General features: G+C 41.2%; 1 protein-coding gene and 1 long non-coding RNA gene across 16 annotated transcripts; one reads left to right on the plus strand and one right to left on the minus strand.

Moving 5' to 3' along the window:
• Nucleotides 1-2,185: 2,185 nt before the first annotated feature.
• On the minus strand, nt 2,186-11,274 carry LOC121269814. The gene is made up of 2 exons (XR_005941420.1): nt 11,158-11,274; nt 2,186-2,696 (listed from the first exon to the last, which is right to left on the minus strand). It is a non-coding gene; the product is annotated as an uncharacterized LOC121269814 (long non-coding RNA).
• On the plus strand, nt 10,903-59,216 carry zfand6 (zinc finger, AN1-type domain 6). 15 transcript variants are annotated; one of them, XM_041174781.1, is made up of 11 exons: nt 10,903-11,037; nt 22,143-22,282; nt 24,572-25,221; nt 28,432-28,594; nt 29,921-29,989; nt 31,339-31,389; nt 32,162-32,273; nt 40,967-41,062; nt 47,639-47,748; nt 49,076-49,192; nt 55,389-59,216. In XM_041174781.1, exons 4-11 carry the CDS (start codon nt 28,447-28,449, stop codon nt 55,535-55,537), a joined length of 852 nt encoding a protein of 283 aa, XP_041030715.1. In that variant the 5' UTR covers nt 10,903-11,037; nt 22,143-22,282; nt 24,572-25,221; nt 28,432-28,446; the 3' UTR covers nt 55,538-59,216. The 15 variants fall into 15 exon arrangements, with proteins under 15 accessions (XP_041030715.1, XP_041030723.1, XP_041030721.1 ...); XM_041174784.1 differs by lacking the exon at nt 10,903-11,037 and adding an exon at nt 11,493-11,880; XM_041174789.1 differs by lacking the exon at nt 40,967-41,062.
• Nucleotides 59,217-60,865: the final 1,649 nt, after the last annotated feature.

Below are 60,865 nucleotides of genomic sequence, written 5' to 3' on the forward strand. Positions count from 1 at the left end.
ACGGAGGTCACCCAGTGACCTCTCCATCTGCACAGATTTAGTCCAGTTCTTCTCTGCCAGCTGGGCTGCCCACTCCTTGAAAGCAGTGAAGTCTTGAGGTCAGGCCAGCTCCCTCCCGTCTTCTCCCTCTCTCTCTTTCTGTTGTGCCTTAACTTTTCCTGTGCAAAGAGAGAAGATGGGGCTGAGAGCAATTGGGTTTCATGTATCCTTCTCATGCTTCCAGTCTCACTAATAACCCAATGGATTGTGGCCATCTGAATGATGCATTGTACATTGTTCACAAGGGCTCTGGGACAGCACCCTCCAGACTGGTGAGCCCATGCAGATAGTATAAGGCTCACAGAGGCATGTCATTAACGGTGCTTGTTGGTGCCCTCGATGCCTATCCCCCTTCCCCCAGCCCCTCCCAGACAGCATCTGAGCCCGGTGTGAAGGGTCAGGGACCCGCAATGGCCTATCCACCTGCAGATTAGATGGGCTGCAGTAAATGCATGAGGCATCACTTTACCATGTTGAGTAGATCTTTTATACATGAGTCGCATGGATGGTGTCCTTGCCACTGAAGTCCATGTTCCCTCCACCATTCAGTGAGCTGAGTGTGAGCAGCTGAAGGTTTACTTACCTTGGCAGCATGGATGAGGTAATTCATCCATTTCTGGCATTGCCGGGCAGTACTCTGGTGGAGGCCCTGGGCACCGACCACCCTGGACACTTCCTCCCATGCAGGGTTGGTCTGATGGCTCAGCCTTCTCCTTCCATTTTCGGGGTAGAGGACACCCCTCCTGGCCTCCACTGCGTTAAGCAGCACTTCGAGGGATGCGTCACTGAATTTGGGGGCTAGAGCTCCCTGCAGTTGGCAAGCCATCTCCTCTTTCAACAGTGGGTAAATTGATGTCCGGGCACCTTTTAAATATGGTGCCTGGATATCACAGCTGGGCATGCGCCATCCAGCATACCCTGCCACACGATATATCGGGGAAGCCCCCCGACCACATAATTAATTAGGCCAGCATCGTGCAATTCGACGTGAATTCCCACCAGCCTCCGCGGTGAGAAATACTCCCAGTTCCTGCCCCCAGCACAGGACTTAGGCCCAGAATGGAAAATTCCACCCATGGAGAACCAAGGGGGAGGAAGAATGAAGAACAAAGAGTCAAGACGGAAAGCTTCAGCCACATGTCTCTCTTTTCAGCAATATTCAAGAATGAGGAGCTTTTGGTAATTAATAATAAAAGCTAAAAGTATTGGAGAAACTAAAGAACTAAAAGCCAACAAATCCCCTAGACCTGATTGCCTGCACCAAAGAGGTAGCCGCAGGGGTAGTGGATGCACGGGATATTTTCCTAAGGTTCCTGGGCCAGGATTTTTCCCTCGTCAGGTGGGCTCGGCCAGGGCGGGCGGGAGCGGTTGGGAAGCCGACCGCCACCCGTGATCAGGGCCAGACCGTGATTTCACGCTGGTGGGCCAACTAAGGCCCCAGCCAGTGTGAAACATGCGCTGCAACACTGCCTGTGTGGGGGTGGGGAGGAGGGCGAGCGCGAACTTCTGCAGTTGTGTGCAGGAAAAGATCTCTGAGGCACAGAGTTGCCTCAGGGAGGTGAAGATTTTAAGAAATAAAAATAAAGACTTTTAAATTGTTAAAAAAACATGTCCCCTCATGTGACTCTGTCATATGAGCAGGTACACATTATTAATGAAATGTTTAAATTTTAATTTAATTTTTAATAGCTGTTGGAAACCTCATCCTCCTGTGGATAGGTTTCCTAAAAAATCCAAAGGCCACTTGGCCTTTTTGCCTGCCTGCCAACCATAAGATTGGACAAGCAGTGAAAAATTTCTTTCAATTATGACTTTAATGGCCTTAGTAGGCCTTTTTATTGTTGGTGGGCACGCTGCTGACCCCTGTACCGAAAGAAATATCACACGAGTGTGCAACAACATCGGAACGCTCGCCCGCCGTTATCACGCGTTGTTTTACGCTTATTCGGGTCAGGTGTGCGCCCGCCCAATGAGCGTAATGTTCTGGCCTTAGACTCTATGAAGGTCCAAGCGGATTGGAAGTTAGTAAATGCAACATTGCTACTGAAGAAAGGAAGGAGAAATAAAACAGGGAACGACAGACCAATTAGCCTGACATCAGTCTATTATTGTTATGATAACTATTAAAAAGAGATGAATTTCCCAATTTTACCTTTTAAGATTTTTATTGTAACAAACTAAAATGAACAACATCAAACATTAATTAACAGGCAACTAATACACCAAACTGAAGCAAAGGTACTTTTGCATTAACTAACACAACTGAAATATGCCTTATGAAATACTTGTACTGCATGTCACACTTCTAGCAGATATGTAGCATTAAAGAAACAGTCCCAAAGTCACTTCCAGCTCCCCAGTGAAGGTACACTTCTCCCTACCATGCCAGGTCAAAACATCCAGTGTCCTTTGGCAATCGTTCCACTCCACCGACTTTTCCCAGATACAATTATCACCGCCAAGGCACCCCTCGATGACTCCCCTTCCTTAAATCTTCAAGAGTCCCATCTATTCTATTTTCTTTCTTCTGAACAAAATCCAAATTCTTAAAAGCATGCTGCTTGGTTATTAACACAAAACGGTTCTCCATGCTTTTCCACAACTGTAGCTTCTTTGTTTCTGTGTCTCAGCTGCAGCTGTCCTTTTTCTTTGAGATACTGTGAAAGGTGAGTTCAATGAGTTTGAGCTTTTCTACCCAATGAACCTGGATCACACAGACATTTATACAAACTGAGGTGTTTAAAGGGGCCATTTCAAAACATAACCATCTTGTAAAGTTCAGCATTAGTGACATTATTAAGGAAGTCTTAACAATACATCTGGAAAATCATAGTGTGATCTGAAAGAGTCAACAAAGTTTTACAAAAGGCGAATTTTGTTTGACCAATGTATTAGAGTATTTTAAGGATGTAGATATAACTAGTAGGGTAGATAAAGGGGAGCAGTAGATGCAGTATATTTAAGGACATTCAATAAGGTGCCATAAAAGGTTGATATAGAAGCGTTTTCAATTTGAAACGCCGTAACTAGTGGAGTCATGCAGGAACAGAGATGTGGCCTCAGCTATTTAGAATCTATGTTAAAGACTTAAGACCATGAGGCCAAGGGTAATATTTACTTGCCTTAGAGGCAGTACTGTTAAGAGACTGGTTCCTGGAATTAGAATGTTGCTCTATGATGAGAAGCTGAGTAAATTGGGTCTATACTCTCTAGAGTTTAGAAGGATGAGAGGTGATCTCATTGAAACATGTACGATTCTGAAGGGGCTTGACAGGGTAGTCACTGAGAGGTTTCCCCAGGTTGAGGAAACTAAAACATAGGCACAGTCTCAGAATAAGAGATCAATTACTTAGAGCTAAGGTGTGGAGAAATTTCTTCACTCAGAGGGTTGTGAATCTCTGCAATTGTCTACCCAAAGATAATGTACGCTCCATCGTTGAGTATATTTAAGGTCGAGATAGACAGATGTTGGGTTTCTCAGGAAATCAAAGGATATGGAGAGCAGGCAGGAAAGTGGAGTTAAGGCAGAAGATCAGCTATGATCATACTGAATGACAGAGTAGGCTCGAGAGGATGAAAGGTTTACTCCTGTTCCTATTTCTTAGTTTTTGTTGAAGCTATGTTAGCTTGTTTCTATATTAATGGGTCTTCCCCCAATTCACTGACTGTCTCATAATGATTAGTAGCTCTTCACAAATGTTATCATGTGTCTCCCTTAATCCCCTGGGGTAGGAGATTTGGTTTTTTTGAACCCTCTAAGCCTGGCTAGAACATCCACCTGGTTGATGCTGAGGTCTTTAATCTTGTATTTGTCACAGGAAGAAATTGCTGAAATCTTTTGGAATGATTTGTCCAAGTAAGCTTTCATCCCGCGTTACAAATATTCTTTTTTCTCATTTTCATTGGCATCCTTTAAGGTTCTCATCACTTCCCTGACTACCTTCTTATAGTAATCTTATAGTAGAGGAGGAATTTCTTGCTGGTGTGTTTAGCATCTACAGCTTTATTCATCGCTTTATTCATTTCCTGTTTCCTTTAATGAAATTTTTGAAGTGCTTCTGAAATTTCCGTCATCAACCAAGAGCCCGCTCCCCCACCTCCTTCTTCCTGCAGGGTTTTAGCACCAATTTAACTTCCTCATTTCACTTCTGATTTTCTCAATGAACCATGTGCGTCATGCTATTTGAATATCTAATTTTAGCTATGTACGTGTGATGCACTTTCTTTGTAGTTTTTCTGTACCTTCCCTATTTATCACACTGGGTCAAGAGATTTCATGTATTACATTTATTAATTCTTACTCTAAAACACTTCCTGGCTTATACTCGGTTCATTGAAATGACCCATTATATCATCTTCTTGATTTCACATATCCTCCCTATCACTTCAGAGAGTATTCGGTCCTTCCTTGAATTGGGAGCTGACGGCCAGTAACAAACCGAGTGTTATTTTAATGTTGTTGCAATGGAAATCTCCAGACCATTTTACTGAGCACTTTCCATTCCTCCAGATCTGATTCCTTTACCTTCATTCCACTCCGAGGGAGTGCTGCACTGCCATAAATGTCTTTCAGATGAGACCTTGATTTAAGGCTCCAATGGCCCTCTCAGGCAGATGGAAAAGATCCCATGACACAATTTTGAAGAACATCAGGGTAGCTATTCTCAGTGTCCTGGCCAATATTTAAACCTGAACCAACATCACATAAGCAGATTATCATATTGCCATTTGTAGGAGCTTGCTACAAGAAAATTAGCTTCCGTGTTTCCATATTGTAAGTGACAACACTTCAAAAGTATTTCATTAGCTGTAAAACCGAGTTTGTGAACAGCATTATATAAATGCAAGTTTTTATTTTCCATTTTCCCCAGTGTATTTATCATTTACAACTCTACCAGCCTCTTCTCTATTTGATCTCTCCTGAGCAGCCTGTCTTCCCCTTTCCCCTGAATGTGTTGTACCAATCTCCACTTAGCGGGGTAAGCCATGTCAGGGAAACCCCGATTACACCTTATCTTCTACTGCACATGTCTCTAGCCTATGTATTTGTCCTGATTGTTACCTACATTCATGTATTAACAATCTGGAATAAAGATTTCCCTTCCCCTGTGGTACCCGATCCAAACCTTACAACAGCTCTTTACAACCCTGAATGTTATGTTTTCAGGTGATTGCAAAATGTATTTTTGTATACCTCTCTATGAATTTTCTCCTTGTCTCTAATTCCCAGCATGGACCACCATTCCTGGCTCTGTATGTTACAGTCTGGATTATGCTTGTGATGTTTAACTGGCCTGTTTCTGGAAGAATACTGCTCAAGTACTTCCTATGATGTAGTTGGCCAAATATAGGTGTCACAGTTCGGGTTTGTTGGGTTATTTACACACAGAGAGGGATTTTTTTTTAAATCAGAGTTGCCTTTAAATGTGATGCTTCAAATATTCCTGCATTCCTGCTAGTTAATTAAAAGCTGTGATCTTGGGTAATTAAGATGTTAAGAACATAACATAAGAACTTAAGAAATAGGACTAAGAGTAGGCCATTCAGCCCCTTGAGTCTGCTCCGCTACTCAATAAGATCAAAGCTGATCTGTCTGTGGTCTTAACTCTACTTTCCTGCCTTTCCCACAACCATTGATTCTGCTATTGATCGAAAATCTGTCGGACTCAGCCTAGAGTATATTCATTGATCTAGCCTCCAGTGCTCACTGGGGAAGAGAATAACCCTCTGAGAGAAGAAAGTTCTCCTTATCACCATCTTACATGGGAAACCCTTTATTTTTCTATATTACCCCCTAGTTCTAGACTTCTACGTTTCCCTGCAGACTATAAATGAACAATCCAGTACCCTGGAAAAACTCAGCAGGTCTGGCAGCATTGGTGGAGAAGAAAAGTTGACGTTTCAAGTCCTCATGACCCTTCAACAGAACTGAGTGAATCTTAAGAAAGGGGTGAAATATAAGCTGGTTTAAGGTGGGGTGGGGGGAGGGGAGGTTGTGTGGGGAGAGAAATGGGCGGGGGTGTGGTTGTAGGAACAAGCAAGCAGTGATAGGAGCAGATAATCAAAAGATGTCACAGACAAAAGAACAGAGGCGTTGAAGGTGGTGATATATTCTAAACACATTCATTTAGATAATATCACCACCTTCAACGCTGTGTTCTTTTGTTCTTTTGTCTGTGACATCTTTTGATTATCTGCTCCTATCACTGCTTGCTTGTCCCTACAACCACACCACCCCCCCACTTCTCTCCCCCACCACCCCCCCCAACCACCTTAAACCAGCTTATATTTCACCCCTTTCCTAAGATTCACTCAGTTCTGTTGAAGGTTCAAGAGGACTTGAAACGTCAACTCTTTTCTTCTCCGCCGATGCTGCCAGACCTGCTGAGGTTTTCCAGGTAATTCTGTTTTTGTTTTGGATTTCCAGCATCCGCAGTTTTTTGTTTTTATAGTCCAGTATCTTGACTAATGTCAGGCGAAAGCAAAATTCTGGGTTTGTACCAGTATTTCTGGTACAGAATCAAATTCCATGATTCTGTCCATTTTCTATTAACTCTGTAAATCAGTGGTCTGTGCATAAAAGTGATTGCACATGTGAAATTTTGCTTTTATCAGTAGTAGATAAAAATTTGGGCATCATGCTCTCCCAACTTTTTATTTATTTGTTCACAGGATGTGGGCGTCACTGGCTAGGCCAGCACTTATTGCCCGTCCTGAATTGCCCTTGAGAAGGTGGTGGTGATCTTGATGAACTGCTGCAGTCCACGAGTTGTAGGAACATCCACAGTGCTGTTAGGGAGTTCCAGGATTTTGATGCAGCGACAGTGAGGGAATGGTGATATAGTTCCAGGTGAGGATGGTGTATGGCTTGGAGGACAACTTCCAGGTGTTGGTGTTCCTATGCACCTGCTGCCCTTGTCCTTCTAGATGGTAGAAGTTATGGGTTTGGAAGGTACTGTCGAAGGAGCCTTGATGAGTGCATCTTATAAATGGTACATGCTAATGCCACTGTGCATCTGTGGTGGAGGGGATGAATGTTGAAAGTGGTGGATGGGATGCTAGACAAGCAGGTTGCTTTGTCCTGCATGGTGTTGAGCTTTTTGAGTGTTGTTGGAGCTGCACTTATGCAGGCAAGTGGAAAGTATTCTTGTGTACAAATAGTCGTTTTATAGTACAGAACTTGAGTATTGCTAGAAACAGAAACACATAAAAGCTTTTCATCTTCCACTCATCAGGACACTTTGCAAGAAAACCAATATAAGGAGAAAACAACAATTTATACTGTATGAAAAAAGAGTGTTGATTGGTTGGCAAGTGGACTCTGAATGAGAGGCATTGCCATGGGAAATGCACCAAACCATGGGGCAGAATTTTCGGGTCAGTGGGTGACCACAATTGGTGGGCCAGGAGTGGCCGGGGAACGGACCCGACCACGATTTCACACTGGCTGGCCAATTAACAGCTAGCGTGAAAGGTGCGCTGAAAGGCTCAGCGCTGCTGGGGCGAGGGTGGGAGGAGGTCGAGCACTGAAGTCAGTGCGGACGTGGGGGAGCACGGAAGGAAAGCTCCCTGAAGGCAGAGAGCTGACGAATTTAAAATCAATAAAAACAGAATGTAAAATCAGGAAGAAGTGTCCATGCATCAGAATGAGACACCTCAAGTTAAGGATGATGAAACTCTGTTCAAAACATTTAAATCTTTTTTTAAATTAATTACGGAAACTTCATCCCGCCCTTGAATGAAGTTTCCTCAAAAATGCAAAGACCGATTCGCCTGCCTGCCAACCGTAACATTGGGTGGGCAGTGAAAAATCACCGTCAATTGTTACTTTAATGGCCTTAATAGGCCTCTTAGTCATCAGCAGGTGCGCTGCCAACTCTCACACGTGCCCGCCAACCAAAATATTGCTCAAGTGCGCGATGATGTCGGGACACTCGCCTGACGTCATCACGCGCTATTTCATGCTCGAGCGTTTCGAAAACGTGCCCACACGCCGAGTGGAAAATTCTACCCATGGTGACTGACAGTTAAGTGCCAAGCATTGCTTGAAATTTAAACTAAGCAGCTTGACCCTGATTGGTTAAGGCAGTGAGGAGAGCCCGCAGGAAGGCTGGAGGCACTGGGTAAACTAACTCTGGGAAAAGAAAAATGATACCAAACACGACTTAAAAAAATAAGGGCAGATATAAAGAGGGAGCACCGCCAATCGCCAGCACCAATGTCCAGTTAGAAAACTCTTCAATCTATACTTATGATGAAACCCTGAGGAATATGAGTCAGTGAATGGCTGTCACTTATTTTGTTTAGCTGAAACAGGTACAATGTGTGTGCATGTTCTTTCTGTCTGTAAAGAACAGGGCCCTGTGTATTAATATATGTAGCTTCCAGTACACTCAAATGTGCCATACTGCGAGCTTGACTGACAATCTGAAATTAATTGTCAGTGTAATTCTTAGCACACTGAGCATTATTTAGGAATGTTGTCCAATCGTGGAATCACATCTAAAGTTGGACACTATGTTTTGAGTTTTGCAAGTAAGGGCTGCTTGGATATGGTCTGTACCCTGCCCATTGTGAACAATGATTGGGACATGCTGTTTGATACAATCCGCCAATCTTTGGGATGCGTGGCCAACAAGCCTAGCATCACACTGGCACTGAAATTCATCAACCGCATTACTCATTTGTGTGATAGGCAGAAGGTCTTTTTGGCTTGATGGCACCATCCTGTTATTGGCGAATACCACTCGTATTGCTACTGCATAGTAGCAGTGTGAAACAGCTAGCTTCACCTGTTGCTCGAATTTTTCAGATACCTTGCCCTTCCAGGGTAACCTGAAGTAGACTGGGCATTTTTCAGGGCCGACAGTGATGGCTTTAGGCTCGTTTATGAATTTGCATGATATACAGTGTGAAATGATCTGATCAGGGTAGCCATTATGCTGCAGAATGCCTTTGACGCGCCCTATTTCAGCATCAAGCTTGCACGGTCAGCAAATGGCTCCAGCCCTATTTACAAGGTTGCCGATAAAACCAGTCTTATTGCGTGCAAAACTGTAATCCCAATGCATATATTGACCAGCAAAAGAAGGCTTGTGGTAGATCACGCCTGGCAGATTTCCCAACTAGTAGGTCAAGGTAAGGGAGTTCATTTGACTGTTCCATTTCAAAGGTGAATTTGAGCGCAGGATGGAGCCTATGAAGATATGTAAGGAAACTGTATAAATTGTAAATTGCATATAAATTGTATAAATTGTTGTTTTCCCCTTATATTGGTATTCTTGTGCTGTCCTGACGAGTATAAGATGAAAAGCTTCAACATGTCTCTTTTTTCAGCTATACTATCACTATTCATAGCTCTAGACTACAACATGCATGTAACAAACACATGCTGCCACAGCAACTTGGGATTCCCTGCCTGTAACACACCATCACCACCACATTTAAAATTGTTTCTTTAAACGTAAGAAACTTAGAGGAAGACCTTTTCATGGCTAAATTTATAATTGATCTCACTGGACAATATTGTCAGTCACTTAGGGCATTCATGCATATGTAGAAAAAACAGTACAGAAACAGGCCATTTGCACCAACTTGTCTATTTATACTCCACAGAGTCCCCTCCCATTCCATTTACCTCATTTCAGCCTTTCAACATCTTTCTATTCCAAGTCCCGATGAGAGCATGAAGCAGCACCAAAGTAATCATCGATGTAACGGAGAAAGAGTTGTGGAAGGGGGCCGGAGTAGGACTGGAACAAGGAATGTTCCACATACCCCATAAAGAGACAGGCATAGCTGGGGCCCATACGGGTACCCATAGCCACACCTTTTATTTGGAGGAAGTGAAAGGAGTTGAAGGAGAAATTGTTCAGTGTGAGAACAAGTTCAGCCAGACAGAGGAGAGTAGTGGTGGATGGGGATTGTTCGGGCCTCTGTTCGAGGAAGAAGCTAAGGGCCCTCAGACCATCCTGGTGGGGGATGGCGGTGTAGAGGGATTGGACGTCCATGGTGAAGAGGAAGCGGTTGGGGCCAGGGAACTGGAAATTGTTGATGTAACGTAAGGTGTCAGAGGAATCACGGATGTAGGTGGGAAGGGACTGGACAAGGGGAGAGAGAAGGGAGTCAAGATAACGAGAAATGAGTTCCATGGGGCAGGAGCAAGCTGACACGATCGGTCTACCGGGACAGTTCTGTTTGTAGATTTTGGGTAGGAGGTAGACGCAGGCCGTCCGAGGTTGGGCGACTATCAGGTTGGAAGCTGTGAGAGGAAGATCCCCAGAGGAGATGAGGTCAGTGACAGTCCTGGAAACAATGGCTTGATGTTCAGTGGTGGGGTCATGGTCCAGGAAGAGGTAGGAGGAAGTGTCTGCGAGTTGACGCTCAGCCTCTGCAAGGTAGGGGTCAGTGCGCCAGACAACAACAGCACCACCCTTGTCAGCGGGTTTGATGACAATGTCAGGGTTGGACCTGAGAGAATGAAGTGCAGTAATTTCAGAGAGAGAGAGAGAGATTAGATTGGGTGAAAGAAAAACTATCTTCTTTAATGTCCCTATGACTTTTTCCCCAGGATTGCACAAACCAGTGTCTATGGAGATTGATTTTCAATTCCTCAGACTCCAGGGTAGTCCTGGAAGGTTGGCAAATAGCAAAAACATACAAAAGTAATGAAGTAATATTTTGCATTGCAGCCTTAGTGTAGCTGCCTTGCTAGAGCAAGCAATGTTGCATTGACAGGGATCTTCCACCCCCACCCCCACCCCCGGGCTCTTTGATTGACAGGAGCAAAGGTTCCTCGTGCCGGCCATGACGCAGCGCCTGCCCCTGGCAGCCAATGGGAGGCGCCGCCGCCGTGTGTGACGTCAGGGGCAGGCTGAGCGGGCCGCTTTGTCCGTGTAAACAGGGCCGGGAGGGCGAGCGAGCGGGGCTGAGCCGAGCCGGCGGACATAGGCCGCTCGCTCTTTTCCCTTTCTTTTTTCCGTTATTTTAATTTCAGAGGTAGGTCACTGCCGCCGCGGGATTTGAGGCGGGTTCTTCCCCAGTCTGTATAAGTGATGTGGAGACGGAGCGGGCCCAATTGGGCCCCGGTTGCTGAAGGGATTTGATTCTGCTCCCTACCTGCTCTTGTTTATTTGAATTATCATTCTCGGTCCCTGTCAGTCAGGCCGCCTCAGGCCTCACACCCTCCACTTAACCCCAACTCGACTTAGGAAGTGCCAACATGGGAGGCGGCCAGTGGAGGGGCGGGGCCAATTCTGATTTGATTGACACCGTCGTGAGCCAATAGGAACCAGCTGTTTCCCATTTGGCGGCCGAGACTGACAGCGTCATGGGGATGCCGTGACCAATCAGCGTAGCGGGACTTCGGGCTTAGGGCGGGATTTGAGGCTGGCGGGTGAGACTTTTGGGGGGGGGGGGGGTGGAGGGGGTGATGGATTCGGGATCGGGCTGTTCACCGGCCTTCGGTCCGGCACAGCTGACTGCCAGGGGAAGGGGAAAGGCTCCAATGGAACAAGGCCCCGGGATTTATTTCCTAGCGAGATAGTGCGGGGCCCCGGGTTATTCCGCGGATGATCTGTGAGCCCTTTAAACATGATTTGGGCGGGGCTTTGGAAATCGGGGGCGGGATTTGGCTGTTTTCCCGTGGGGGCGGGACTATTTTTGCAATGGTGAGCGCGCGCATGTGGGTGGGGCTAAGCTTCTCAGACACCCCCCCCTCCCCCGGAACCTGCTGTTGGAGATGATGTCATGCAGAACACCTAAAGTACAAGCGCTGACTTTGCCATTAGTACATTGTGACTAAAAATATTCGGATGTTTTTTTAAAAAAAGGATAAAGCAGGTACAGTGGCTTTACATTCAAAAATACTAAAGTTATTATATGAGCCTGGCTGCGTTTAAACTGTGACATGCTGTAAGAAGAACACATTCGTTTTGTACATACAATTGTATCCTGTGTTACGTCGTTCAAGAGTCTAATTTCTGTAATCAGCTGATGTAGCTGTGTTTTTTCTATAATAACCTTGGATTTGCCATTAATTTAGTTCCTTGAATTAATTTTAAATGTCACTCCCTCTTTAAAGTATATTTTGTTATTTAATTACCTTCCCTCCAAATTATAAAAGCTGCTTCCCAATTGCAAAGCATAACAGGATGGACAGACAGGACAGTCTGCTATAGAGCCATTAAGGGATAGTAATAATCAAACCAGGTGGATTGCCTAAGCATCAGATTCAGACATGACAAAGGCACACCCAGCCTAGTCAACCCTACAATGTCTTCCTTATTAATATCTGGGAACTTGTGCGAAAATTGGGACAGTTGTTCCACAAACTAATCAAACTACAGCCTGACATAGTCATACTGAATCACGTCTTATGGCCAATGTCCCAGATACACACTCCATCATTCCTGGGTATGTCCTGATCCACCAGCAGGACAGTGGTATACAGACATGCATAAGTGGTCTTGAGGGTCCTCGACATTGGCCCTGTGATGTCCAAGGCATTAGATCAAATATGGGCAAGGAAACCTGTAATATAATCAAAATGCTGGGAATGCTTAACAGGTCATGCAACATTTGTGGATCAAAAAAAAATGTTAACATACCAAGCAGGTGACATTTTTAGAACTGGAAGAAGTCAAAGATAGAACAAGTTTTAGTACAAAGGAAGGGAAAAGGGGAGGAGGAATAAATAGGCATGTGTATATGTGGAAGGAAGGAGTAATTGAATGAATAGCAGAATCATTACCAGTATCTGCTGCCTGAACGAAAGGAAGCAGTGGTATTGATGTAAAATGTTGAACTTGGTATCAAGTTTATAAAGTTGTAAAGTTGTAATCGAAAGACGAGGTACTGTTTCTTGAGCTCCATTGGGACAGTGTAGGAAACCAGGGTTATAGTGAGAGTTGGGCAGAGAATTAAAATGGTAACCAACCAGAAGCTTGGTCATGCTGTGGTCTGAGCAGAGGTACTCAGCAAAATAATCACTGGGAAAGCCAAATGCAGATTCAACGTAGAAGAGGCTATTCGCTGCTCATGATGCAGAGCATATTGAAAGAACTACAAGTAAATTGCTGTTTCACCTAGAAGGAGTGTTTGGGATCCTGGAGGGTGAGAGGAGAGGAGATGGAAGGGCATCTTTGCTGCCATGGGAACAGGGGTGGATATTTGGGTGATGGAAGAGTGGACAAAGTACCGTCAGTATACTGGGAAGGGAAAAATATGGCATTTCTCTGGAAGTTGTTGATCCATTGAATGTGGAGGCTAGTGGCGGAATAGTAATGTCACTGGACCAGTAATCCAGAGAACCAAGCTAATGCTCTGGGTAAATGAGTACAAATCCCACCATGGCAGCTGATTTAAAAAAATATATAAACTTCAATTAATAAAATCTGGAATTGAAAGCTATTCCCAGTAATGGTGACCATGCAACTATTACTGATTGTTGTTAAAAACCCCTTTGGCTCACTAATGCCCTTTATAGGGAAGCAAATCTGGCACCCTTACCTGGTCTGGCCTACATGTGACTTCAGAGGCACAGCAATTTGGTTGTATCTTAACAGCCCTCTGCAATGGCCTAGCAAGCCACTTAGTTCAAGAGCAATGAGGGATGGGCAACAAATTTTGGCCTTGTCGATGATGTCCATATCCCATGAAAGAGTAAAGAAAAAATATGATAGGGTGGAAAGTAAGGGGAAGGGGAGAGAGAGTTTGGGAAATGGATCAATTAAGGTTGAGCACCCCATCTACTTTGGAGGGGCATCCTCAGTTGAGGCAAAAGGAAGACATTTCAGAAATGCTGACATGGAGGGTCAGAATGAATATGACAGAAACTGGAAGAATGGAGCATTGGGAAAGTTGTGGATGTATGTATGGATTTACCAGGGCAGCAGAATGAAATGTAATTTCTGGAATATACACGTGATGGGTTTCTAGAACAGTATGTTGAGGAACCAACTAGAGAATGGGCTATTTTAGATCTAGTATTGTGCAATGAGAAAGGGCTAATCAGTCTCATTATAAAGGATCCTTTAGGGAAGAGTGACCATAATATAATAGAATTTTGCATGAAGTTTGAAAGTGATGTAGTTCAGTCCAAACCTAGGGTCTTTAATCTAAACAAAAGAAACTACGAAGGTATGAGGGGCAAGTTTGCCGAAGTAGATTGGGAAACTACGTTAAAAGGTATGACAGTAGGCAAGCAATGACTAGTGTTTAAGAATTAATACATCGTTTGCAACAAATTTGCATTCCTTTAAAGTATAAAAAGCCACTAGAAAAAGTGATCCAACCATGACGACCAAGAGAAGTTAATGATTCTATCAGGTCAAAGGAAGAAACATATAAAGTTGCCTAAAGGTAGTAAGCCTGAAGATTGAGAACATTTAAAAATTCAACAAAAGAGAACCAAGAAATTGATAAAGAGGGAGCAAATAGAATACGAAATTAAACTAGCAGGGAACGTAAAGACAGACTATAAAAGCTTCTATAGGTATGCAAAAAGGAAAAGGTTAGTAAAGATGTGTGGGCCCATTACAGGCAGAGAATGGAAAATTTCTAATGGGGAATAAAGAAATGGCAGAAAAACTAAACAAATACTTTGTGCCTGTCTTCATGGAGGAAGATGCAAACAATCTCCCTGAAACATTGGTATGTTGCCTCCCTAATGCCAGGGTCAAGGATGTCACAGAGCAGCTGCAGGACATTCTTCTGGGGGAGGGTGAACAGCCAGAGGTCGTGGTCCACATTGGTATCAATGACTTGGGTAGGAAGGGGGATGTGGTCCTTCAACAAGAAGTTAGGAGCTAGGTAGAAAATTGGCACGCAGGACCTCAAATGTAGTAATCTCTGGATTACTCCCAGTGAGAAATAGGAGGGTAAGGCATATGAATGCATGGCTGGGAAGATGGTGCAGGTGGGAGGGCTTTAGATTCCTGGGACACTAGGACTGGCCCTGGGAAGATGGCACCTGTATAAGTCAGATGGGTTGCATCTAAACTGAGCTGGGACTGAGTTTTGCTACTGCTGTTGAGAAAGCTTTAAACTAGCTCAGCAGGGGTGTGGGAACCAAGAGAAAATATTAGAGAGGAATACCAGGGTGCAGAAAATACTGGGAGGGGTAGATAGCACTAGTATAGTGAATAGTAAGTTAATAGGTGAAGTTGGGGAGTAAGTAACAAAATCTAAATCAGGGTTACTATGGATGTATGTGAATGCACTGAGTAGAGTAAATAAAATTGGAGAGTTACAGGCGCAGATTGCCATGTGGAAATATGATGATGTAGCGATAACAGACCTGGCTTGAGGAACTGGGTGTTAAGTATTCCTGGGTACAAGGTGTATCAGAAAAGATAGGAGAGGAGGGGTGGCGGTATTGGTTAAGGAGAGCATACAATACTGGAGAAAGAGGATGTTCCAGATTGTTCAAGGACAGAATCAATTTGGCTGGAGCGAAGGAACAAAAAGGGTGCAATTACATTGCTCGGCGTAGTCCATAAACTGCCAACTAGTGAGAAGGATGTAGAAGAACAAATCTGCAGGGAAATTACAGAGATGCAAGCATTATAGAGTAGTTATAATGTGTGACTTTAATTACCTGAGTACCACTGTACCAGTCTACAATATAAAGGGTGGAGAGGGGCAAAAAGTTCCTAGATTGCATTCAGGAAAATTTTCTACAGTGTGTCCAATCCCACAGGAAAAGATGTAATGTTGGACTTGGTTTTTGGAAATGAGTTGTAGATCAAGTGTTAGTGGGGGAACATTTAGGAGACAGTGATTATTGTATTGTAAAATTTGGGGTGATGATAGAAAAGGATGATAGGCCATTCAGATTAAGAATAATTAACTAGGCGAGAGTCAATTTTGATGGGGCAAGAACGGAGCTGGGCTAGATAGACTGGAATGGAAGATTGGCAGGAAAAACTAGCATAACAATGGGCTACTTTCAAAAAAGAATTGGTTCGGCACAGTCAAGATATATTCCATCAAAAGGTAAAGGTAGGGCAAACAAATCCAGAGCTCCCTGGATGGAAAAGGGATAGAAATTAAGATAAAGAAGGAAAAGTGTGCTTGTGACAGGTGTCAGATAGAAAATACAATTGAGAACCAAGAGGAATACAGAAGGTTCAGAGGGGAGGTGAAAAAGAAAAGTGAAATGAGATTATGAGAAAAGACTGGCAGCCAACATAAAGGGGAACACCAAAGTCTTCTATAGGCATATAAATAGTAAAAGGGCAGTGAAAGGAGGAGTGGGGTCGATTAAGGACCTAAAAGAGAATTTACACGTGGATGAAGGGGCCATGTCTGAGGTATTAAGTGAATACTTTGCATCTGTCTTTACCAAGGAAGTTGATGCTACTCAGGCCATGATGACAGACAAGAAAACTCTGTCACTAGAAGGGTTCAAAATTGATAAGGAGGAAGTGATGAGTAGACCATCAGAACTTAAAGTTGAAAGGCACCGGGACCAGGAGAGATGCATTCAAGGATATTAAAGAAAGTGACAGTAGAAATTGTAGGAGCATTGGCCATAACTTTTCAGTCTCTGGGTAGGTACCAGAGGACTGGAGAATTGCAAACATTACGCCCTTGTTCAAAAAAGGTTGTAAGGATAATCCCAGCAATTACAGACCAGTCAGTTTAACTTCAATGATGGGCAAGATTCTAGAAACAATTATTCAGCATAGAATTAGTAGTCACATGGAAAAATATGGGCTGATAAGGAAGAGCCAACATGGATTTCTAAAGGGGAAGCCATATTTAGCTAACTTGCTGGAGTTTTTTGAAGAGGTAACAGAAAAGGTCGATGAGGGTATTGTTGCTGATGTGCTGTACGTTAACTTTCAAAAGGCATTTGATACGGTGCCACACAACAGACCTGTGAGAAAAGTTATTGCTCATGGAATAAAAGGGACAGTAGCAATGTAGATACAAAATTGGCTGAAAAATACAGAGCAGAGAGTAATGGTCAATGGATATTTTTTGGGCTGGAGGAGGGTTTGTAGTGGAGTTCCCCAGGGGTCTGTATTGGGACCCTTGCTTTTCCTGATATATATTAATGATCTAGATCTTGGTGTGCAGGTGACTCTTCTCCTTGGAGAGAAGGCAGCTAAGAGGAGATTTGATTGAGATGTTTAAAATTGAGGCGGCTGGACAGAGTATATAGGGAGAAGCTGTTCCTGCTCGTAAAAGGATCAGAAATGCAAGGGCACAGATTTAAAGTGATTTGCAAAAGGAAATGAGACGTGAGAAAAAACTTTTTCACACAACGAATGGTTCGGATCTAGAATGCGCTGCCTGGAAGTGTGATGGAGGCAGGTTCAATCGAGGCATTCTAGAGAGCATTAGATAATTGTTTCTATTCAAACAATGTGCAGGGGACCAGGAAAAGGCAGGGCAATGGCACGAGGTCATAACGCTCATTTGGAGAGCTGGTGCATACACAATGGGCCGAATGGCCACCTCCTGTGCTGTTAAAATTCTGAGATTCTGTGATAGTAGATAGCCAAGGGACTATTGGGATTTAGCATCTGAAAGAAAATTAGTATTAGTAAAAAAAAAAAGTGCTGGCGAAATTAATGGAGCTGAAAGCTGATAAATCCCTTGGGCCTGATGATTTACATCCCAGAGTATTGAAAGAGGGTTGTGTAGAGATAGTGTAGCATTGATGATCATCTTTCAAAATTCTATAGATTCTGGAATGGCGCCTACAAATTGGAAAGTAGCCAATGTCACCCCACTATTTAAGAAAGGAGGGAGAGAGAAAACCAGGAACTACAGATCTGTTCGCTTGACATCAGTAGTAGGGAAATTGCTAGAATCCATTCTAAAGGATGTGATAAATAATGGTGAAATTGAGCAGAGCCAGCATAGATTTATGAAAGGGAAATCATGTTTTACAAACTTGTTGAAGTTTTTTGAAAATGTTACTAGCAGAGTAGATAAGGGAGAATAAGTGTATGTGGTGTATTTGGATTTTCAGAAAGCTTTCGATAAGGTCCCACACAGATTAGTAAGCAAAATTAGAGCTCATGGGATTGAGAGAAATATACTGACATGGATTGAAAATTGGTTAATGGAGAGAAAACAGTGTGTAGGGATAAATGGATCATTCTCAGGTTGGCAGACTATGACTATTAGGATACCGCAAGGGTCAGTACTTGGGGCCTCAGTTATTCACAATCTATATCAATGATCTGGATGTGGGGACAAAATGCAATATTTCCAAGTTTGCAGATAATACAAAACTTGGTGAGAATGTGAATTGTGAGGAGGATGCAAAGAGGCTTCAAGGAGACTAAGTGAGTGGGTAGATGGAATATAATGTGTAAAAATGTGTAGTTATCCACTTTGGTAGGGAAAAACAGAAATGCAGAGTATTTCTTAAATGGGAAGAGATTGGGAAATGTTGATGTCTAAAGAGACTTGGGTGTTCTTGTTCATAGGTCACTGAAAGCTAACATGGAGGTGCAACAAGCAATTAGAAACATTATGTTAACTTTTATTGCAAAGAGACTTGAGTGCAGGAATAAGGAAGTCTTGCTGCAGTTGTATAGAGCCTTGGTGATACCGCACCTGACTGGTGCAGACTTGATGGACCGAAGGGCCTTTTTCTGTGCTGTAGACCTCTGTGACTCTATGACTCTAGTTGGAGATGATCATTGCCTGGCATTTGTGTGATGAGCATGTTACTTGCCACTTGACAGCCCAAGCTGGATATTGTCCAGGCCTTGCTGCATTTGGACATGGACTGCTTCAGTATCAGAGGAGCAAACGGTGCTGAACATTGTTCACTGATGATCGCACATCCCCATTTCTGACCTTATGATGAAAGGAAGGTCATTGACGAAGCAGTTGAAGATGTTTATGCCTAGGAACTCTTGCAGTGATGTCCTAGAACTGAGATGATTGTCGTCCAACAACTACAACCATCTACCTTTGTGCTAGGTTTGACTCCAACCAGTGGAGAGTTTTCCCCCTGATTCTCATTTACTCCAGTTTTGCTAGGGCTTCCTGATACTGTACTTGGTCAAATGCTGCCTTGATGTCAAGGGCAGTTACACTCACCTCATCTCAGTGAGCAGGTTATTGCTAAGCAAGTGCCACTTGATAACACTGTTGACCCCTTTACTGATGATCAAGAGTAGACTGATGGGGTGGTAATTGGCCGGGTTGGCGATTTGACTGTCCCTTGAACACCACAGTCCTTTCTAGTAAGAAACTAATTTTAGTAACTTATAATAAACTATATATAAGATAATGCTCTAACTCTCAGAAAGATAGTGTTAGATGTAATCCATATCTTGATGTAAGTTTAGGCCATGAGACCTAATTGAGAGTTCAGGTCACTTTGAGATCAAAATGTCAGTGGTTTAGGCTCTTCTGTCCATCCCTAAAATGGAAGGCAGTTCTACATCCCTTATTCATCTCTCTGCTTGTCATCCTCTTGCTTTACTTCCACCCTCATCCATCCACAGTATGGATGATAATGTGAATATTCATTCAGTACCATGAATAATACTGAGAAGCATGTTGCTATGAATTGAGCCATGGGTCACATTCTGAAAGTTAATTGGCTGACTGACATTTTGGTTTATTACCGTAGAACTGTGGGGGAAAAATTAGTTCTTTAGTCTAATGCATAAAGTCCTACTTGAAGATAGTAATGAGAAATGCTGTCAACATTCCAAATTTTTCTGTTCTCTCCTGCCCTCCCCCCTCATTTTTTTCCAAATCCCTTCTCCCAGGCTCTCTTTGGTTGGTGTGGTTAACAGTGCCGAAGGCTGCAGAAAGGCCTAGCAGCCCTTATGCACTGTGATCACAGTCACAGAAGATGTCATTTGTAAATTAGGATCAAAACAGCCCAAACCAGTGAAGGGGTAGAAACAAAGTTGTGGTAAAGATGGATTTGGTACTTGATGATGACAAGTTCAAGGAGTATGGCGAAGGAGTGAATTTGAAGATGGGACAGTAGTTTAAGGCTGGGTGAGGGGTGGTCAGGAATTTTGTTTTAAGAAGACAGGTATTGACAGTTTTGTAAAGAGGGGAGACTGCACCTGAAGTAACGAAATCAATTACAATCTTAGTTAGCATAGGGTCAAGAAGGGAAGGAGGAACAGTGCTCAGTAGATTAAGGAAATAGGCTCAAATGAGCAGTGGGTCCTGTAGACAAAATGAACTCAATGGGGCATAAAAAGTGGGAAAAGAGGCATTGGTTTAGAGAGAACAGGGAGAGATTTTACTTGGAAGAAGGTGAAAGCAAGAGAGAACTGAATGGATAACCTCAATCCTGTTGACAAATAAGTCCTTCCATATTGGTGATGTTTGTGCTTGGGTGCTGATTGTGCAGAAAAAAGGTGGAGGGTGGCCTTTTATTTGCAGATTATCCTGATTTAAGGGCAGATTTGACAGTGGAATGTGAGGCCGGATGTGGTTGAAACATATCTGGTCACAGAATCTCTGATCCTTGAAAATGAAGGTCATACCAGGGTGGACAGCTGAGATAGGAGTTAGTTCCCTTCAGACTGGGGCATCACCTGTGGAAGTAAGGAAATTGGGAGAGCAGATTGACAGCTGTGGGAATATGATGAATAGAGGAGCAAAGGCTGAGCAGTTGGCAGTAGGAAATTACAGCTTTAAACAACTGAGATTTTTTTTTGTCTGGGTTAAACTTAGATGGAAGTGTGGTTGGAAAAATCAGGAGGGTAAGGATGGTAAGCGATACAAGGAAGTGATTGGTCTTATCTATGATCAATTGGTCATGTAAAATGGCAGAGCTGAGGGGGAGGTTACATAAAGATGGAACTTGTGCTTTTTAAAAAATCTTGTTTGTGTTTCTTCCCTGCATGGCATCCCAGAATAATATTGCTGTAGTTGGGAGGACTGGCAGGTGGATTTTGTATGGGTTCTTTTTTGCAAGTTTCATTTTTACTCTTGGTTTTTTTTCATTGTTTTTGCTTTTGGCTGTCAGCTGGTCATTGTTCTGCCATTTCATACCTTCTCTAGACACATCTTTTGTCTCTTTGCATGTCCAATTATCATTCCTTTAGACCTGCACCAACAACTTTTGTCATTTAATCCCTCTTGTCTCAGACCTTCTCTTTTGTTCTTTTTCCATCTTTCACTTGCTTAAAACCTATTACATTTCTAATTTTTCCCAGTTCTGATGAAAGATCATTGATCTGATGTGTCAATTCTGTTTTACTCCTGCCGCATACTTCTAGCATTTTCTATCTTTATTTATGTTTTTACTTGCATCTGCAGTATTTTGCCTTTGAAACAGTTTTTTGTCTATAAGTGACCCTCCAGGTAAAACAGTCTATAGGAAATTATGATCCAAAGTAGCTTATTTAGTTAATTAGCTGTATTTCTGATATTTTCAGTTTTTATCCAGATTGGGCGGTCCTGTAGTGGGTGGGGCTTACTGAAATGACATCACATTGACTGACAGTTAATCTTGTGCTTACTAAACAATAAGTATTACAGTAAACCCGGGGGAGAGGTGACACCTGTATCCAGTCAGATATATAAATTATGCAAAAATCAAGAAATTGAGGTATATGCTGGGAATTTTGGATTTTTAAACAACTTTTAATTAGCGGACAGTTTGATAGAAAAATGTTCAGCTTTGTAATCCAAGGATGAGTTTCTAGCACATGAAATCCTGCTACAGTCTGCTCAAATTAATCCAGTTTACTTGAAATCTTCAGTTAACTGAGTACTTTATTTTCTTCTACTGCTTTGAGTGTATTTCACATTGTACTTTTGTACAGTGATTTAGTAGGTGACTCAAGGTTAATCTGAAGTAGATTTTCTCAGTTGTAGCAGTTGGCTGATTTTTAAAGTAATGTATTAACCTAGCAGTAAGTGCTATACTTCAAAAACAAATATTTTTGTGTGAAGTGCTTTGGGATGTTTGTGGATGTGTGAAAGACTAATCTAAACTCCAACCAGTTAGGCTAAAGTTCTAACTATTGAAGCAAAAAGGATTTATTTAATGGTGTTCATTTATAACAATTGAGTTCGTCTACATGAAGTGTGTAATAGATCTTTATATTATTTGTAATTTATCACTTTAAAAATCTGTACTTGGATTGCAGCTTGGTGGCATTTGGATTCTGCTGAATTAGATACCAACAGTGACTAAGACAGACGCTTCTGCAAATGTTCTTTATGCATATGCGGTTACAGCAATAAGCTCGCACCATACTGGCCCTGATAGCCTGTGCAGAAGACCAAAGTACGCTTCTTCATTGCTCTCTTAGTCGAGAATTTTTAAAAAAAAGTAACTTTCAATCTTCCAGGTTTGAATTTATATAAATTTGTACTAACAATGCAACTGGACTTAGTGGAAACTTGTCTTTATTTTTTACGTGGGATAAAATACATTTCTTTTAATTAAAAAAACAAAATGCAGTTTTTATGTGCATCTATCATAGTTGAATTAGGTTTAGAAAATGGTTGGGGTTGATGTAAAATGCAAAATACAGATTTGCAAATAGCATTGCTGCTGCAATGTATGTGTGGGAATAAATTATGGGATTTTAATTAGGAAATTGACCTTTACATTGCTGTGTCTGGTCACAATCTGGCTGACTGCCGTGGGTCAAAACCCTGGAACTCCCTTCCCAACAGCACTGTGCGTGTCGCTACAGCACATGGACTGAACCGGTTCAAGAAGGCAGCTCACCACCACCTTCTCAAGGGCAGTTAAGGTTGGGCAATAAATGCTGGCCTTGGCCAGTGAAGCCCACATCCCATGAATGAATATATGAAAAAAGCTGTGCCGATCTGTAGCGTTCTGATACCCCTCTTGCTAAAAACTGAACAGGTTAAAATTTAAATGATGAGTAGAGTAGTTTTGTTTTGTTGCCATAAAGTGCACCTGTAATATTTCTATTTTTTAAAGTGGAGTTTAAGCTTGAGCCTGGGAGTTCAATTAATAAGGACGCCTGAATGTAAATGTGATTGATTGTGGAAGATGTTTAGTGTGGATGTTATTTGTGATTTGAATATTAGAAAGGTCACTATAGAACAAAAGTTCACCAGTGTGGTGGATGTGTGCTGTCAAGGACGACAACTTCTCACTGTTTACATGTGAACCAAGAGCACATTGTATTGTAGTGAGATGACCTGAGTTGCTCAGCTGATATTGGGCTATATTTCAGATAATTTATCAGCAATCAAACTAAACCTTTTTTATAACACACACAATGTTTTTCTGGAGAACATAGTCAGCAATAACTAGAAAATTGAAGGTTGAGTAATGTTTGGAAAACATTTTTGTAGTTTGCAGATTCATGTGCTACTTTTTATTATGATATAGACTACACACACAATTGAAATTTTGATTCTATTAGACTCAGACTAGAAAATTAAACAGTGGTCCAGAGATTGAGTGTTTAATAGTTCCAACAACCTTTAGGATTGAAATATGTTGAGCCTGCTTTGCAGAAAAGAAAATTGTAGATGAAATCAAAATTAGGAGCCAGATAGTCACCAGTCAGCCCAAAAAAGAATTCGGAAGAAACTTCTTCACCTAAAGATTAATAAGAATGTGGAATTCACTACCACAGGTAAAAACATGAGGGAGAAAATAATCGGAGGATATGCTAATAGGTTTAGACGAAGATTTTGAGTGTTGTGGGGAAGTGGTGATGGAGGAGACTCTCATAACCGCCAGGGTAGACCAGTTAGGTAGCTAGGTTCCCCAACTAGCTGAAACAGATTTTATGGCTTGGGGATGTAGCCTAAAAATTAGAGACCCTTTTTAGGAATGAAATTAGGAAAACTTTGACACACAAAGGGTGGTAGAAGTTTGGAGTTCCTCTGAGCTAAAATTGATGCTAAATCAATTGTTAATTTTAAAGCTAAGATATATTTTTGTTTGCCAAAGTATTAAGGGATATGGGGCAAAGATGTATATATGGAGTCAGATTTGCAGATCAGATATGATCTAATTGAATGGCAGAACAGGCTTGAGGCACTAAATGGCCAACTCCTGTTCCTTTGAGTGGCCTGTTCCTACACTGTTAATGCTATGTAGGATTTTTAAACTATGTAAAATAAGCTTTATTTTCTATAATGTTTCTGTATAAGATTGTATCGCTTTAATTAGAAGCTTTGTGTGTGGCAGATGGGACTTTCAGTACAATGAATCTCTAGCTGATACATTGACCAGTACTCACCACAAACTTGTGAATATCATTGTCATTGTGTTAATAACCCCATGTTATTATAGTAGTGTTATTTATTTATTTTTTACCGACCCCACTCCATTGTAATGAATGTGTAACATTTTATAGTTACCTTAATGGTGTCATGCCCATTACAGTAGATAATATAAACTTTCAACCAATACTTAAAAAAAAATTGGACACAAGCTGTTAAACTGGCTGCTACAAATCATGTAACTTTTAGCATCTGAACCATAGCCAGTGTCAAGTCTCTTGGCACATAGTTAATTAAATATGGACATAGGTGAGGGTGCTTCAGTTATCTGTGAAATTCACACATTTCTTTGTTTAAGGATGGGCCAATACCTCTAAAGACTATGGTGTTTCTAGACTGCCTGTCTCCATGTTTCATACTGAACAAAAGAGAAGATTGAAACTCACTGGCTACTATCAACTTCACATTGTATCACAGTGGTCTCCCCAATCCAAACCAGACTGGGTGGGCCTCAGAAGTGTTGACCCAGTGGTAATGTGATCAAAACTGGTTTTCGGGACTGCACCCTTATTATCCAGGACTCAGCAGATCCATCAGACCAATCAGGTCATCAGCCAGTCTGAGAAGCAGACTCTGAAACTAGCTGCAAGTCATCAAACAGCCAAAGTACTTAACCTGTTGCAGTTTCAAAGCTCATCTGGGAACCCGACGTCCTAGATACTTTACTGCAAGAAATCTCAAAACCTGCTGTGACCCTTACAAGACCCTTACTTCAACTTAAAATCATCAAATCCATTCGAGCAACTTGCCACATGGAAGACTTGTAAATCAGAGACTGAATTAACTGTAATCTGTAAATCTGTACCATTTTTATTTGTATTCGGTTTTTGTGTGTGCGTGAGTGAGACAGTGCATGTGACGTTGTTTATTCAGTAAGTTTGAGGCAAATAAGTAACTATTTTAAACTCTCAAAAGCTTACTGCTGTATTTGGAATGCTCACTCCAAAGGTAAGAAAAGATGCACCTCTTTCCATACAAAAATATACTGATTATGGCAGTGAGAGAATACATACATTCTGTCAGTGACAATAGAAAATATGCTTTTTTTCCTAAAATCTCTTTGGTTACTTGCAAGGTAATTCCCTGCTGATTTCAAGAAAACAAGCTTATCTTTGCAAACCAGCTATTAATTATGCACCATTTTTTAAACTAGAGTTCTGGATGAATAAAACTCAGGAAAGCTGTGTGCACGATAAATTGTTTTATCAAGCTGTATATGTGTGCTAAGTTAGTTTACTGAGCTTTGACATGAATTTTATTCAGCAAGCTCCAAATGTACACGCCCAACCCCATTGATTGGGATTCGTGATGAGTGCCTGAAAACTATGGAACCATGCAGTACCATGGAAGTTAGCTTTCAGAGGAGGCTAACATTGATGCAAAAATCCAGCATCTCCTGAAATCTGCTGTTCACCCTGGTTGATCTTTTGGACACCCGAGGAAGTGTGTGTTTGAAGACTGTGACATCAAAACTGAAACCAAGCTCATGGTCTACCATGCGGTTGTGATCCCTTCCTTATTGTCCATGTTTTAGCCTGGTACAATGTATAGGAGGCACCCAAGAACTCTGGAGCCATACCATACCAACAATCTTGCATCGTAAGTGGGAGGGCAGATGCACCGACGTCAGTGTTGTCTTGCAGGCAGGCACCAGAGGCATTGAGTCTAGGGTCATCTGCCATCAGCTTCATTGTGTTGGTCATGTAGTTCAGATGTCTGGTTCCCAGGCTCCCAAAGCAGGTTCTTTTCTCCCAGCTCAGTCAAGGCAGATAGGCAGATGCACCAGAGGGTACAGAGGAAGAGCTTTAAGGATATGCTGGAAGCCAACATGAAGAAATGCAACATTGACATCAACTCCTGGGAGTCCATTGCCTTGGATCAAACCAGGTAGTAGTGTATGTGGAAAGAATCCCAGCATTTTGAGGTCCAACAATGACACAATGAAGCGAAGCAAGAGTGGCAAAAAGAACACACCATGACCTGAACACACCATGATCTGAACTGGTAACACATGACAACAGATGCCTTCTATGCCATAAAGTCTGCAGATCCCAAATTGGCCTCATCAGCCATTTTCAGACTCACGAAAGGCAATCATTCCTGCTAGCATGGGAAAGCCAACAGTAATTTAAAAACCCACCAATTTGATAATTAAATCCATGATGGACTGTGAAGGAAGCAGCTTAAACATTGGGAGGAGCTGGTATAAATAATACTTTCCAGTGAGGATCCTGTTTGAGTGCAAGTGTGATGCTGCAGTGATTAAAAATGTGAACCCATGCTTGGCTATTTAACTGAGAATCATAATTTTGGTGATAATACCTGCCTGCCAGTTAGTTCCACATTATTTTGAAGTGAACTAGTTTGGTTAAACTTTAATCAGAGATTCTTGAATCAGATTTTATTGGATTATATTTTATTTTAGTGTTTTCTCTGGTTTTATGATTGAACATTCCTGCAAAGTTTTGTAAGAAAAATCTTAAGTCTCCTTGGAAATTGAAATAATTTTGGTGTCTTTTAATGTGCTGAAATATCATATACCTTTTCATACCAGTGTTTTAATAAATTCACTTTCCAACCTAACTATTAAATCTTCCTCTTTGTAGATTTATATTTTAACTTCCTCAACTCATTTCTAAACAACCCATTCCCTTTATTTTAGTAATTTTGTATGTAAAACTGTCTCAGTTGCATCATTTCACTTTTATTCCTCCTCCTCAACTTCAGCAATAATTTAAATTTTACATTAAATCCCCACATTTTAATGAACTGCATTGCTTATTGCAGGTTTTTCTGAGCAATAATAATAAACAAATTGTCAGATGCTGTAATTTTCAGTTCTTAGCTTTAAAATCTAGAAAAGCAGAGCAAGCTAATTGACATGAGTGAGCTATCCTGATATTGAAATTGTGGAAAGATGTCCAATTAATTCAGTTGTTAGTCCACATATTCTAGTTGTACTTTGTGCCACTGAATTGTACAACTGATGTAATCACTTGTAGCTTTTTACAGGTAGGAGCTAAATGAATGCTTTTGTCTACTCTTTGCTGCAATAAAAATCTCCAACCTCCCAACACTGGCAGTAGAAATGAAGCCTGAAGTGGCTGAAAAGCAGGGTGATTTCTTTTTATTGGTCACTGAATTCTCCCTCTTAGTTCTATACTATCTGTTTTAGGCATTTGAAATTTCATTAACAAATTGATAACTTACCATGACGGTGGCATGTAGCTTATTTTCTGGTGATCTTCCCTCTCCATCTTGCATGCGCTCTCTCTCTTCCTAACCCCACCCGCCACCACCCGACCACCCCCAAAGCAAAGCTTAATGTGTCTTATGTGATGGTATATACCTTAGCTGCTATGTCACTGTTCTCTTTACCCTTTCACCTGTATGGTACTGTCTCAGTTGTGCTATTTACAATAAGAAAAGTGGATTTTTAAAAAATGTATCGTTTAAAGAAGTAATTGTGAATTTAAGACAAGAATTCAGTTGGTTCCTGATGATTTCAGCCCAACTATTCAGAATAGCTAAACTGTGCAGACCAGAAAGGGTTAATGATTGGTTTCCTTTTGTAATGGATCAGCTCAGAGTCCAGTAGAAATCAGACTGGCCGCAGGTTTGGATATAGGGATACTGTTTTAGCCACATGTGGTAATTTTAGTAGAAAACATTTTGGATACGCGCACGCAATACAGCTAAATGTACTTCACATCTGTATATTAACATGTACACCATGCAGTCACCATGGAAGTAAAGCACTCGATGATGAAAGCCTTCACACACTTTTTTGCCTCACCATTTTGCCAACAAACACACAAAAATGTGAAAGCACATGTGCTGACCACCATGTGAATGAGTTTTGTGAGCACATGCCCATGATCATGTCTATTACTCAATTTTATTAATTGGAAGTGCAATTAGCCATATCTACAATATCAGCCACAAGTGGCCAGTGCCCAGCAAAGAGTTAAGGCCCTGGAAAGGAAAAGAACATTGTAATTGTATGATCTGCAAACATTGAGAGTTTTTTTTCTAGTTTTCTTTCCATGCTGTTTGCGCAGAGGTCAGTGCAGCCTACAACAGCAGTGCATTTCTGACTTTGTGTCTGTCATATCTGGTAGCCATGACTCTTAACAGTTTCTAACTTCCTTTTGCAAGGTCTGTTGAAGGAACATGGCTCAAGAAACCAATCAGACTCAAGTGCCTATGCTGTGTACCACTGGCTGTGGATTTTATGGGAACCCGCGAACGAATGGCATGTGTTCTGTTTGCTATAAGGATTTTCTTCAAAGGCAAAACAATAATGGCAGAATCAGTCCAGGTAAATACTTTTTAAACAAAAATGTAATTTGTAACTGCAGTTGATTTTTAAGCACTCTGCACTGAATTTGTTTAATTACATATGAGGTATAGCTTGTGCTAGAATCACTTCCTGCTTAAAACCAAGTTAGGGCTAAAGGAGAGATTTCATCCCAAGTTTGAAAACTAATGTCACTTCCTTGAACTCAATACCCTCGAGAGGTGCTGGCTATTGATTTCCAGTATCTCAGAATTGTGATATGCCCTGGTATGAAGCAGTCATGTGAATCTTTCTTTTATTGGAGTCGCAAGGCAGTGCATGATCTTTTGATTATTGCGAATAATCAATCCCTTCTTGGGGAGTGATTGCCCTCTGCTTAATTAATGTTCAAATCATTACCTTCTATACTTTCAAATTTTAATTAGTTTTTAAAAATGTTTTCAAGGTGTAGCATCACCAGGTTCTGATGGTAATGTTAAGTTTGCCATCTGATTTAGCACAGACTTGTCAAAAATCATATACCTTTGCCAGCAGGAAACAACAGCCCCAACCTATTTACCCTTGAAATTGGAAATTTCAAGTGTTTAATCTCTCTTTAGATGATGGTCATAAATAAATCTCAGCTCCCCAGTTGAAATTTGATACTTGCACGAGTTGACTCAATTGTCTTGCTGTTCAGGCTATTAAGTGAAGAATAGTCACTTGGGTAGGTACTGAAGAGCAGTTGACACCTATGGAATTCCCCTTTGCCATGGGTCATTTCCTTCAGGAGAGAGTGTTAGGAGCTGGGGAGTTTTGTGGGAGTAAGAGGTAGCATATTTTTGCCCTTTTTCCTGAAACCTTTGTGTCTCCATAATTTTGGTTGGAGTTTCTTTAAACGGAAGAAAAGTATCCTTTGTGTCAAAACATAAATGTGTGTTCTTGCATCCCTTATATAATCTGTAATGGAAGATGTCTTTTAATATTGACATAGAATAATTTCACTCTCTTTTAATCCATGCTTTCATTGCAATGCTTAGTTGGATTTCTTGTGGAAAAGCAAAATAGTTTGGATGCTGGAAATCTGAAATGAAAAACAGAAAATTCTGGAAATAGTTAGCAAGTCTGGCAGCATCTGATTTCTTGTACGTACAGTTACTCATCGCGTGGCATCCTCTTGTCCATAAAGGAAATTGCTGTTACCGGGTTTCTTCTAGCCATCACGGTTCTGGACTCTTGCTTGTGCCTCATCAGGCGTAAGGCTTGTTCTGTAAAGGAACACTTAAATGTTGTCATTGCGTCATATTCTGGGTCTGTCTCATGGCGTCTTCCATGTTGCTAATGGTTTGATGGTAATTGTTCTGACAGGGTCAGACTTGACTGGAAGAGGAGAAGGTAACAATCAGTCAACCAGGAGAACGGTGGTTGATTATTCAGGTTGTGTATGGTTTAATTTCAGATTTTGTCCTGAGGTTTAAGTGTTTTAGAATGTAATCCATTGATCACCTGATTTCTTGTTAAGGTTTTTTAATCGCCTTTTGGAGGGGAGGACTTGCTGGATACTGATGAGTCAATTTTGCATTTTTGTCTCTATTGAGGCGTTCCTCAAGGTGAAGCTCTGAATATGGATGCGAGCAACAGCTCATGACTCTGGTTGGTTATTGCAATAGGTTAGCATCTATTGACTACTACAGTGCCACAGGAGGGCTGGGCATTTTTTTTCTGTAGTCTCTTCACTATTTTGTACAATGTTTGGTTGTTGTCTTTGCTTCTGTTTCTGTTAAGCTCGTGATGACTAGGCCTGCTTGTCTCTTTTTTGTGTCTTAGCTCGTTAATCCATGGAAGCTGGTTGAGTTTTGCCTTGATACAGAGCTCAACCAAATCGCTGCCTAATCACTGTTCCACTTGGATCAACCAGAGCATCTACCACCCAGGCCAAGTCAGTCTCCACATCAACTGTTGTGTCTACCAGCATTCAGAAGCAATTGTTCAACTTTGAAATTAGATTTTACTGATGGCGTTTTGGGCTCCTTGATATCAAATTGTTTAAAGGCTGAGCCTCTTGGGTGAACACAATTATTTTCTTTAACTTGAGCTACATGAACCACTGGAGTACTGATGCCCAAAGACACCTATAGAACTAGTCTTTATCATCAGAGTCAAAAGAAAATGCCATGCACTGACCAGAAGTTGCGAAATGGTTATGGAAATAGTTAAAGCAGCAGTCGAATGAACAAATTCTGCAAGCTTTTATCATCCTTTGTATCAGTGAATATTCTAACTGCACGATTGATGGTGTTATGATCTTACTGGTGGTAACCTTCATTGAGTTTAGGGCTAATTTGAAAAACACTTCTACATTGTCGCCTAGCGATCTGGCACTTGAAAGATGAGTGTTGTAGAGCAGCATTGAGTCACCTTACAAATCCCTATAGTAATCTCAAGCATTCATTTATAACTCCATTATTTCAGCTTTTAAACCTTTTTTAAATATCTTCACTATTTAATTTTACTTAAAATGTTTGGCAAAATGAATATAAAATTCAACTACATATTTGTGTTTTAATCAGAGAATTGCATGTGATGTATGATCATCTAAAGAAAACAAATTGACAAAATGATTTATCCAATTTGAGACTCGATTGCTATTTATTTTGCCTTGTTGTGAGAGGGTGAGTGAGAGCCTACAGGTCGGCCTTTGGCAGTGTCATTCTATGGCTGACCATCGGGTGATGTTTGAAGACACCAATTTTGTGTCCTTTACTCCCACTCCTCTCTTCATTTAGGAGAATGTAATATCTACACAGTCATGGAGTCAACAGGAAAGACTAAGTTTGGTAAGATGCAGAACGTGCCCACATGCTTTCTATCCAATCCCGTCAAGTGTTTATAGTTTAAAGTTAGTTGCAAATATACATATGTTCAGAAAATTAATGTTCCTTGTTTTGTAATGAAATTTTAACTGAACTAGCAGTAACTTTATACACTATATAAGATGCATTTGCTCAGTAGTAAGAATCAGAGTATATTTAAAGAAAAAAGAAATTGAGTTTTTAAACTGCTTTTCACAAATTCAGAATGTCCCAGAGCGCTTCACAATCAATGAAGTATTTCTGTTATAATGTACAAAACACAGCAGCCAATTTGCGCGCAGCAAGATCCCTTAATAATGTAATAATGAACAGGTAATCCATTTTCATGATGTGGTTCAGAGATAAATATTGACCAGGGTACTGGGAAGAGCCGCTTACTATTCTTTGTATAGTGCCATGGGATCTTTTACATGCACCTGAGAGGGCAGACAGAGCACTCTAGGCCAGATTGAAAAGATGGCACTTCAGACAGTGCAGCACTCCCTCTGTAACTCAGCTGAAGTGTCAGCTTGGTTTATGTGCTCAAGTCTCAAGAGAGGCCCATAACCTTCTGAATCAGAGGTGCACATGAAGTAACAGCCATGGCTGACATTGTAATCTTTTAACCATCTTACTGCCCTTACTCATTATTAGTTTGAAGACTAGAAGATCTCATAGCAATGCTAAATTGACCTGCTTCACAATGCTGCATATTAGGTACTACACTGTATAATTTATTTATCTGTTCTTTGTACAGCATCTCCCAATTTGAGTAGTTTAACTGAAGTGTATCCTGTTCAATGCACAGAAGAGAATCTCCCAGAAATACCATCATCTTTCTCCTCCTCCTCTACATCTGGCCAATCAAGGTAAGTAAGCAACTTCACTCCTGGGAAATTTATGTGAAACTTAAATAACTGTTTAGTCACAATATGGAATGTCAGGTTTTCACCTAAATCAAAAATATAACAAGTATATATTTATTAGTGAACAATCATATTTTTTCATAGTGAGTGCACCTGTTAATAATCTTAACTATGTCAGTTTATTCTAAAAGTTAGCAAAGCTTTATTTACCTGACAGTTACAAAGGGAGATGTGTATAATTACTGGTTTCTATTGGTCCTGTTCTGTGCTTATACTGTTGAGTAGAGCAGACGTTGTAGTTGATTTGGGATTTGATCACAGGCAACAATGCCTGTGTGCCAGCTCCCTTATTGAGAAGGCAGAGTAATCAACATGTTGTTTTGTTACCTCTGGTCCTGCATCTACCACAATTCTGCAACTAAACAGCACCTTTTGATTCTGTCTTGAATGCCATTAACCCTCCAAACCCTGTCCCCCGTCCCTCCCACCCAAATTGTTTGAGTATAGCCATCACTTTGCACCTTCAAGTGTGAAGGCAACTCGCCACTTAACCTGTGGTCAAATCTATCTTGAGAATATTGAGTGGATTTGCATTTTCCGCTGTCCAGATTCATCTGAGGAAATAGACCCACGTATAGATATGGTGAATTCAACCTGACTCCTCCCCCCACTTTAGTTCCCCCCTCAGCTGCTTGTTCAGGCTATGCCATGAGTTGAGCTTTAAACTCCTATGTTCCAGTTATCAAAACCACGTTTTTCCACCTCTAATGGTGCATGCCTCTGCTTTACCTGCCTGCTACTGCCATTAAAACTCCAATATATGTTCTAATTACCTTTTAAGGCTCAATTTCTCCAGCATTAATTTCACCATTCTCCTGACTTTTGCCCTAAGACCAGCTCTAGCTTGACCAAAATTTCACTGCCTAGATTCTACCCCACACCAAGCCCTGCTTACCTATTGCCACTATTTTCATAGCCACTGCTGGTTTCCTGTCAATCAATGCAACAAAATACATCATTTGACTTTATTAGCAATTATCAATTAACTAACGTATTGGAGATGGCAGGGCAAGTGATGTGCTGTGATTGCAGGATGTGGGAGCTTCTGGATACTGGTGTGATCCAGGGCAAACCATCTGCAGTAAGTGTTTGTGGCTGCAGGAACTTCAACTCCAAGTTATTGAGCTGGTGCTACAGACACTGTAGCATATCAGGGAGGGTGAAATTTACCAGGACATTTTATTCTAGGAGGCGATCACACCCCTTAGATAAGACTCTTCTGATTTGGTCAGCAGTCAGGAACAGGAGGGTATGACTGCAAATGAGGCAGGTAAGGGGACCTAGAGGGTGGGACTGCAGGAGACTTAGCCCTTGCGATGTCCAACAGGTTTGAAGATTTTTCAGCTTACTTTAGTGGAAGTGGGGGCTGCAGCGTGGATGAGCTATCTCGCCTTGGCATCGTGGTACAAGAAGCCATTCAAGCGGGGGAGTTGCAAGGAATGTACTGGTAGTAGGTGGCAGCATATTCAGAGTGATTGATACCGTTCTCTGCAGCAAAGAGCATGAGTTCAGATGGCTGTGTTGCCTGCCTGGTGCCAGGGTTCAGGACATCTGCTCAGGGCTACAAAGGAACTTGCAGTGGGAGGTGGAGGACCAAGCCGTCATGGTCCATGTTGGTACCAATGACATAGGCAGGACAAATGAGGTTCTGCATAGTCAGTATGAGAAGCTTGGCACAAAATTAAGAAGCAGAACCTCAAATGTGGTAATCTCTGAATTATTACTTGAGCTACTTGCAAATTGGCATAGTGCAAGTCAGATTAGGGAGACGAATGTGTGGCTCAAAGCCTGGTGTGGGAAAAGTGGGTTCCGGACCGTGGGGCACTGGCACCAATACTGGGGAAAATGGGGTCTGTACCATTGGGGTCTATACCTGAACTGTGCTGGGGCCGGTGTTCTTACGAGTCACATAATTAGGGAAGTAGCGAGGGTTTTAAACTAAGTACAGGGGACAAGGGTACAAATTTTGGGAAGATTTGGTAAATCAAAAGAGTACAGACAAGGCAGAAGAGAAAGACATTATTACAGGAAATGAAAAATGGACAGTGACAGGAAGGGATACAGCGTACAAACCTAACATTAAATCAACTGAACAGACTAGAGGTTATAAAAAGAATAAAAGGATCAAACTAAAGGCTCTGTATCTGAATGCACAAAGCATTCTAAACAAAAACAGGTGAACTGAGAGTGCACATAGAAATAAAAAATTACAATTTGCCGGCCATTACCGAGACATGGCTACAGGAGGACATGGGTTGGGACCTGAATATTAAAGGGTATAGGACATTTAAGAAGGATAGGAAGTGAGGAAAAGGTAGAGGGGTGGCTCTGTTAGCTAGTTATGGTATTAACACAATAGAGAGGGCTGACTTAAGTTCTGGAAACTAGCATGTGGAAATGGTTTGGTAAAGATGAGAAATGATAAAGGCAAGAAGTCACTTGTGGGAGTCGTGTACAGGCCCCCTAATAGTAACCACATGGTAGGATGGAGCATAAAGGAAGAAATGGGAGCTTGTCAGAGAGGCATGGCTATAATCATATATACTGGGAAAGTCAGATGGGCAAAGGTAGCCTATGTGAGTTCATAGAATATTTCTGGGATAGGTTCTTAGAACAGCATGTTCTGGAGCCAAGCAGAGAACAGGCTATACTAGACCCAGTATTGTGCAACGAGATAGGATTAATTAATGACCTCATAGCAAAGACACCCCTAAGTAGCAGCAGCCATAGTATGATTGAATTTTACATTCAGTTTGAGGGAGAGAGGAGTGGGCCTGAGACTGTTTTTAAACTTAATTAAGGACAATTATGATGGCACGAAAGCAGAGCTGGCTAAAGTGAATTAGCAAATTAGGTTAAGGAATAGGTCAATAGAGATACAGTGGTAAACATTTTAGGCGACATTTCGGAATATCCCCTTAAATAGCTACATTCCAACGAGTAAGAAAATGTCCAAGGGATGGACACACCCCATCTGTGGTTAACTCGAAAGGTTAAAAATTGTATCAAACTTAAAGAGCAAGTCTATAATTGTGCAAAAATAGGTGGAAGGCCAGAAGATTGAATAGAATATATGGAACAGCAAAGGATGACTAAAAGATTAATAAGGAGGGAAAAATTAGAGTACGAGAGAAAGCCTGCCAGAAATATAAAAACAGATGGTAAGAATTTCTATAAATACTTTTAAAAGAAATGAGTTAACAAAGTGATGAGTGTCAGTCCTATAGAAAGTGAGTCTGGAGAATTGAAAACAAGGAAATGGCAGATGAACAGGTATTTTGCATCAGTCTTTAATATAGAGGTTACAAATAACATCCCATTAACAGCTATAAATCAGGAACTGGAAAGGAGGGAGGAACTCAGAAAAATTACAATCACCAGTGAAGTGGTACTGAGTAAATTGTTGGAGCTGTGGGCAAACAAGTGCCTGGGTCCTGATGGACGTCATCCGAGGGTCTTAAAAGAAGTGACTAGTGAGATAGTTGATGCATTAGTTTTAATTTTCTGAAACTCCCTAGATTTGGGGAAGGTCCTATTAGATTGGAAATATCAAATGTAACTCTGTTTATACTGCACTCGAATTACTCGTAACTTCAGAGCTGAAGAAGGGTCATACGGACTTGAAACATTAACTCTATTTCTCTCTCCACAGATGCTGCTAGACCTGAGTTTTTCCAGCATTTTCTACAAAAAGATATTGATAGTTTAAGTGAGTGGGAAAGGATCTGGGAAAATGTGAAATTGTCTATTTTGGAAGGAAGAATAAAAGAGAAGCATATTATCTAAATGGTGAGAGATTTTAGAGCTCTGAGATGCAGTGATTTGGGTGGCTTAGTGCATGAATTGCAAAAGGCTAGTATGCAGGTGTAGCAAGTAATTAGGAAAGCTAATGGAATGTCATCATTTATTGCAAGAGGAATTGAATACAAAAGTAGGAAGGTTATGCTTCAGTTATGCAGATCACTAGTGAGACCACATCTGGAGTACTGTGTATGGTATTGGTCACCTTATTTAAGAAAGGGTATAAATGCATTGGAAGCAGTTCAGAGAAAGTTTACCAGATTAATGGGCGGGGTGTTTTATGAGGAAGGGTTGGGCATGCTAGGCATGTATCCGCTGGAGTTTAGAAGAGTAAGAGGTGATTTGTTTGAAACATATAAGATCCTGAGGGTTCTTGACAGGGTGGATGTGGAAGTATCTAGAACTAGGGGTCACTGTTTAAAAATGAGTCGGCCATTTAGGATGGAGATGAGATTAAATTTTTTCTGAGGGCCATGAGTCTTTGGAACTCTGTTCCTGAAAAGGTGGGAGCAGAGTCTTTGAATATTTTTTAAGGCAGAAGTGGTTAGATTCTTGTTGAGCAAGAGGGTGACTGGCTATCATGCGTAGGTGGGATGCAGATTTGAGCTTACTATCAGATCAGTCATGATCTTATTAAATGGTGGAGCAGGCTTGAGTGGCTGAATAGTCTGCTCCTGCTCCTTGTTTGTATGTTGGCAAGAAAATTTACGGATGATACCAGAAATGCAAGGCTCTGCATATCGGGAAAGAATGAACAGGTTTGGCCCCTTTTCTCTTGGGGGTGGGGGGGTGGTGGGGAGATAACTTAAACGAGATTTTTAAAATTCTGAAAAGTTTTGATAGAGTGGATACAGAGAATGTTTCCTCTTGTGAGGAAGAGCAAACTAGAGGTCATCAATATAAGATAGTCACCAAGATATGCAAGAGAGAATTCCAAAAAAAACTACTTTATGCAAACGGTGGTAAGAACGTGGCACTCTACCATGGAGCGATTGAAGTGAATTGTATAGATGCATTTAAGGGGAATCTAAACAAGCAAATGAAGAAGAAAATAGAGGGTTATGATGATCGATTTAGATGAGGAAAAATGGGAGGAGGCTCAAGTGCAGCATAAACACCAGCATGGACTGGTTGGGCTGAATGGCCTGTTTTTATGCCATACACGTTATGTCATCCTATGTATTATTAATAACTGACAATGGTGTGGCTGTCCAGCACAACCCATCTATAACCTAGCCAAGTTAACCAGGCCATATAAGCTATATAATATGTAATTTTTAATAATGTGCCCACCACCATTGGGTTTAAAAAAAAATCACCTTTTGACCCGCCAAGAGAATTCAGAAAATAACAAAGGAAAACGAGACCACTTTTTTCACAAGTAGGAATAGAAAGCAAAGCTGAAGGTGTACGGTATTCTTGTAGGTCAATGAATTTTGGGGTAACTTAGACAAAGACCAGATTCTGTTAAGACAGGTCAGGCCTGGAGCTGGAAATTGCAGGAACAAAATGTAAACGGGCCATCTCTGAAAGATTTATTATGTGGGAAATTCAATCAGTCCTTGTGTCCAGTAAGGAACTGAAGATGTGCTTCTGACTTTTGAGCAGCCAGACTCTCTTGCATATGTTATTTATCTAGGTTTTACTTATGTTTCAATGCTGCCTCAACAGGTTAGGCTTCTAAAATGTATTACCAATGGAAGGGATGTGTGCCTTTGCTGCTATAAATTGGTAAAATAGAAGGTTACACAAATGTCCTTGAGAGATTTCATTTCTTCTACAGTTGTGAGCCAGTTGGTTATATTACTGGATTAATAATCCAGAAGCCTGGACTGGTAAACCATTGATTTCAAATGCCTCCATTACAGTTAGTGATTTTGAATATTTTATTTTTGTATCGTATCTCTCTCTTCGCCATGTACATCTCTTTTTCTTCACCATATGCCTCTCTGTTTGCTGTGTATCCGCCTCGCCTGCCTCATGTATCTTGTGCTCAGCATAAGTGGCCATGCAGCTCTCAGATTGTTATAAAATTCATCTGCTTAGTAAAGCCCTTTATGGAAAGAAATCTGCCATCTTTACCCAATCCGACCTAACATGTGATTTCAATCCCTTTGTAATTGACTCGCAACTGCCCTTTGAATGGGCCATTCAGCAAGCCACTCAGCTATATCATTCTACCACAAAAGAAACAATAATGGGCATAAAACTGGTTTGGAGACAGAGCTGGCACATCCAACTCTGATGACCCTGGGTGTCATCCATGCTAACATTTGGAGACTGGTGCCAAGGTCATGGAGCAGCCCCTCAGACTCGCCAAGCAAAAGCCTGATGTAATCATACTCTCAAAATTATGCCTTTCAGCCAATGTCCCAGATTCTGCCATCACTATTCCTCGGTATGTTTTGTTCCACCTGAGGATGGGCAATAAATGTTGTCCTCAGCAATGCCCATATCTCAAGAATTATGGTTTTAAAACCGGCTCAGATCTTAGCAGCAGCAACGGTCATTGGATTGCACTTTGCTCATAAATTTCCCCAAACAGACACTGCTGCACATTTCTGGGACCTCCTGAGACCGGCTTTCCCAGAAATGCACAACTCAGGGCATGTGGGGGAGCTCTGTCAAAGCGGAGTAGAGTTGGAGTGGGGAGGAAGTTTCCCGGGAAGTTTCAATTTCTGATGGGAACTGGTCAGAGTTGGGGCAGTTCCGTAGGACTTACCTGGGTAGTTATCCAGGAAATGTCAGACAAATTAAAACCTAGTCTAACATCTGGGTAACTGCACGACTGATTGTCCAATTACCCTTGCTCAAACCAGCCTCCACCCATCTCCGACAATCGCCCATCCACAGCACCTAGCTCCTGTCTGAGAAGTTTAAAGGTCCATTTTGGGTGTTGGTGGTTTGTGGACGGGCGAGTGTTGGTGATGGGTGGCGGCTGGTTTGAGCAAGGGTGATTGGACAATCAGTTGTCCAGTTACCCAGATGTTAGACTAGGTTTTAATTTGTCTGACATTTTCTGGATAACTACCCAGTTAAGTCCCACGGAACTGTCCCAACTCTGACCAGCTCCCATCGAAGTTGAAACTTCCCGGGTGATGCCCATGGAGGTCCGCTCGTCAGGACCTCCACAGGGTCCCTATGCACACCTTCAGACCCAAGTCCAGATTTGGCCGAATATGTTGTGTAACTGCTTGTCAAGTGATTGGAAGAAACTCATTTGAACACGTTAAATACCACCCAAGTTTGATTTAATACCACTAGGTTTAAGAAGGTAATGCTGTACAATAATAAGAACAGAAAATACTGGAAATACTCAGGTCTGACAGTTTCTGTGAAGATAGAAACTTAGTTAATGTTTTGGGTCAGTGACCTTTCATCAGAATTGAAAGGGCATCCATCTGAAGCATTAACTCTTTCTTTCTGTTTTTATTTCAAATTTCCAGCAGCCACATTATTTTGTTTGTATTGTAGCTATAGAGTACTTGGGTTTGAATACAAGGGGAGGAATGTTCAATTGAACGTAAATGAAATGTTCCAGAATGTGTGGATTAACTAAGTATACTAGGCAGAGTGGGCAAATTGAAACCAGTAATGTTTTTATCCTGTTAAATCCAGGTCCATTGTTCCCTATTTACCTTAATGGTAAATATGTAAAGGGGTTGGAATCTGTAAATTTGGTGCCAAAGGTAACCTTGGAAAAACTTTTAGTTCTTTGCAAATGTGCTATAAGTAATCACAAACTTTTGACTTTAACCAATGATTAAAATTAACAGTACCACTATAGCAATTTGCTTTCATTTCTAGCTTCTGTTTTCATAAGTCCTTGAAAGTCATGGAGCCTTCTACTTTTTCCATCTTGCAGTTGAGTTAGGATTTTAACAAGTGTGCCTTTTGGCACTCAATTACAGAAAGCTGCTGCTGGGTTAGAGCATTATCTTTAAATGATTAGGAGTAGTTTCTCATATCTTATCCACCCCTTGTTTAATGCTTCCAAACTGTCAGTTCTACCATAATTGCCCTTATTCCAGATTTCCATTCCTGATCATCTTTGGGTGCAGGAAGTTCGAAAGTAAAAGCCAATAAAACCAATGCAATAACAAGTGGGCATTTTTGCCTCAATGAAATCACTTCAAGAACATAACACATTCTGTTATCCAATAGTCACTAGCTAATAACTTAAGTTTTATGATTTTCCTTAGTTCTGCGTGTCCTTTTCTGGGGTTCTCACCAAGTTAAAGACTCTAACGTTAGATCCCTGAAGTCTTCACATACAAATGTTTTAGCATGCTGGTTGAAGTCCTTTACTGTATATTTTAGTAGAGTTGTTGGATCTGTTTATGTGTCATCACTTCTAAAAACAGCAGAGTAAAGCATTTCTCATCAGCATGTCCTCCTCTGGGTGTTACTTTATGGCCACTGGCATAGCCTGCCATATTCTAGACCATGAATTACAGCCATGTGTTGTGATAGGTCAATCTGGCTGCATGGCAGTTGCTAAAATATCAACTTGGAAAATCTACAATTAACCATTGTTCCCTTCTCACCTTGCATTTTCAAAAAAAACCCTGATCAAATAATGTACACAGCAAGTAAAGAGAATTAAAGGGATCCTACTCCTGTGAAAACCCCAGTTATGGGACATTATTTTAAGCTCATTATTAACTAACTAATTATAAATAAGAGCTAACATAATTTGTAATGTCGAGTAAGGTAGTTGTAGTTCTTTGCTGTTGCATTTTTATCAATCTGATTTTAAAATAAAATAGTTAATATAGTAAGGTAATAAATGGAGAAAGAATGTATGAACTGTTATATGTTTACTCAACCTTCAGTCCACAACCAGTAATGGGAAGAGGGAAAAGGGGAAGAAAGCAAAGAGAGAAGAAGGGAAGATCTATTAAAAGAGAGGGAAGAAAGGGAAGGAAGAGGTAAGAAAAAGGGCTAGAAGGGAAAACAAATTAAAAGAGGATTAAGGAAAATGTAGGAGGAAGTTAGAAACTGTAAGATTGGGGTTGTGATGAAATGGGTATCATGTGCTCAGTGAAACCAGTTCATAGAAAACTGTGGCTCAGCTTCTCATTAAGGTGTATGCTGATCTTCCCCACAGTAAGAAGTCGATCCCGTGATTATTCGTGAGCTTTTAACAGCAGAACTGTAGTAATGATGAGGAAATATTTATGAAGACCATTATGCTAGTGTCACGTTTTTGGCTTTTTGGCTCTATTTGCCCTTTATGGGGTTTATGCAGTCCGTGCTTTCCTTTGCAAGAACCCTTCATATGAAATGTGTAAATTCATTAAATCAGTTTTAGTAATGTAACCTTTAAACAGCTGGTTCTTGACCTTTTCAGTTTTAAAATTTTGCGTAAACAGGGGTAGCCTTCTGAACTGCCCTTTTCGTTTAGGTGTTTTGGCAATCTCTTTAAAGCCCAGCCTTTTAGTTACCTTACCTTCACAACAACCATCTTCCTGGAACTAAACATTACCTCTAAAATATTAACATGAACCAAGAGCTAGATATTTGTTACACTGTTAATGTTTTAAATATTGAGCAACTTTTGTACAAAGTTTCAACCCTGTATTCAAGTTGTTTTCCACCTCATTACAGTGAGTTTTATGTTTTTGCTTTAAGTTGAATTTAACAAATTAATTGGAGGTGCATTTACTAAGAGATTTTTCATTTTTGTTTAAAATATTAACTGCTGCATAACATGCCTGACAGGTGTCACTTATCTCTCACCTGTTCTCTGAACAGCTGAATGCTTTTGGCATAATGCTTGAAAGTTTGGGATTACTGTTTTTCTCCTAACTAATTGAGCATTTCTTTCCTATTTCCATCTGCCTTACTTCTAACTTTATTCAATTTTACTGTTTTCTCCCCACCTGCAACCTACAAACTGTTTATGTCAGCCCCTAGGCTACAATGGCTGTGAATTCTATGAACTGCTGTCCAGAATAGCAGAGGAACTGTGAAGTTCAGGGCTCAGGTGCTTGTCCTGACTCAATGAAATTGTTTCATCTTGACATGGTCAAGAGCAGCTATCAGGAGAGGAACACTAGAGATGCTCCCCATACCATACTTAAGTGGTGTTTCAAATATTTACTCCTTATGAGGTAAGTACCTAAAGCTGAAGTAATTTAGTTGCCTGCATCACCATCGCTACAAAAACAGGTCAGAGGCTCAGAATCCTGCAGTGAGTAACTCACCTCCTGACTCCCCAAAGCCTGTCTACCATCTACAAGGCACAGGTCAGGAATGTGATGGAATACTCTCCATTTACCTGGATGCGTGCAGCTCCAACAACACTCAAGAAGCTTGACATCATCCAGCACAAAGCAGCCCACTTGATTGGCACCCCATCCACAAACATTGACTCCCTCCACCACCGCACAGTAGCAGCAGTGTATACCATCTACAAGAGTAACTGCAGGAACTTAACCCTGGCACCTTCCAAATCCACAACCATCTAGAAGGGTAAGGGCAACAGACGACCACCTGGAAGTTCCCCTCTAAGCCACTCACCATCCTGATTTGGTAATATATCACGGTTTCTTCAAAGTGACTGGGTCAAAACCCTGAAACTCCCTCCCTAACAGCACTGTGGAGTGTACCTACAACACGTGGAGTGCAGTGGTTCAAGAAGACAGCTCACCACCACGTTCAAGGGAAATTAGGGATGGCCAATAAATGTTGGCCTCACCGGTGATGCCCACATCCCATGAATAAATAAATAAATAAAATATTCTCAATACAGAGATTAATTGGGTAGTGGAACAGGATTGAAACTTGATGAGGTGGTGGTTGTGTGGGCAAGGCTAGCCAAACAAAAGCTTTGCCCCCAGTGGTGATAGGAAAAATAGCAACTATCCAATTAAATGAGGAAAAATGATGGGCGGCAGAAGGGGAACAAAAATGGTATAAGAATTAAGAGTAGCTATGAAGGATGACAGGAACAGATGGCAAAGGGAAAAGGGCTCGAGGGAATGGGCTCTAATGTGATACGTGTAAAGAATAAACTTGAATAATGAGAAACAGCTGTCATGAAGGAGGGGTGTGGAAGGGAGTGTGGTTGGTTGGTGAAAAGTCATGAAAACATTTGTTTAACTGAGCCTTTACTTCATTGCCAGCTAACAATATAGAAATCAAGGATGCAAAAAGGAATGAGTTGTAGCAATATTTGTGATGGAAGGGTTTTCAGCATTAGAAAGGAAATATATTTAACATGATGTATAGCTAGTGCCTGGGTTGAACTAAGGAATTGAAAAGGGTCGACTGCAATTTTGGGATTTTACAGATTGTCAGTTTATTAGGAAGAAACCAAAGCAGACACTTGAGTGTAGAAATGAAACCGTAACAATGGAGGATTTCAACTATCCTTAGGTTAAAAAACTGTTGAGAGAGGAGTAAAATGGGTGAGAGTGACTCCAGCCTCATTTCTGTATCAGTACATGACCAGGCAAGAAGCAAATGAGATTTGGTTCAGAAGGAAAAACTGGGGCAAATCACAACTTCTGAGGTGTTGTGGGGGGAGGGGCGAGTGTGGAAAGCTGGTGTAGGGGAGGAAACAACAAAAATGATCAGCACAACTTTAGTGTTAAGAGGGCTAAAGAGTCAAAAACAAAGTTTAATGAAGGAGAGCAAGCTACAGGGGGATGGATGAGGATTTAGCCTGGATAAACTGAAAGGACAAGTAACCCCTTAAAGCAATGGGCAAGACTTAAGTGTGAAATTGATGCACACAGTCTAGAAGCACTCCAAGAGGAAGGAAGCGGCTGTGTCTAGTGTTGCGTTAGGCAGATTAGGCTAAAAGTAGAAGTTTAAAACACAGTGAGACAAAACTACTGAAAATGTGTGAAATGCCTTAATCTGCAAACTTAATTGGAAAAAAAACTCCACAAAGAACCATAAATTGTTTTTTGTGTGGACTTAATGTAATCTAGGCTGCAAAAATAATTTGACCAGAAACCATAATTATGCAAGATTTGCAATACATTCTTGCCCCAATAATAAATGGCGCTCATTACTGGTGGGCACGGTTACATTGCCTACCAAGCCCCTGCAGCAAGGTATCACTTTGAGACAGGCTCCCAGACTCCCTAAGAACTCTCTCAGTTGCACTTGTATGCCCGTAGATATTGGTTGAACAAGGACCAAAAGTTTGCCCCATGAAGCTGAATCCAAATAGCAATTGATCTGCCATTGTGATATTGTCAGAGCACCAAAGGACGAACTTTGACAAAAGCTTGAAACTTGTGCAGCTCCAAATTCCTGTTGGCTTTGCAGATTGGTACCTCAGTAACACTGTTAAAGACCCAGATCCCCACCCCCTAAAAACACCATCACAGATTGGAAGAGGATTGGGGTGACAGTGGGAGAGTCCTGGGTGCAGCATTTCCCCAGAGCAGAGGTTCTGGGATTTCTAGGCAGGGGATTTTATGTACACATTATTAAGAAGGGATGGAACCAAAAAAGGTCATGGTGAGATTTATTGATAGGAGGCCTTCTGGAGCAGTGGGTATTATCCCTACTTCTGTGCCAGAAGCTCTGGGTTCAAGTCCCACCCTGAGCCTCCAAGATGCATTCTTAAGGCAGCCAAGCAGGTTGATTTGTCAACCTGCAAATCCTTCCAGCATGTCTATGGCAGCCAGTAAGTGTGAGAGAGACTCCTGGTCAGCCATGCTTGATGCAAAGTGGTGCTCTTCAAGCAATAGCCTTTGGCTTTGGGCTCGTGACCTGTTCCAAGGGAAACAAACTTAAGCAAAAGCTTTGATTGCCTCATGCATCTCCAGACACAGGAAATCCTTTCAAATCTCATAGATTATTCTAGGTAAGGAAATGGGAGAGTGGCTTAAGGAATATTTTGCTTTCGGTATTTGGAATGTGGAGGTAGAAGGGCAGCTAATAGTTGAGTTCATAAAGAAATGAGGGCTGAAACCAGTAAAGTTTACGTATCAAGCATCATATTATATCCATAGGTTAGGGAGGAAGTAGTGGAGGTGTCATCCATGATCTTTCAGAATTCATTAACTGGACTGGAGGTGAACAAATGTTATATTTCTATTTATAACAGAGTAAATTTAGCGATTATTGACCGGTTGGTATTGTTTCAGTAATGGAAATTATTAGAGATAAAATAAATCAATACTTAGCTGAGCTGATTAGGGATTTGTAAAGGGAGATCATGTTTGAGCATAAAATGGAAGGTAGTAGCAAGATAGATAGCTGAAAGGAATGCAGGAAAGGGTTACCATGGGTGAGAGATAGAGGCTAGTAAGTAGCAAATGGATTTTAAAAGTATTGCGAAATGTGTGGGAACAAGGAGAGAAATTATTTTTAATTTTCTTAGCTTGTGCAGATACATAAATTCTTGAATGAGGATGAATAAATTTGGGAGTTTAGATTGTGAGGATGGGGTGGTTTGTTAGGCTATACTTTGAAAGCGGTACAATTTGAGGTTCCTCACTAAAGAACTGTAGCTGGCACCGACTCAATGCAATGTACATTTATAGCATGTTTCGGGGGAATCTGAGAGTTTTGATCAAAGTGTTAGGCATGGTAAATGTAGATTATCTGCTCATGTATAAATAGAAGATGACACTGCCTTGACATGGTCTCAAAATAAATGATTTTTTTCTAATCTTCCCCTTTAATTAAAACTAAGGTAGATTCCCTTGCAGGGGGCACTTGACAGGTACACAATATATCCTGTGCACTGCATCTGTCAGAGGACAGGAGAAGTTTGTTCCTAACTGGGCTTGTTTCATCAGGCACCATACGGTTGCGTGATCAGGAATCTGAGGCAGAACAACCGTAACCTACCCTCTGGGCGGAATGGTCCCAGATTTGCACTAAGTGAAGTAGTGGGCAGGTAAATGACGTTTTACCCACTGGTCGCAGTGGCGGGTGTTCACGTTTTATTGTCCCAAACCAGCTGCATTACTTGTGCATTCCCAGGAAACATGCCGTTTCCATGGCAGGCACACCATCAACTCGCTGCTTCTTCACACCAGGCACCATGTTTAAAGTCCAGCTACGCGCACATATCTTGGTGCTTCCAGCCCATGACTACTACAGCAAAGATGTCCATGAAAGACAAAAAAAAAATTGCAGTCCCCAGGTTTAATGACTCATCATTGGAATGCAATTTAGACGCTGTGGAGGCCCACCGTGATGTCCTCTACCCCTGCTCTGGCCGTTGGACAGGCAGTGGCATTACCAACCCAGCATGGCAGGCAGTGACAGCGATGGTCAGTGTCAATGCTGCACAGAACAGGTTGGCCATCCAATGCAGATAGAGGATGAATGATCTCATCCGTGCAGCCCGGGTATGGCAACCATCTCGTCACTCTAAACTCTCTCACTCAAGCTCATCACAAATTCATGGGTATCTCACTCACTGCCAGCTCGAGGGACAACACCACCCATTCTCTCACACCCTCACATCTCCATCTGGCCTCTTCTCCTTTCGAGTCTGCCTCCTCAACCCTCACCATCCTGAGGCCACTTGCATAGATCAACATGTGTCCCCACGCACACCCTGGGAAACCCTCCTTCCCTTGTACAGCTCTCGTCCTGCAGCCCCTTCCCTTGCCTGAGGCCACTTCTCCCCCTTCCCCAAGCAAGCCATAGCCCTGCAGCCATTGAAAAGCCACCCACATATGGCTGATCTGGTAGGTAGAGACCTGCCCGTGAGCCCCCCTTAAAAGTGATGTGGTGCTGTCTGTGAAGCCTGGCATTGATGACTGCGAGTGCCGCCCGAAGCAAGGTAGGCAAACAAACCTTGAAGTCCCGAGCGAAGTGCAGCCCGCCAGGTGCACGTTGCTTACGTGCTGTTGTGAAACACATCGGCATGATTTCCCGCCGGAGTGGGCGGACGCTGCAACGATGAGTCTGGTGGGCTGACCTTATAATGATATGCTGATGTATTACAATGAGGTTGCTGATGTCCGATGGCGGGAAACATCGACACCATCGGCAGGCAGAGTGAATGATCGCAAACTGGTTTCACGCCATTATGAAACCAATCGCACCATCTTGTTCACTCACCCCACTGCACACAGCCAATGTCGGTGGGCAAGGAAAATCCTGTCCTCTCATTAATTGGTAACATTGGGCCTGCATCAACTGCAGGTTTTCTGGTGGTGAAATGGGGAAAGATGCCTGATCTAACTGCTCTCTCGGCCATTTCTCTCCGAGCTGTGCCTGAGAACTCTGCATTGCACAAACGGAATAATAGGGACTTTCTACCCTGTTCTCAAGCAGTGCCACATGTGCTGATTAGTGCTAAACTCGTTATAGCATTCAGGGAGGTGCTGGATAATATAAAAGTGTGGGAGAAAATACTGTGAATGACAGAAAATGGAATTGTATAAAACGATCTGCGGCATTCGGGGATGCTTAGAATGTCCTTGATACTTGTAAATTATAGGCTAAATTCAATGGTTCTTTTTTTAGTGCCGGCTGAATTTTACTGTTTTTAAACTGTTTTTTGCTTTCTTTTACAGATCAGTTTCCAATCAGCTGCTGCTACTATCCCATGAATCAGTACCAAATCCCCAGAGCGATGGGGACCATACAGAAGATAACCAAGAAATGACTAAAAAAGATTTGCAGGGTAATTCTCCTTTCGGATATCATTTCCATACCATCTGATAAAAGACTAACTTTAAATCTGCTTGAGCACAAAAAATAGCAACATTAGGTACTTTTTAGAAGGAGCCATCTTATGCTCAATATTGTAGGTGAGATGATTTAATTGAAAGCATTTTTAGATGGAGAGTAAACAAGTGTAGTGTAGGATGCCTAATGTGTCAGAGCAGTTCTTCAGTCATGTTGTGTGTGGAGCATTTGCAAGGTGATCACTTTTAATTGGGCAGAATCTCAATCTCCACCTCCAATTTCAAATCTGTTCCAGGCTGCACAGACTCATTTAAAGATGAATTATCTTTCCTTTTTCCCTTCCTTTTCTTTTTCCTTTCCACTCCTTTCTTTCTTTCTTCCTCCCTCCCTCCCTTCCTTTCTCTCTCACATCCACCAAACCCTGCCCTGATATCCATATGTAGTATAAAATATGTATCTGGTGTCCAGTCGTTGCTTGTTGCAGGCACTAGGCTGCCACAGTTGGCCTTGCCATCACTGAGGAAAATCAGCCAGAGTTTCTGCCCCTGTATAAAATCTGTTTGCATCTGTAGGAATCTGCCCCCACGTGCGCGTGAAGAGAAGGCTGGATCAGTCAGGTTTGGCTGCGGTGCCTTCCGTGGTTGAATAGCCTGTCTGGCAGCAGGCTCACAGGAAGCATAGCTATTTGAGCATATCAAAGAGCTGGCATCTTCAGGCGGGGAATAAAATAAAGCAAAAAATTGTTTTTATAAATTTTACATTAACTGCATGAGAATTAAACTTTCCACTTGACCAAAATTTATAAACTTTTCACATTTGTCTGCTGATAATAGCAAAATCCTGTTTTTTTTTAAAACGAAACTCCAGACAGATTAAAATGGTGCAGTGGAATTGGAGGCAAAAAAAAGTGCTTGAAATTTCAACTGGTCTGATTCTTGTGGCAGATTTGGGTGGGAATCAACAGTTAGAGAGAGCAACGCTGGACAGTTTTGACAGATCATTAGTGGGGAATAATGGCGAAGACTGTTCAGATTACTCCAGCTCGTCCAAGAACACAGACACAGGGTACAGCTATGATGCTAGCACAGAGAGTGAGGCAGATGACTACATACCGCTGGAGGAGGTTTCACGGAGGACTAAGAGAAAAATAGAGGAGGCATACACAGATCTAGGTAAAACTTTCTTCTTGGGATGTATACTATGTGCAGATAACACTGTGGCGGTTCTCTCTTCCCCTCTTTCACCTTTCCCCATAGGGATGCTGCATATGATCCATATACAGGTTGTTCATGGTTAATCAAGTTTGTAATTATCTGTTAAAGCTTCCACATCCGAAGAAATTGCACAGACTTCTTCTGATGGACAGGACAAGTCCCCTGAAAAACCCAAGCAGAAGAAGAATCGTTGTTTTACCTGCCGAAAGAAAGTGGGACTTACAGGTCAGTACGGTCTGCTGGGCAGGAATTCAGGTCTAAGGCATCTACAAATAGGGACAGACTCCCCAAGAGACTGACTGGGTGTGTCTTAATGCTAAAATACACGGGTGATGATGATCATTTTACTGGTGACTTGAATTTTTTACGTGTCTAATTTACCCTCTTATTAACTTACTGTTGTATGTCTACTTAAGTTAGGATAAAGTCACAAACCCTTTGCTAGGATTTTAATTAGAATTTTTCACTTCTGTCATTCTTTTTCTTTTTGATCTATCTGTGCCTTAGCCAGTGGAGCAAGGAGATTTGTTACTTTGCTAATGTTACTATTAGCATTTGACCATGTACTAGAGTAGCCTGATGTTCCCATCCCCTCTACTGGCACTGGACTGAACCTTGCCTAAGATTAAAAACTTGGGCTTCATGACGATGATGCATTTGCTTATCAATCCATGGCCAACTTGGTGTAGTAACTGTGCCTGCCACATTACAACTTTTAGGTTATAGAACAATTTAATAAGCAGTGTGTTTGGATATGTACCCTGCAAGCTTGCATGAAAATATTGCTAAGTAAGTAAAATTATTTAGCACTCACTTCTCCTTGTTTGGCTATTTTACTACTCCAACATCATCCAGAAAAGCAAGGACAACCCTGAGCTTTTCTCCAGCATCAACCGAGAGAGGGGCTCATCAATTTAATTTCCAAAATTGAGGTTGTCCATACAGCTATTGCTGCTTGCTTTCTTCTGCTCTCCTGTGTATCCCCACCCTTATCAGACTTCTCATGCATGAGATCTATATCTGCCCCTTCAATCTCCTTGCCATTCAGCTCTCTCTCCTTGGTCCAGTGTTTCTGATGCCATAAAGTCTACTTTTTTGTGCTGTTTTTCTTCCCCACTGCGGCCATCTCTGGCCCATAAAACAGAGATAGCCCCGGTCTGCTGTGTGACTGCGAACATGCACTGTTCCACCATTTTTTAATATTCGTTCATGGGATGTGAGCATCGCTGGCTAGGTCAGCATTTATTGCCCATCCCTAATTGCCCTTAAGGTGGTCATGAGCTGCCTTCCTGAACTGCTGCAGTCCATGTGATGTAGGTACGCCCACAGTGATAGCTGAATGGTTTGCTAGGGCATTTAAGAATCAACTACACTGCTGTGGGCCTGGGAGTCACATGTAGGCCAGACCAGGTAAAGATGGCAGATTTCTTTCCCTAAAGGACATTAGTGAACCAGATGGATTTTTACAACATGGTTTCACAGTCATCATCAGACTTTCAATTCCAGAATTTTTGTTGAATTCAAATTTCACCATCTGCTGTGTTGGGACTCAAACCCAGGTCCCCAGAGCATTATTACCCTGGGTCCCTGGATTATTAGTCCAGTGACAATACCACTATGCCACTGCCTTCTCCAACTTTGTGCATGAGGCACTTATTCCATTCTCCCTTCCAGACTGCATGCTCAGGCTGAGCTCACAACAATGTTTCACCCTGAACTGAGAATGATCAGCCCACAACCATATAGCTGCCTATTTTCATGCAGATAATATTGCCACTTAAATTCCTACTTTCTCTTCACTTATCCACACCTTCAACACCCCACTGCTTGATTCCCCTAATACCAATCGCTATAATTAACACCCTACATAAAGTCTAACTCAGTGCAAAGTGTACAAGGGGTAAAGTTCTGGATAAGACCACAAAGCATCATCCTGTACTTACTGATCTCAGATTTCCCATTCTCTAGCGCATCAAAGTTAAAATCTCCATTTTCATTTTCAACTCTCTCTTACTGTCTACCACATTCTATCTGCAATCTCCTCCAACTCTACATTCTAGCTTGTACTCTTGAGTCTGCTATTTTTTTCACTGCCCTCCAGCCCCTGCTCCATCATTAGTTACAGAACTTTTGGGTACCATTTCCCTGGCCCCAGAGCTTTCTTCTTAAATTCCTCCACTGAGAAGTTTGAAAGCTGCTTTGCATTTCAGGCTGGTTTCTATAATCTCTCTCATTCCGTTCAGTGCCTCCTAGCCTGCACTCCGTGTTTTGGTACTGTTTGTGAAAGTTAAGTTTTTATCTATTTGTTTTTTAAAGTAGTACAGTGGCTGAAATTCACGGTGGTGTTGTCAGATGCAACTGGAAATAGCTTTGCAACAAGTAGAATTAAATCCACTTTCTTAGTTCTTGGCATTGTTTACTTTTCTCCAGTATTATATTAATCAGACTTTGGAGATAGCCATACTAACATAGAGGATCCTGCTGCCATCATATAACTGTAGGGCTGCAAATCAGCCAATTAGTGACGCCTTCTCTAAAGGGCCAGTAAAACCTGATGCAATACTGAAGGATTGCTACAATATAATGTTGTTTCAGATCATGCATAAAAATGAGTTATTGGCTTCCTGTTTAGCTGTGTGCAAAAGATTCCATGTCACTATCCAAGGAGTAGAGCATTTACTCGGTACCTTAAATAACACTCTCCCTCAACTAACATTCTCTCTCAATTCATCCCACAAAAAAATCCAACAATCATCTCAGTTCCTGTTTGTGGAACTGTACTGTGCAAAAATTGTCACATTTGCTCACATAAGTGACTGCCCTTCAGAAGTTATTCACTGGACCTGGGGCCTGAATATTCAAGGGTGTTTGATATTTCAGAAGGTCAGGAGAAATGAAAAGGAGATGGTGGCTTTGTTAATAAAGGATGAGATCAACACAATAGTGATAAATGATCTTGATTCAGAAGATCAAGATGTAGAATCAGTCTGGGTGGAGGTGAGAAACAGCAAAAGAAAGAAGTCACTGGTGAGAGCAGGTTATAGGCCCTCGAACTATAGTTATGCAGCAGGACATCAAGAAATACTGGGGGCTTGCAAGAAAGGTGCTGCAATAATCATGGGTGACTTTAATCTTCACATCAATTGGATAAATCAAATTGGCAAAGGTAGCCGGGAGCCAAGAGTTCATAGTGCATTCAGGGCAGGTTCTTAGAGAATACATTCTGCAGCCCACCAGGGAACAGACTATTTTGGACCTTGTAATGTGTAATGAGACAGGATTAATTAAAGACCTCATGGTAAAGGATGCAGGAGTAAGTGCCATCTACAAGATGCTCTGCAGGAATTCACCAAGGCTCCCTAGACCGCACCTTCCAAACCCACGACCCCTACCATCTAGGGCAGTAGACACATAGGAAGACCACCACTTGGAAGTTCCCCTCCAAGCCATTCACCATCCTGGAAATCACCGCCGTTCTTTCACTGTCACTGGGTCAAAATCCTGGAACTTTCTCCCAAACGGCATTGTGGGTGTACCTACACCACAGGACTGCAGCAGTTCAAGAAGGCAGCTCACCACCATCTTCTCAAGGGCAATTAGGGATGGGCAATAAATGCTGGCCTAGCCAGCAACGCCAAGTCCCATAAATGAATTATTTTTAAATGCCGTAGGCAAGAGTGATCATGACATGATGGAATTTTGCATTCTGTTTGAGAGTGAGAAATGTGGATCCATAACTAGTGACTTAAACTTAAAGGCAGTTATAAGGGTATGCAGACAGAAGTGGCTGAAGTGGACTTGGTAAATAAGTTAAAAGGGAAGATTAGAGAAGCAGTGGCAGACATTTAAGGAGAGATTTCTTAACTCTCAACAAAGATATATTCCATTTGAGGAAGAAAGACTGCACCAGAAGGATGCACCATCCGTAGCTGACTAAAGAAGTTAAGGATGGTATCAAATTGAAAGATTGCTGTGAAGATTAGTGGTAGGCTAGAAGATTGGGAAAATTTGAGAAACCAGCAAAGGATGACTTATAAAAAGGGAGAAATTGGAATATGAACGAAATCAATCAAGAAACATAAAAACAGACTAATAGCTTCCACAAGTATATAAAAAGGAATGAGTAGCTAAAGTGAGCATTGGTCCCTTAGAGGGTGGGACTGGGGAAATAATGGGAAACTAGGAAATAGCAGAGACTTTGAACAAATATTTTGCATCTGTCTTCACAGTGGAAGATACAAAAAACATTCCAAGAGTAGCAGAAAATCAAGAGGCAAAAGGGAGGAAGAAACTTAAAACAGTCACTACCACTAGAGAAACAGTAATGGGAAAACTCTTGGGACTTAAGGCTGACAGTCCGTTGGAACTTGTGGCCTGCATCCTAGGATCCTAACAAAAAAAGCAGCTGCACAGAGAGTGGATGGATTGGTTGTAATCTTCCAAAATTCCCTAGATTCTGGATTGGAAAGCTACAAATGTAACACCTCTGTTCAAGAAAGGAGGAAGCTATATGTCAGTTAGCCTAACATCTGTCATTTGGAAAATACTGGAATCCATTGTAAAAGAGGTCATAGCAGGTTATTTAGAAAATCATCAGGCAGAGTTAACACGATTTTGTGAAAGGAAATTTGTGCTTGACTAATTTATTTGAGCTGTTTGAGGATGTAACAAGCAGTGTGGGTAAAAGGGAGCCAGCCAGCAGGTATAGTGTAGTTGGATTTCCAAAAAGCATTCAATATTTTTTTTTCATCCATTAAAGGGATGTGGGCATCATTGGCTAGGCCAGCATTTATTACCCATCCCTAGTTGCCCTAGTTCAGAGGGCGTTTTAAGAGTCAGCAACATTGCTGCGGGTCTGGAGTCACATGTAGGCCAGACCAGGTAAGGATGGCAGATTTCCTTCCCTAAAGGACATTAGTGAACCAGATGGGTGTTTTACAACAATCAACAAGAGCTTCATGTCATCATTAGATCCTTTGAATTCTAGATTTTAATTGAATTCAAATACCACCATCTGCTGTGGTGGGATTCAACCCTGGGTCCCCAGAGCAATATCCTGGGTCTCTGGATTACTAGTCCAATGACGTCATCACTGTGCCATTGCCCTCCCTATGGTTCCACATAAAAGGTTACTACACATGACAAGAGTTGGGGTTGATATATTAGCATGGATAGAGAATTGACTTACAAACCGGTAAAAGAGTTGGAATAAATGGGTCATTTCTGGGTTGGCAAATTGTAACTAATGAAGTGCCACAGAGATCAATGCAGGGGCCTCAACAATTTATGATTTATATTAATGATTGAATGAAGGGACACACTATTGTAGCCAAATTTCCCTATGGTATGAAGGTAGGTGGGAAAGCAAGATGAGGGGGATGCAAAGAGTCTGCAAAAGGGATATTGATAAGTGAATGGGCAAAAAATTGGCAAATGGAGTATAGTGCGAGAAAATTAGATTGTCCACTTGGGGCGTGGAAAATAGTGAAACAGCATTATTTAAATGGAGAGACATGACAGAATGCTGCATTATGGAGGACCTGGGTGCCCTTGTACATGAATCTCAAAAATACAGCATTCAGGCACAACAAGCAATTAGGAAGGCCAATAAAATGTTGATGATTATTACAAGGGAGATAGAGTATAAAAATAGAGAAGTTTTGCTACAACTGTACAGGGCATTAATGAGAACACATCTAGAATACCATGTAGTTTTGGAATTGGAAGCTGTTCAAAGAAGGCTCGCTGGGCTGATTCCTGAGATGAAGGGTTTGTTTTATTTGGAAAGGTTGTGCAGGTTGGACCTATACTCATTGGAGTTTAGATGAAAGAGAGGTGATTTTATTGAAACATAATAGTTCTGAGGGGGCTTGACAGGGTACATGTTTCCTCGTGGGGGTAATCTAGAACTAGGGAGCACAGTTTAAAAATAGGGGATCTCCCATTTAAGACTGAGCTTAGGAGGAATTTCTTCTGAGAGAAGTTAGTGTTTGAAATTCTCTTCCCAGCGAGCAATGGAGGCTAGGCCATTGAATATATTCAAGGTTGAGTTGGACAGACTTTTGATCGAGGAAATCGGGGACTATGGTGGTCAGGCAAGAAAGTGGAGTTAATGGCCACAACCAGATCAGCCATGATCTGATTGAATAGTGGTGCAAGCTAGAGGGGCCAAATAGCCTACTCCTATTTCTTATGTTCTTATGGCGCATTTGGGGTGCCCCAGGATATGATCGGGGCACAGCATAAGTGTCATTCTTAAATACTTGATAAGAAACTTGAAGTGTGGGGAGGGGGAAAGAATACAGACACAACATAGCCTACTTGTTGAATGCAAGTAACAGAGTTAGACATGAGTGTTTGTCTTTCCACCCCCTAAGTCTAAAGTTGTGGATGCATGTTCTAACTCTGTTTTTATTTCCAGGATTTGATTGCAGATGTGGAAACTTGTTCTGTGGATTACATCGTTATTCTGATAAGCACAGTTGTCCTTATGATTACAAAGCTGACGCTGCTGAAAAAATAAGGAAAGAAAATCCTGTTGTAGTTGGAGAGAAGATCCAGAAGATTTGAACTGCTACTTACATTAAATTTTTTCTTTTAAACCACGTGAACCTAATTAAACAGCGGAGAGGATAAGCTGAGCTTTGTAGTTCATTCTGGGAGATTGGAGCATTGTACTTGCTTGCATAGATCTTTAAATCATGCATGCTATGAACAATAGAATTTGAGAACAGACTGAAAAGTTCTTTCACTTTCCTTTGAATATTTTGTGGTTGGAAAATTACGGCATATTTAGGAGCAAGTCCATTTGCAACCATTTTAATCTTAGTTAAGTGTCGGGCTCTTTTTTTTAAAAAGTAGAAGCGTTGGAGGGCAACATTTTTCCAATATTACGTGCATGTCTCAAATTTTGCGTTTCTTCCTTTGTTTATGTGGCCTTTCTCAGCAGCACGATCTTCTAACAAGGCAGTGTCACAAACAGGCCCATCAATAACTGTGCTCTAATCACTGCTCTGTTCCATTCATGAGAAGGCCCCATGTATTGGCATCATAGCTTGTTCGCTGCTCCATCTCATGAATTATTTATGTACTTAAACAAGTGTATGCAGTTTATGATTTTATTGTATGTATCCTGAATGGAAAAGCCTATATGCACATCAATGCTGACTACAAGTTTAATCAGAAAATACGTTAATGCTTAACTCTAAGCATACATGAAACACAAGATGGTAATCGTGCTGTATTTATGTTAGTTTATTCACTGTCTTAATTTTGATTAAATAAAGTTATAAAGGAAAACTACTGATTGTTTAAAAAAAATTTATAGTAGAGTTAGTGGAGAACTCCTATCTGTGCCTTGAAATAAAATGGGACTGTTGCTTGATAGTACAGAACTTGAATATTGCTGAAAAGAGACAAGTTGCTGAAGCTTTTCATCTTGCACTTTTCAGGGCCAACACAAAAGTGCCAAATTTCAAATGATCACAACAATTTATATTACAAGAGTAAAGGGTGCTGATTGGCTGGCAAGTAGACTCTGATTGGCCAAAGGATTGTATTGTGGCATACCCAGGGATCTGCTGTCTGCAAACAAAAAGAATGTGTTCAAGTCTTGCGCCTTTTTTGAATTATCCAGGACTTGGGGAGCCTAGAGTCTCCCCTTGCTTTCTCCATGGCAATGTTTTGACCAATCAGTCAACTTGCCAACCAATCAGATCCTTTTCTACTGTAATATTGTTATGATTGTTTGCAACTTGGTACTCCTGCGGTTGTCCTGATGATTGTAAGATGAAAAACTTTGGCAACATGTCTCCCTTTTCAGCAATATTCAAATATGGGACTCTGGTCAAAATATTCTATTCTCACCCCATGCTGCCCTCCATTTAGCTGAAGGTATTTCTAATTACTTTTATATGTGAGTACACTTTACTGGGTACTAAAACTTGCAGATTGTATAACACTGTCGGAACCATGCATACAGTTTTTCATCTCCTGTCACTAAATTTTGCAAATGTTGACCTGTAGGTAATGCTACTGGCACAACTAAATGCATTTCACATTGATACATATTTAAAGAGGATTGTATTTTAAAGTGGTAATGTTAGTTTCTCAGAAACAATATTTTTGCCAAATGTTCTTTGTCGTATGGAGTGATTCAGTTTTAAGCACTGCAGTTTCCCTCACTAATTCTTTACAATGCATTTTTTATGACTAGTTGTTACTGAATCTTCAAACAATTATGGGGAGAAGTGTGGCTTTGTTCTTTGTATTCTTGTTAGAAACCTTGACCTGTAAGCACTAGAGCAGTTGGCTGTGCAACATTTGTTTTCAGAGAACTGAATTAAAAACATGAATCAAACGTGCAACGTTGGAAGGAAGTAATGACAATGGAGTTATTTTTTTCAGGTGGTAGTGTTGACTTGGAGCTGCAGCAGTGATTCAAAGTAGAAGTATACTTGAACAAACTTTAACAGCAAGTTGGAAGCAGCAGGAACATTTTTTTTCTCTGCCCTGTTAATACCAACTCGCGTTTAGGTATGTCATCAGCAATAGTTACCTGGTATCTGTGCCTATTATTGTCTCATAACCCTGGAGCAGTAAATATTGTAAGCTTTTTTGTGTGTAGCGGCCATAACAGCCAAGCTGGTTCTTGCACTGCATCCACATGTGCATCTTGCAGCTGAAGTATGAGTGGGAGCCTCGCCCTGCACTTCCTCAAGCTCCACATAGGTATTCTAATTCAAGCATCCCATATACAGAAAACACTTCGATGGGGGACAAATGTTAATTGAACCTATGCCGTGCTAAAGCAAAGCAAAACCTTTTCAAACAAATATTTGTTTGTGAAAGCACAGGTGTTTTGTACCATCAGGGTAACCTTTAGGACAGTGTACTGGTGAAGTGGGTTTTTGCTGTATTCTGGAAAATATATCAAATTATTGTCATTCTAACATTTTACTGCAGCATAGGGAATAAGGTCTCAGATCAGTAAATCACTGTGGTGATTTGTAGCCTCTGTACTGCCTGGTTACAATTCAGCTCTGAAGGCTAGAAGAGCATCATTGTCTGTACATGCTTGCATCCAAGTCAGTAAAGTTCAAATGCACTAAAAGGGTTCAGGTTCTCAAAACCTCCTTGAAATATGTTCTGTTTTGGTCAGTGTTCAAATCTGAAAGAACCCTCTTGTCCAAGCACGTCATGAGCTTGATATGACATTGAAACATTAAGCCTGATTCAAGTTTAAGGTCTTGGTTTTAGCTTCATGACACAAATATAACTGCCATTGAACAATTTCCTAAATTATAGTTTTTTTTGGTTTTATTAAATTTATTTTCTGGCATACCAAATGGTGCTTCCACAAATAAGGATAACTGCATTTCATGGAAATTAACATGTTTTGTTTCAGTTGGGTATCATTTGATCCGAATATCGATAACTTGTATGCGTTTTGAAAGATCCTCATTGTCTAAACAGCTATCTTCCATAATCATTGAATGTATCCAATTATTCTGCAGTCAGTTTCAACTAGAAGGTGGGTATGAGTGTGATTGTATTTTGTAAACTTTCACTTTCCAAAAATGTGACTATCTGACTATGATTTCTGTATTATATTTTTATATGATTGTAGATAGGGTTAATGTATTTTAGAAATTACTATTATAGTCACAGTCTTCCTATTAAATTTCAAATTGGAGACCAGAGCCCATCTACTTACAGAATACAGGAGCTTGGTTTTAGCAGCTAATCTATTGCTCATTTTAAAGGACAATGGATATCTGCCAATATTTGGAGTTGACATTTCAATCTGAGGAATAGTTTCTGTTGCTGGCAAATATGTAAATTGACGGGCTCTATTTGTTCTCTAAATGGCTGTGCCATAAGGGAGCTTTATTCTAAGAGAATTGAGAATATCAAAAGAAAATTGGGCCATCTGATGGTTAGGGTCTACTGGTTCACACTTTATTTACCTACAAGCTGCAAATGATTGATATCCGTTGATCATTGAGAAGAATCGGTAAAATTAAGCATTGCCTCAACCGGTGTAGGTGATTAGTAAGCTTTGTGTGATTATCTATTTCCCATTAATGTCTAACAGATACTCAGTTGAAAGCTACTGTAACGAACAAAAGGAATTTGGGCTTTGCAGGCATTTATGTATTGTGTAAGACAAGTATTGTACTAGTTTCTTGCTGTGTCTTTCTGCTTCTGTATAATACTTGTAAATAAATTTGATTTAGTTTTAGCCTTATTTATGGTCTGGCATTGTGGATTTACTGGCTTTTAAAATAGACAATATTATATGCTATTCCACCCTGTCTCTAGCATACCAAAGCCTCGGTAGGGACTCGGGACTAATTGTCAATTATTTGGCATGCCATCCCACTTCTAGCATAAGCATGCAGATTTTGCTCAGGAGATCTGTGGAAATTGTGGTTTTACTGTGGGCAAATAAAATCCACTTTATTTTTAGTGCCACATAAATGTGGAGGTTTTGAAAAGCAAGGCATGCTTTTCCCTGTCCTGCCTAATGTACTCTAAACCAGCTTTGCATATGAAAAACATCATCTGGTTTAGATATTCTTAGCTTTACAGATTTTGTTGCTGTTTGTGGATTTGTGTGTGCAAATTGTTTCCTGCATTGTCTACATTATGACAATGACTGCATTTCAAAAGTATTTAATTGACTGTAAAGTGCTCTGGGCATCCTTTAGCTTGTGAAAGATGCTGTATAAATGCTTTATAAAAGATGCTATATAAAAGAAGTTTTACTGTTTATTTTGGCACAGTTACCTCCACAGCTTTTGACATCTGGTGCCTCTCTTTAAATATAATTGGAAAATATCGTTGCTGGAGAAGAACAGAAAACAAATGCTGCTTTTTGAATTCCCTGCTATCTTTGTGCTCAGGACTTGCTGTTATACAAAATGATTCCACATGTTGGCTGTGTAGGAGGAAGTCCTGCACTTTGCATCTTTGCCTGACTTGAAATAAATGAATGAGAGGATGGAGGAAAGGAGAAATGTAAATTTGAGCTCATCCAAAACTCTGCCCTGATGTCTTAACTCTCAGCAAGTCCTGTTCCTGTTTTGTAATACCCCTGTGAAGCGCCTTGGGCCATTTCATTGTTAAAGGTGCTATATAAATTTATGTTGTTTTTGTTGTTTAGTTCTATTCTTGAGCATGGGGTGGATATGGCAAACAGGCTAATACCAGGCTAAATACTTTGCTACCATCCCCACTAATACAGAAACATAATGGTAATGTTACTAGACTAAAAATTCACAGGCCCAGGCTAATGCTCAGGGGGCATGAGTTCAAATCCTACCATAGCTGGTGGAATTTAAATTCAATTACTTAATAATCAGGAATCAAATACATCTCATTAATAATCATGAAACTAGTAGATTGTCATAAAAACCTATCTGCTTTATCCATATCCTTCAGGAAAGGAATTCTGCCATCCTTACTGGCCAAAGTTTGGCTTGAGATCCACAGCAATGTGGTTGAACTTTAACCGCCCTCTGAAATAGCCAATCCTCTTGGTTGCATCATACAGCTACACTGCTGCTGTATGCTGAAAGTACATAATATAAAATTGTGCATTGTCTAGCCATGATTTTTAGTCCACGAGAATGCATAAATAAAATTCCCAAACTAGCAATGTGTGATTTTGAGATTCTGTTTGTAAGTACAACTGTACCAAGCAGAATCTCCATAATGGGTTTTTAAAGGCTCAGTTTGCCATGGCTATACAAGGTGAGACCTGGAATATATGAGGCATAAGTCTATGAAAGTGGTATGCAATAAGTCAGTTTAGGATACTGCAGCGGAGTTTACATCGCCTGTTCCTGTGTGATACGGTCTATTTGGCCCAATCAGACCACGCTGATGTTTATG

The sequence above is a fragment of the Carcharodon carcharias genome, chromosome 26 (assembly GCF_017639515.1).
Source record: "Carcharodon carcharias isolate sCarCar2 chromosome 26, sCarCar2.pri, whole genome shotgun sequence".
Classification (NCBI taxonomy): Eukaryota; Metazoa; Chordata; class Chondrichthyes; order Lamniformes; family Lamnidae; genus Carcharodon; species Carcharodon carcharias.

Excerpts from the sequence above, each read along its gene's own strand:
- zfand6 (XM_041174781.1), top strand. The coding sequence starts at position 28,447 with ATGGCTCAAGAAACCAATCAGACTCAAGTGCCTATGCTGTGTACCACT. Across the intron at positions 29,990-31,338 it reads AACGGTGGTTGATTATTCAG|GAGAATGTAATATCTACACA; the intron begins GTTGTGTATGGT and ends CTCTTCATTTAG. Across the intron at positions 41,063-47,638 it reads GGAAGAAAGGGAAGGAAGAG|ATCAGTTTCCAATCAGCTGC; the intron begins GTAAGAAAAAGG and ends TTTCTTTTACAG.